The sequence below is a fragment of the Cibotium barometz genome, chromosome 30 (genome assembly GCF_041138505.1).
Source record: "Cibotium barometz isolate CiBa-2024 chromosome 30, ASM4113850v1, whole genome shotgun sequence".
NCBI classification, from domain to species: domain Eukaryota; kingdom Viridiplantae; phylum Streptophyta; class Polypodiopsida; order Cyatheales; family Cibotiaceae; genus Cibotium; species Cibotium barometz.
Window position 1 is genome coordinate 10,905,971 of NC_141075.1, and position 72,089 is coordinate 10,978,059.

Here is a 72,089-nt window from a genome sequence, read left to right on the forward strand (position 1 = left end):
ACTCTCGCAGGCTGGAGACCATGGCTCACATCCTCGTATCTAAGCTGGGGGACTCCCTCGTGAATGCATGGGTGGTGGAGGCATCCAGTTTCAACGGACCCTTTGCCTGCTCTACGAACCCTTTTTGCCATCCATGTCTCCTTATGGAGAGCCCCTCCGCTATGACCCACAAAATTTCCCTGCATCACGAGCCATCATATCCCTACTCTAGAACTGCCTTATTGAGGTACTCGTTCTTTTTCTTTTGCTCTTAGAATTGTTCTACACCTCTATATGGATACAATTCTCTTGTTATTTCCGTGTAGACTACCTCTACATGCCAAAATCTGCGTAATGTTTCTATGCTTCTACATGGCAGAATCAAACTTAATTTCTATGCCTCTACATGGCAAGATCTCTTTAATCTTTCCATATCTCTGCATAGCAGAGTTGCTTTCAAGAATCTGCTCTGTCTATATGTCTCTACAAGCTAGAAGTTACTAGCTTTTGGCAAGACAAGAGAAGGGGGGTTCAAATCTTGAAATGCCCGTGTGTGAAGGGGCCAAATGTGCACACACTGTGCAAAAAAAGAGGCCCCATGTCACCACAATGTGCATCTTGTCCAACCATGCACATTGTAGGATTTGGACCTGTAAGACTACTAGTGCTGTGAGAGTGTTAATAGAGAGATGTGCAACGAGACTTGCAAATGCAATCATGTAGTAAACCTAACCTAATCGTCACCTTTCTACAGGCTCACTCCAACCCCCTCCTTCCTCAATTTGCTGACCCACTGGTCAGGCGTGGGGCCTCCTTGCTTGGCACCATCTACTGCCAACCATTATCGCCTCTCCCTCCTTGGCATTTTTCATCACCAGCTGGTTAGGCATGGGGCCTCCTTGCTTGGCACCATCTGCTGCCAACCATTATTGCCTCTCCCTCCTTGACATTTTTCATCACCAGCTGTGTGGGCTCCCCCTTTCTCTCGATCCTCCTCCCTTGACATCAGCCACATAGTGGGGCTGCTCTTACACACACACACACACTAGCTACTCCCTCGCTTCACCCTATATGAAGGTCCTTCCCCTCTCCTCTCATCAGAGGGATAGTCACTTACACCCACACTTTCTCTCCCATTCCTTCTAGCTCGCCTCTCACTCAAGATGCTTACATACTCTCCCTCTCTCTCCCTTTCTCTCTCTCTCTCTCCTCTCATTGGAGGGATAGTCACTTACACCCAAACTTTCTCTGCCATTCCTCCTAGCTCGCCTCTCACTCAAGATGCTTACATACTCTCCCTCCCTCCCTCCCTCCCTCCCTCCCTCTCTCTCTCTCTCTCTCTCTCTCTCTCTCTCTCTCTCTCTCTCTCTCTCTCTCTCTCTCTCTCCTCTCATCAGAGAGGGATAGTCACTTACACCCACACTTTTTCTCGCATTCCTCCTAGCTCGCCTCTCACTCAAGATGCTTACATACTCTCTCTCTCTCTCTCTCTTTGCCCCTCTCTCTAATATACTCTACCAACCCTCTCTTTCTCCCTTGCTCTTGCGGTCGCCAACAAATGGGATAATTCTCGCATAAAGATCTGTGTTCGGTTCTAACCAAATTATAAATCTATCCTCAACTAATAGATATGGCTTGAGGTGGACGTGGTCACCAAGGTGGAGTCACACAACATAACTAGGATACAACAAAAACGTGAATACCAACTAGCAAAATCAATCTCAAGGCGGAGGTGGACTGGCTATCTTCCCTGTAGCTGTAATTTTCAGGCCTCCTCCTCATCGTGTAAGTTTCCATATTTATTTTTGTTACATGGGCTACCGAATTGGAAATGGAAGATTGTGATGATGATGGTAACATGTTTTAACTATTCTTTTTAAATTAACCAAGAGACAAGTTCTCTTGGGAAAACCATTCCGATGTGACAAGTTCTCTTGGGGAAACAATTCCAATGTGATCGGTTTGGAGTAACTATGTACTCCCCACCCAAGGCAACCAACTCTCAGAATTTTAATAATATTGGGGCAACTATACATTTGTGGGTTAACCCACCCCAAGGCAAAGGTGAGATTTCTTTCTAGAAGTTACAATCCTGAGCTAGAAAGGTCCTTTCGTAGTAGAAGGTGAGTGAGGGGACACTCTCCTTTACTAGGAGAAGTGACTTTTTGTCAATGGTTTCAACTCCATATGGTATGTAACTCGATGCATCGAGAGATTGATGATGTAATATTCATGATGTTTTAATGAAGGATCTTTATTTATACGTGTTTTTAAATGTATTCATTAAGGGGTAAAAGAACTTGTTCATAATGATGAATGATATCATACCTTGCACGAGGGCAAACATTGTGGTTAGTAACTTAGGAAAAACCTCATAGGCTATCCGTTTGTGTCACCGAAATGAAAGTGGTAGGGTGGACCCGATTAGTCAGGTGTTTCCTTATAAAAAGACATAAAACTGAAAGATAACCCTTAACATGTAAGTTAGATATTTAGGTAAGATCCCCAATCTCATGAGACCACTTGAAAATTAGGACATCTAGGAGTGGCATCGATGAGAAAGCCCTCACAAAATATTGGGATAGACCTTACCAAGTGGGATACTTCCCTATGCGTGGATGAGGGGTAGGTGAGTTATCTTACAATTGAAGTTATTTTGATAGGGGCCATATAGTATTAAAGTGGGCCATGCCATGTGGTTAGGGTGGCATATAAAAGGCATGTGGTCATGTCACATGGTATCGAGGTATTAATAACAAGTTCATAACCCACCTACCTTAATTACCTTACTAAAATAACCTTACCCTTATGTAGAACATTAAATATACCTTATAATTGGAAGCTTATACTATGGAATATACTTATCTACAACTAAGGTTTCTCTAACACCTAAATAATTAACATGTAGCAAATGTATAACTTCTCTCCACCTTACATTGACACATTATTCCACCCATGTATAAAATCTTAACAAATAACACCCCAATAGAATACATGGCCTAGTAGAAAAGAGAGGGAGAGTGGCCATGCAGTGTCTCATGGCTTCTCTCCATTTCTTCAGAAGTATAGTAGATTTATTTGATAACAACGCCTTGCATTTGTGTGTCATGTACAACTTAAGGTTACACCTTTTTTGTGATGATGGACTACACCACAAGGAGTGTTTATATAATACTGGCAACATAATGCATACAATGATGTATCATATTTTTACTTTTTCAGTTCTAAAACTTAAGGCATTCACTTATAATTTTTAGCTCCGATCTATCAAGGCAAGTTTTTTTAATGAGCTCCAGTCGAGGTCATTGAGAACTCAAGAGTAGTGCTACCATTGAGTATCTTTATTGAACATTGTATATATTACATGTTAAATTAGGTCATTTCTCTCTAGTGTGTATAATCATAATATATATTACACTAAGATATTCGGGTGCTCATGTTAATATATTAATTAGTGCCCTTATGGGTGCTAATTAATATATTATGGACCTAAGGATAAACCTTTAGGGCCTTTCGTTTTTAAATCTTACGGCCTTACGTTTTTAAAGAAACGAAAAACAACGAAACAAAACAGTGCAATGAAACAAAAGAAAAGAAATTTCGACCATTGCTCTCTCTCTCTCTCTCTCTCTCTCTCTCAGCGTTCGTTTGGCGAATCTCTCTCTGTCTATCTCTCTCGCGCAGGAGGCCTCAGCCTCAAAATGCCCACCACAACCTATTTGCATTTTATTCCCAGCTAAAGCGGTTCACATTTTATTCCCAGCTAAGGTGGTTCAAGAAAGATCTAGAGAAACCTTGAAAATTCTATTTTGTTTAAATTCTATTTTCTTAAACTTCCCATCTCTTAAAGGTACACCACCCTAAAGTTACACCACCTCACTCCTAAAGTTACACACCTCAACAAATTAATTAATTGTCAAACAAAATAAACAAAATTCGTATATATATTGAGCATGAAGAAGAAACAGTCTGTTATTAATTCATCTCGAACCCTTGGGGTGTTTCGAAAAATGGTGGAGCGTTGGGAGGGCATCGTACGAGCATGCTGCTCCGGCTGCAAAGGCCCCAGCAGAGTCATGGCATCCCTACTCATCTGCCCGCACACGGGCTCACTCCAGGTGAGATTCGCAAGTTTATATGCTAGGTTTGTTATGACTCATAAACCACAAGCTGAAGTCTAATTTTCTGGTGATATGTGTGGTGATGGTGATGGCGACGACAATGATTATGAGCAGAAACCGTCCAGCAATGCAGTCCTCTTCATGGGGGACTCTGCACAAGGAAGCGGGAACCCCACCGTGGAGAGACTCTCGCAGCTGGAGACCATGGCTCACATCCTCGTATCCAAGCTGGGGGACTCCCTCGTGAATGCATGGGTGGTGGAGGCATCCAGTTTCAACGGTCCCTTTGCCTGCTACGAAGCCTTTTTGCCATCCATGTCTCCTTATGGAGAGCCCCTCCGCTATGACCCACAAAATTTCCCTGCATCACGAGCCATCATATCCCTACTCCAGAACTGCCTTGTTGAGGTACTCGTTCTTTTTCTTTTGCTCTTAGAATTGTTCTACGCCTCTATATGGATACAATTCTCTTGTTATTTCCATGTAGACTGCCTCTACATGCCAAAATCTGCGTAATGTTTCTATGCTTCTACATGGCAGAATCAAACTTAATTTCTATGCCTCTACATGGCAGGATCTCTTTAATCTTTCCATATCTCTGCATAGCAGAGTTGCTTTCAAGAATCTGCTCTGTCTATATGTCTCTACAAGCTAGAAGTTGGCAAGACAAGAGAAGGGGGGGGGGGTTCAAATCTTGAAATGCCCAAGTGTGCGAAGGGGCCAAATGTGCACACACTGTGCAGAAAAAGAGGCCCCATGTCACCACAATGTGCATCATGTCCAGCCATGCACATTGTAGGATTTGGACTTGTAAGACTACTAGTGCTGTGAGAGTGTTAACAGAGAGATGTGCACCAGACCTGCAAATGCAATCACATAGTAAACCTAACCTAATCGTCACCTTTCTACATGCTCACTCCAACTCCCTCCTTCCTCAATTCGCTGACCCACTGGTGAGGCGTGGGGCCTCCTTGGTTGGCACCATCTACTGTTAACCATTATCGCCACTCCCTCCTTGGCATTTTTCATCACCAGCTGGTTAGGCGTGGGGCCTCCTTGCTTGGCACCATCTGCTGCCAACCATTATTGCCTCTCCCTCCTTGACATTTTTCATCACCAGCTGTGTGGCCCCCCCCTTTCTCTCGATCCTCCTCCCTTGACATCAGCCACACAGTGGGGCTGCTCTTACACACACACACTAGCTACTCCCTCCCTTCACCCTATATGAAGGTCCTTCCCCTCTCCTCTCATCAGAGGGATAGTCACTTACACACACTCTCTCCCATTCCTCCTAGCTCGCCTCTCACTCAAGATGCTTACATACTCTCCCAGACTCCCTCTCTCTCCCTCTCTCTCTCTCTCTCTCGCTCTCTCTCTCCTCTCATCACTTACACCCACACTTTCTCTCCCATTCCTCCTAGCTCGCCTCTCACTCAAGATGCTTACATACTCTCCCTCCCTCCCTTTGTCAAATCCCCACGGATCTCCTCGTGTTCGATCTTGGTTCGAAACTCGAATCCTGCAAACAAACGAACAAACAAACAACAAGGGGGTGCAGCCCTGACTCACCTCCCAACCATGACAGCCGTGGGTAAGCCCCCAGTCTTGGCTGTCCCCACCGAGCCACGAGCTGAGCTAACTAGGATGACGTACCGACCAATCTCCTCCTCGCGACGTCCCATATCGCCACGAAGCTGCCCTCGCGGGCCTCGAGACTGCTGCCGGCCTCGGCTGCGTAAAGCAGGTGCACGTCTGCACTAGATCCAGGCTCCAAGACCATAGAGCTCTCACAAACTCGCGAGACTCTCTATATCCCAATAACTAACCTTGGCCACCCTTTTATAGGCTCTTGGCCGGTCATCGGGCGTCCACACTTGGGCAAGCCTCGAAACTAGTCTTGCATGCGTGTAGCACATGGTAGATACGCACTGTGCACATGACATACTCTCCTTCCTCTAAGAGCTCACTAAAAAGCCAGGGTAATCTCTCTGAAGAGTAGTCAATGTCTTCCATGTAGCGTCCTCCTCAACACGATCCTTCCACTTGATCTTGTATTCCGTGAGAAGCGTATTACGCAATCTTCTTTCACGAAATCCAAGAATCTTTTCAGGTTCGTGCGGAACAAATGTCATGTCTTCGACATCTATAATTTCTTGAGGAGTAACTAACTGATCTGCTCCACTAAGTACTTCCTTAAGTCTACTGACATGAAATACAGGATGAACTTTCACATGAGAAGGCAAATCCAATTCATATGCAACTGAACCAATCCGTTGTGTAACACGAAATGGTCCACAGTATCTAGGGGATAATTTCGGAGATCTACCTATCCGTAAAGTCTCGGAATCTTTCGGAACTCGCAAATACACTATCGTTCCTTCAGAGAACTCTCTAGGTGAACGATGTCTTAGAATAAAACCTGTCTCGGTCTTGAGCACTTCTAATAGATTCCTTCGCAACTTGTAACATTTCCTGCATATCTTGCAAAAATTACGTGCTGCATCATGCTGAAGTCCTGAGAATCCTACTGTAACAGGTGATCTTGGTTGAAAACCATACATAAGCATGAAAGGACTAAAACCTGTACTCGTATGCTTAGTACTGTTATATGCAAATTCTAACATAGGAAGATAATCCTTCCATGAACTCTGTCTTTTGGATACATATGCTCGAAGCATATTCTCCAAAATTTGATTCACTCTTTCAGTCTGGCCATCAGATTGAGGATGATATGAGGAACTCAAATTCAAAGTTGTTTCTGAAAAGATGCAGGGGGGAAGAGAGCTTGAGCTCTTGCAAGCACACACACACTCACAAAACCCTAATAGAGAACACACAAGGTGAGAGGCTGAAAATCTTCTTCTCCTCTACTCAACACTCAACACACCATATACAAGAATAAGAGTACTCACAATATGAAAGGTACTCAACCAAATACATACACGGGTTCTCTATAGTGTGAACCCGACTAAATGAGCTGGTGCTATAACTATGCCAGTCTCTAGAGTGGCTGTCACACAGCCTGTCATCCCACTGGCCGCATATCACCCAAGATCTCACCAACCATGCCAGTGGTGTAAGTGCGGGGCCTATCCCCCAGGCGGGTCATCAGTGTCCACCGCCTCACTAGAGCTCGATATCTCAACACTCCCCCTCGAGCTCAACTCCATCTCATGTACACCAAGCGAAGCCCTGAATCTGCGGAGCTTCTCTGTACCCAATGCTTTGGTGAAGATGTCAGCTACCTGATCCTCTGTGCTGACATAAACAAGGTCAAGGTCTCCTGCCAAGACCTTCTCTCTGACGAAGTGGTAGTGGACCTCTATGTGCTTCGTACGAGCATGAAAGACTGGGTTCCTGGCCAACTGTATACTACTAATGTTGTCACAGAAAATGACAACTTGTCTATCCACTGATAGACCCAAATCTGCAAGTAGCTTTCTCAACCACGCTACCTCACATGCTGCCATAGCAGCTCCTCTGTACTCGGCCTCCGTACTCGATAGAGCAACCGTAGGCTGCTTCTTGCTGCTCCCAAGTCACAGCAGCACTCCCCAAAGAAAACATGAATCCACTGGTAGATCTTCTGTCTGAGATACTACCAGCCCAATCAGCATCTGTGTACCCATGTACACATATCTCTGTCCCAGTCTCATAGAATAGTCCACAATGCAAAGTAGACCTCACATACCTCAGTATGCGTCTCACTGCATCCAAATGCGGTTTCCGTGGAACCTGCATAAACTGACTCACCAACCCAACAGCATAGCTCAAATCTGGTCTGGTGATCGTCATGTAGATCAAACTTCCTACTATGCTCCTGTACATAGTAGGATCCTCCAAGATCTCTCCTGAATCTGCACTCAACTTGCCATTCTGATCCAATGGCACAGAAATAGGCTTACAGCCTGTCATACCATACTTGGACAACATGTCCAAGCCATACTGTCTCTGCAGTAATCCAATACCATGTGGTGACCTAATCACCTCAATGCCCAAGAAATATCTGAGCTCCCCCAGATCCTTCATCTCAAACTTCTGTCTAAGCAAGATCTTTACATCAAAGATCTCTGCATCATGGTCCCCCGTAATGATCAAGTCATCTACATAGATGACAACAAGCACAACTCCTCTATCACCATGTCTCACATACAATGAGAAATCTGCATTGGCTACATGAAAGCCAATAGTGACAAGATATTCAGAAATCTTGTCAGACCATGCTCTTGGTGCTTGCTTTAAGCCATACAAGGCTTTCTTCAACCTGCAAACATGCTCGGGGTGACCCACATTCTCATAACCAGGTGGCTGCAACATATACACCTCTTCTTGCAAATCCCCATGCAAGAATGCATTCTTTACATCCATTTGATGTAAAGACCATTGCTTTGACGCAGCCACTGCTATCACAACTCTCACCGTTGCCATCTTGGCAACTGGGCTGAAAGTTTCCTCATAATCAATCCCATATGTCTGCGCATATCCTTTGGCTACCAATCTAGCCTTGTACCTGTTTATACTTCCATCACTGTTATGTTTAACTTTGTACACCCACTTGCATCCAATGGCTTTCTTGCCTTCAGGCAATTGCACTAAATCCCAGGTTTCGTTTCCATATAGTGCATCCATCTCCTCATCCATAGCTTTCTCCCAACACACATTTCCAACAGCCTCATCAATGCATGTGGGCTCAACAACCTGCACAACCTTTGCCATATATGCATAGTGATGTGCCACATAACCATCATATGTAAATCTCTGCACAGGGTTCTTCACTCTCCCTGATCTTCGCAGCTTTTCATTCATGGCTTCCATAGCCTTCTTTACACCAGGTGTTCTCATAGCTGGGATCCCAAGCTCCTCATCAAGGCTCATATCTGAGCCACTAGACTCTCCATCAACATGAGAATGCCCTGCAGAGATGTCAGCCATACCAAGGGGCTCAACCACTTTCTCTTTTCCTTTACGTGATGTACTAATCACATTTGCAGGGCTGGTATTATGACGCAGCCTGCCACTCCATGGTCTATCAATAGACCCACTAGATGAGGACTCTCCTGGTCCACTCAAAGACTGTGATTGCTGACCTGCATTCTGTGCAACCACACTTCCACTCAAATCAGCCCCAACAGCTTCTTTTTCAGCAGCATACCAGCTGCTCATCTCATCAAACACAACATCCCTGCTTACCCTCAACTCACGTGTAGCAGGGTTATAACACCTGTATCCCTTTTGCTCAAGGGAATATCCAATAAACACACATTTTTCAGCTTTCGGATCCAGCTTGGTTCTCAGCTCATCTGGCACATGCACATATGCAATGCATCCAAAAACTTTCAGATGAGATAAATCTGGTTTTCTGCCAGTAAACCTCTCCTCTGGAGTTACATCATGTATGGCTGCAGTTGGAGTCCTGTTCATGATGTATACTGCTGTAGAAACAGCCTCAGCCCAATAGCAATGCGGCATATTTTTCTCTTCCATCAATGCCCGCACAATCTCAGCAATGTGCATGTTTTTCCGCTCAGCAACTCCATTTTGCTGCGGAGTGTATCTGCATGTATACTGTCTCCGAATTCCATTCTTCTTCAAAAATTCAGAGAACTCATTGGAGAAGTATTCTCCCCCTCCATCTGACCTTAGGCACTTGACATATTTTCCTGTTTGCTTTTCAACCAAAACTCTGAAATTCTGAAAGTGAGTGAAAACCTCACTCTTCTCCTTCATGAAATATACCCACACTTTCCTTGTGTGGTCATCAATGAAAGTGACATAGTACCTGCAGCCTCCCATAGACACGGTCTTCGTAGGACCCCATACATCTGAATGCACAACATCTAGTGCATTTCTGCTCACATATCTGTTACGTGGAAACACATGCTTTGTTTGCTTCCCAAATTGGCATGCTTCACATATTTTCTGCATACCTTCCACTTTAAATTTTGGCAGCCCTGTCACAATTCCTTTTGTCTGCATAGACTTCAATCTCTGCACATTTACATGTCCAATTCTTTTATGCCATATGTCTGTGTCTGCAACAACTCCTGAACCATTTGCAAACATCGCAGCACTCATTTCAGGCATGTCTACATTCAACGTAAACATTCTGCCCACTCTGTTACCTTTTGCAACCAACCTGCACTTGTCTTTAAAGTCTTCGACATAACACCCATCAGGGTTAAACCTAACCTGCAAACCCTGCTCAATCATCTGGCCAACTGAAACCAGATTCTTCGTTATGTTCGGTACATGAAGTACATCTGCAAGGTACTTCACTTTGCCATCCTGCATAGATAATGGCACATCTCCAACGTGGGCGATTGGATGAGCAGTGTCATCCCCTGTTTCCACAAAACCTGGTCTTTCTGGGTTTTTCATCTCCTTGAACCACTCCCCATGACTCGTCATGTGGTTCGAAGCGCCTGAATCCACATACCATACATTATCTTTTTGTGCTGCATCAACATTTTCAGACATGGCATTCACAACATGCTGCATAACAAACAACCTTTCATTATCCTCATTATTTCTGCTTGAGGATGCATAGTTGTTTTGCTGCACTTTCCCATTTTGCATGTCAGCCTGCTTTTTATAACATTCTGCCTGCACATGTCCAGGCTTACCACAATAATAGCATTCACGTGCATCATTGTATTGCCTTTGCCAATTTCCACGGCCTCTTTGACTCCCCCTGCCTCTGAATCTGCCTCTTCCACCTGCGTGTTGTTGTTGTTGTTGATTCTGGGACTGTTGTTGTTGTTGCTGCTGCTGCTGGCCATAATTTTGATTACCTGTTCGGCCACCTCCTTGACCGCGTCCACGGCCTCCTCTACCTCGTCCTCTTCCTGAACTCGTGTAGAAGGCCTGTTGCTCTGAACTGTTTTTACTTTGTGAAGACTGTTGGTCTTCACCCAAGTTCTTCTCTTCGATAATCAGCATAGACACCAAGTCTGTAAAGTTGGGAATGTTTTCCCGAGTCTGAATAGACGTCTTGAACGCCTTGTATTGTGGCCCGAGACCACGTAGACAGACTTCCATCTTGTCATCATCATCTACTGACACACCAATAGATGCAAGGGATTCCACAATACCCTTTATCTTCAGCGCATAGTCATTCACAGACATGCTCTTTTTCTCCACAGTATGAAGTTCATTCTTCAACTGTATCTTACGTGCCTTGGTGTTTGTTTCATAAAGCTTTACCAAGGTGTCCCACGCCTCCTTGGGGGACTTGGCATCCTGAATGTGCCCAATCATGGTGTCCTGTATACTAATGGAAAGCCAATACATAACCTTCCTGGCTCCTTGGTTCCAGTCTTTAAACTCTTTTACATCTGCAGCAGTCGGATTTATATCCGGTATCTCCGGTGCCTCTTCATGCTCACCTTCTATGTAGTCCCAATAGCCTTTTCCCATCAAGAAATTAGTCAACCTGAACCTCCAAGCATGGAAGTTATTCTTATCCAGCTTCTCAGCCACAATCTGAGTTATCCCATCATTTGACATCTTGCCAAACACACAACTTTACCAGAAACTGCACTCTGGTTTTTCTGCACAAATGCTGTATTTTCTGCACAGCGGTACTGCAGTACTCTCAAATGTCACAACCAGTGACTTCAATGCACATACATACACCCAATGGCAACTGTAGACCTCTTTGCAGCACCCACAGTGTCTGCACAGTCAATCTGTCTTCCTGTAGTTCTTAGAACAGAGTTCTGCAGAGAATCGATGACTTACCCGCAGTGCTCGAAATCGCCTGCTTTCTGAAAACCGTAGGTCCAGTCGCGCCCGAAACGCGTTTTCGGCCCGAAAATTTATGTCCGTAGGACTGTATAGTTGCCCTATAGCTTCACTCCCGCGAAGAAAGCTCCTCAATCGGAGATCGTTTGCCGGTGCCTCCCGTAGAGCTCCCGACAAGGGTGTAGTCACCAACACAATAGGGAAGAGTAGTTGCAGCTCTTACCCTCGTACCGCTTCCTGTGGTTCTCTTGCTTGCAGCTCAGCCCTTAGCACGAACCAGGCTCTGATACCATGAAAAGATGCAGGGGGGAAGAGAGCTTGAGCTCTTGCAAGCACACACACACACTCACAAAACCCTAATAGAGAACACACAAGGTGAGAGGCTGAAAATCTTCTTCTCCTCTACTCAACACTCAACACACCATATACAAGAATAAGAGTACTCACAATATGAAAGGTACTCAACCAAATACATACACGGGTTCTCTATAGTGTGAACCCGACTAAATGAGCTGGCGCTATAACTATGCCAGTCTCTAGAGTGGCTGTCACACAGCCTGTCATCCCACTGGCCGCATATCACCCAAGATCTCACCAACCATGCCAGTGGTGTAAGTGCGGGGCCTATCCCCCAGGCGGGTCATCAGTGTCCACCGCCTCACTAGAGCTCGATATCTCAACAGTTTCCAACTTCTCAAAAACAAGTTTCCAAAAATAACTCGTAAACTTAGAGTCCCTATCACTGACTATGTCTTGCGGTAACCCGTACAGTCTAAACAATTGCTCGATAAACTGCCGTGCTAATTGCGTAGCTGTAATAGTCTTCCGGGTCGGTAAAAATCTAGCCATTTTTGTCAAGCGATCTACCACAACCCAAATCGAATCGTGGCCTTGATGTGTTCTTGGCAATCCGGTAATAAAATCCATGGAAATACTTTCCTATTTATTACCTGGGATTTGCAAAGGATGCAACAACCCAGTCTGTCTAAAGCGTTTAGCTTTATTTGCCTGACAAATTTGACACTTGAGAACATAATGTTCTACATACCCTTTCATCTTCAGTCAATAAAAAGTGTGTTTCACTAATGATAGCGTCCTGTGTACCCTAGGGTGTCCAATAGAAGGGGCGTCGTGACACTCCTTAAGAATCTTGGACCTAATGTCCGGGATCTGTGGTACACAAATTTGTCATTATGGAATAGCAAACCATTCCGAATCATCCAACCACTGGCCTCCTGCAGCCTGAATAGTAGACTGCTCAGTCACCGAGTCTTGGTCAATCAATGAGCTCCCGTCCTGGATCTTCTGCCAAAATGGACCAAAATAACTATCAGTCTTGCAAAGCCCTCTCAATGATTGAAATAAGTCAATAGAAATCTTGGTGAACGACAAAGTATTTACCTCTCTAATGCGACTAAGCGCATCTGCAATACTATTCATGGACCCTTTGCGATAACGGATCTCAAAATCAAAATCTTGCATTAACTTTGTCCAACGAGCTTTCCTGCCTCTCAAATCATCCGCATCACACACATACTTGATTGACTGATGATCAGTCAATACCACAAACTTGGAGCCATATAAATAATGTCTCCAAACCTTGAGAGCATGAATCACAGCATAAAGCTCCTTCTCAAGGGTTGGCCAACGAGATTGAGTGCCGTCTAGCTTTTTACTTTCAAAAGCAATCGGTCTACCATCTTGAAATAAAGCAGTTCCGATAGCATAGTCACTGGGATCAGTTTCAAGAACATAAGGCCGACTAGGATCAGGTAATGCTAAGATAGGTGCTTCCTTGACTTTATCTTTCAAAAGTTTGAAGGCCATATCCAAATCGTTATTCCAAGTGATAGGTTGATTTGACTTACGTCCACGACCTTTCAATAAGTCGGTCATCGGTAGTGTGAGTTGAGAGTACTCCTGTACAGATTTCCGAAGAAAAACAACAAAACCGAGAAAAGAACGAAGTTGTTTCACTGTTCATGGTATAGGTCAGTCCAGAACCTTCTGAACTCGGTCATAGTCAATGCTCAATCCATCTCTAGTGATCTTGTGTCCCAAGTAAATGATGTCGGTCATAAAGAACTCACATTTACTTAATTTAGCATATAGTCGATTCTGTCTCAAAATAGATAAGACAATCGTGAGGTGTTTGACATGATCCTCAAGAGTACGACTATATATCAAAATATCATCCAGGAACACCACCACAAATTTCCCCAAATGTTCACGAAAAAGATCGTTCATCATTTGTTGGAAAGTGACTGGAGCATTGGTTAACCGAAAAGGTAATACGAGAAACTCGTAATGGCCATACCTAGTCCGAAAGGCGGTTTTTTCGACATGCCTTTCATGAATACGTATCTGGTGAAAGCCAGTACGTAAATCTATCTTCGTGAAATATTTCGCTCCTGCTAACCGGTCAATCAGGTCATATGATCTAGGGAGAGGATAACGGTTCTTGATGGTCAGCTTGTTCAATCTCTTGTAATCTATACACATTCTCCAAGTATCGTCCTTCTTTCTCCTAAGCAACACAGGTGCACCCCAAGGTGATTTACTTAAGTCTTGGACGGATCTGGCCCATCCTCAAATAATCTTCGAGTTGTTTAGCCAACTCATCTTCCTCAGCTTGACTCATCCTATAAGGTGGAATACTGACAGGATGAGCACCAGGGATCAAGTCAATACGATGATTTGCTACCCGTTCATGTGGTAAACCCGATGGCAATTCCTTAGGAAATACATCTTGAAACGAATCAAGTATCTTGTGTAATTCTTTGCTTTCAAACACACTCAATTTATTCACATCCATGGAAGGGATGAGAAAAGAAGAAAGTGGAATCAATACACAATGGAAAGCGGTATACAAAGAAGAATCCATTATATTTCCAAAATCAATTGTATTTACAAGAGGTCCCTGAGAGGGATAAATACAATCACCTAAAATACTATACTTGGTGTCCCTATGCTGAAAAGAAAAAATATGACTAGACCAATCTATCTAAACGTCAAGAGTCTTAAAGCACTCAATCCCTAATAACAAGTCTACATTTTTTAGATGCATAACATAGCATTCTAGAGTGTCTTTGTAGCCCTGAATCTGGATTGGAAGCATCTCCACCTTGCGATCCCAAACTTGCCTTCCCACAGGTAGGCGTATCTCATAGGTATGGTCGCTGAGTGTCGTATCAAGACTCAATTTCTGCACAAGTTTGTAGTTAACAAAGTTATGCGAACTGCCAAGGTCTAAAAGAATGTGAATTTTATGGCCATTCACTTCTCCATAAACTCGGAGAAGATCATGCAAGCCAAATACCTTAGAATTGAACAGACAATCAGAACAAGTACTGGGGCGAGAAAGTACAGTAATTGACGTACCTGTCAAAGACAACTGGTTAGCTGCCTTTGGCTTGGGTCCTGCGTTTGACTTGGTACCCTTTTGCTTTGGGCACTCGTTACGCATGTGTCCTTTTTCTTCGCAGATAAAACAACGTCCTTCCTTCTTGAGCTTTAAAGCCTTAAGGAGTCGTTTCTTCTTTGCTGGTGTCGAACTGGAATTCTTCGAAGGTTGGTCCGAAGACTTTCCTTCTGTTGTGTTAGCCATAGATGTGGAGAACTTTTTTTTATGCTTGTTCCCCTACTCGGTAACGGGTTTCAACTTGGAAGAGACCATCGTATCATCATAGATACGAGCTGAATGAATGGCCTCGTCCAATGTTTTACATTTGTTATTTTTAACCTGTAATCAGTACGAGTCTGGTAAACCAGCTACGAAAAACCCCAAAAGAGTAGTGGGATCCATCTTTGTAGCTTTCATTTGCAAGTCACAAAACTTCTGGAGGTAGACCTCATAAGTGAGGTGCTGCGAGGTCATGGTCGGCAACAACATCGTAATCATCCTCTTTCTTGAGGAATTCTTTCTTGAAAACGTCTTTGAATTGTGCCCAAGTCGTTGGCTTAGGGTTGAGTTCCTTCCACCAAAGCAAAGCTTTGCCGGATAGGAAACCTGCTGCTAACTGGATCTTCTTTCCATCATCATATGGATGAAACTGAAAGTGAACTTGCCACTTGTGTAGCCACGTGTCCACGATCTCCTTGGTGCGCTGCTTTTGCTCGCCCCCGAACAGTTCCGGAGTAATATTGGGGCCTAAAGCTGAAGCCAAGGTATCCATACCCGATAACGTAGAGAGGGTAGTGGTTAATAGAGTGATGGAGTTTTGCAAAGCTTGCATCTGGGCTGCGATTTGTGCTTGACGTTCCGTCGAAGAAGCTTCGAGAGCTACTTTGAACTCTTGGAAATCTGATTTTGACAGAAAATCGTCAAAAAGATCGGCATCGGTACCTTCCGTAGCTGGCAAGCCTTCTCGTTCCACGAGGGGCTCCAACTCTGATTCTTGGGTCGACATCGTGAAGAGGGTACGTGGAGAGAAAATTCGATCTTTGCACAACAAAAGTGCGAGCGAACTTGAGAGCTTGAGAGCTTGAAAACGTGAGAGATGTGTGGCAAGAAGCCCACTTGAGGAGGTTTATAAAGGTTTCCCAAAAGCTAAAAAATCTCCAAAAGCTAGGCTTAGCTTTTGCTTTGCTTTTGTGTTGTTTTTTTTTCTTGAATAAATAAATAAATATATATACATATTAATATATATATATATATATATATATATATATATATATATATATAGATATATATATTCTATTGTCTTAAAAACATAAAAATAAAAAAATAAAACACCTTTGAAACCTTGGAAGAGGGGTCTTTTAAACTTAAAAAAAAAAATTTAAACTCAAAAAGAAAACGAAAGCTTAAAAAAAGTGCTTTCCTTGTTTTTTTTTTCTCCTCCTGGAATAACCCGCTGTTAGGAGTTTTTCTGAAAGGTGTTTTGGGCTTGTGTACATATGGAATGCATGGCGTGCAATAAAACTTTGCCCTGAAGGCCCTAGCAGATGTATAGAGTGAGTGGTTTTGCGGTATGCGTGTTGTTTTTTTTGGGAGCAGATGCTCGAGATTTTGGAAGTTTTTATTGCAGCAGTATGGTGTGCGGGTGGTTGCCAAATGCAGGGCACCGACTCATTCGGAAGAGAGGCCGCCTTTGGAGCATGGGGTAATGATCGTATTTTGGTAAGTTATGATGCTGATGATTCTGAGTTTGTGGGCAGCTTTTGTTTTGGAAGGTTGTGGGCGCCGTTGGTTCAGGGAAAATACAAGGAAAGGAAGAGCCCTTGTAGCATTGTGGTGGCCATCTTTGAGGCTTGAGGCTTTAAAAATAAAAAAACATACACTAATTAAGTGGCCACCTTATAAGGGTCCACGTGGGGGTTTTGTTTGCTGCCACCTCCCTCGCCAGCGTGAAAGAACACGCTAGAAGGTTGGCGAGGAGGTGTGAAGAGTTGGATGGGCCGCTTGGAATAAGAGAAGTGTACAGGTAGGCGCAGCTGCTGAAGATAGGTGAGAACTGGCCGGCTGTAGGGAGAGAGGACTTCCACTAACAGGGTCGACGGCACAGAGGTAGGGAAGCCACCTGGGGAGCCGCTAAGAGGTTGTTGCAGCTGTTGGCGGTGGCTGGTCGATTGGCGTGAGGTTGGCGCTGGCGTTGGCGACGTAAGAACAGGGTGCGCAGACGTGGCTGTTGGCGACAGAGATTTAAGGGGTGCTTGAAAACTGGCGAAGAGCTGGCTGGTGACGAAGACCTCAGGCGGCAGCGTTGGAGGCTGCTGTGGTGACAGGTGGTTCCGATTGGTAGGAGAGCCGCCTAGGTGTGGAGAGGGAGCCACTTCGGTGCTTTGGTTTTGGCGGTGTGGGCAAGGGTGAACGTGGAGGAAAGGAGTGAAGGGCAGGGTCTCTGGTTTTGATGGCATGCGTGGCAGCTGCTGGCAGCAAAGCAGAAGCTGGTAGCTGAAGCAAAGGATGGTGCAAAGGAGGTGGTAGCCGCCTCTGGACAAGAAAAGGGTGGCTGTGGGTATGTGTGTGAGTTCAATTTTGGATGGCAACCTGTGTGGGCTCTTGTCTATGTGTTTAATGGAAGGAGTGATTTTGTGGGTGGTTTGGGAAGGGTGAAGTGTGAAGAAAGAGTGTGTTGTGTTGGGGATTGTGGTGCCCCATTGTCTATGGTTTCGGCTGCAGGAGAGGATACGTTGAGCCGCCGAGCTCCGGCCTCGATGACCTGGCCATTCCCATAGGTTGAGAGTGAGTTGAGTGTAGTGAGACGTGTGTGATATCGTCTCTGGTGCCCCCATATTGTTGTTGTATTCCAAAGTTGCGAGGTGGAAGGCTATAGAGGCCTTGTGTTTTCTTCCTTGTTTTCACCTCACACCGTCGGCGTGCTGCTGCCGCTGACGTCAACCTGCGCTGCAGGAGTTTGCTTTCTAGCCGGCGTCGCCTGTGCGCACAGGTGGTCTTTGTCAATCTTGCCTGCCCGCCTGGCCTAAGCGCCTACGTAGGCCTGGCCTGGGCACCAGCCCGCCTGGCCTAGGCGTTGCGTAAGCTTGCTGGCCGCCTAGGTAGGCCTGGCCGCTTGGCTACGTGGCTGGCTGCCTGCGTACAAAGCCTGACTGCCTGTGCGTACAGAACCTGCCTGCGCACAAGTCTGAGCCAGCGTGCACGTCCCGGCCAGTAGTACCCTGCGCATACAACAGCAGGCGGTGTCCTCCTCTCTCTCTCTCTCTCTCTCTCTCTCCCGTTCAACGAAAAGCAAACCTGCTTTTTTTTCTTTTTTCCCTCTCTACAGTACATGCGACTGCACAAACGATTCAGGCCTCTTCTTTGCAAAGCAATCAACCCTACTTAGACTACCACCTCCCATCAACATGGGTGTCTTTGATGAAGAAAAACACATACTGAAACTGAAATCTGCAGTGTGCACAGAAAAAACAAGAAGTTTTTTAACACATACCTTCTCTACCTACCGACTTGCTCGTTCACGAGGTATGCTCTGATACCACGTCAAATCCCCACGGATCTCCTTGTGTTCGATCTTGGTTCGAAACTCGAATCCTGCAAACAAACGAACAAACAAACAACAAGGGGTGTAGGCCTAACTCACCTCCCAACCATGACAGCCGTGGGCAAGCCCACAGTCTTGGCTGTCCCCACCGAGCCACGAGCTGAGCTAACTAGGATGACGTACCGACCAATCTACTCCTCGCGACATCCCATACCGCCACGAAGCTGCCCTCGCGGGCCTCAAGACTGCTGTCGGCCTCGGCTGCGTAAAGCAGGTGCACGTCTGCACTAGATCCAGGCTCCAAGACCATAGAGCTCTCACAAACTCGCGAGACTCCATTGCAACAGTCCAACAGAGAGTACCCTCTATGTGAAGAGGAGTAAGGACACATTTTTGGTCATCGTTCTATACTCCTCTTCAGTTCTAACCAAATTATAAATCTATCCTCAACTAATAGATATGGCTTGAGGTGGACGTGGTTACCAAGGTGGAGTCACACATAACTAGGATACAACTTCTATGGCTTGGGTGGCTTCCCAGGGTTGGCAGGAGGGCCCATGAGCTGGTACTGGTCCACGACTCCATGTATGTGATGGCCGCTGCTGACAACTGGCTGACTGGCTATATTTGCCGGTCGTGGAGTTTCAGGGCCAGTCGGCTGCCCTACAGCAGGCCGACTGTTGATGGGGGGCCAGTCGGCTGCCTTAGAGCAGCCCCCTTGCCAGTTTTGTATCATCTCCGAGATCTTCTTGTGTATATAGAGCAGAGTTACATGCCTCTATCTCTCTCTCTTGTGCTGTGATTTTCTGCACTGCGTTTTGCTCTTGTGTTCCCAGATCTGGTCATCATCTCCGCTGCGTATTCTGACATGGTATCAGAGCGTAGGCTCTAGATAGTTCTTGGGATTTGTGTGAGCAAGAGGGGGACTGTTGTGTTGTTGATTGGTGGACTGTTCGGGAAGAGGAGAAGCAAGAGAACGGCGGGCTGATTTGCTGGATAGCCACTTGCAAGTGTTAGTTCTTCTTTGTTCCCACCCACCCACCCTTTTCAGAGTACATCCCCGCAATGGCAGATCTGTTTGAGATGGCCGAGAGGCATGTGAAGATCCCGACACTCCCCACGTTCCCGGTGGACCGTCAGTTGGACATGAGCAACCACGGCATATGGAAGGTTATGATGGAATCTGTTTTGGAGTCTTACGACCTCGCTGATTTCGTCGTTGTTGGGGTTCCACGGCCGGAAGTAGAGGAAGGGGAGTTATCGTCGATCCGAAAGGACCGGGAGGCTCAGACACAGATGTGGGATCGTGTCAACGCCAAGGTCCGTTCGTTTATCTTTTTCAACTGCACTCCACAGGTAATCAAACATGTAAAGCATATGACGCTGGCCAGAGGTATATGGCAGCATTTGGCCTCTCTTTACAACAGGGTATCGCCCATGAAGAGGATTTCCTTGGAAGTACATGAGCCCTGCAAAGTCGTCGACGATGCGGGAGCATATTAACAAGCTGCAGGCTCTTCAGCAGGAAGTTCTTCAGGCTGAGAAGGAGATATCGTCAGAGGACATGGCCATAACGTTGCTGTCACACTTGCCCTCTCAGTATTCAGCATTTTACTAGTCTTTGATTAGTACCAGTGGCAGGCTCAGCACCATCATGTGGGAGGAGCTTGTGCCCATGGTCCTGGACCAGGAGGAACGATTCACGAACCCTCCTCAGGGTGGAGGTTCGGAGGCCTTAACTGGCCAACGGTCAAAAGGCCGTAACACGGGCAAAGGAAAGGCTTCGTCGGAGAAGTCTTCTGAAAAGAAGTCCGTTACTGACCGCGAGAAACTAAAGGTAGAGAGGACCTGTAATGATTGTGGCGAGAAAGGCCACTGCTGGAGGCAGTGTCCCTAGCGGAAGACCGAGAAGGGTGAAGACTCCTCAGCAGCAATCATGAAGACTCCGGCTTTTGTGCACCTGGAGGTGGTGGACACCGATGTTTCATTTTCTTTAGGCAGGGAGGAGATTGGAGGACTCTCCGCAACGGATACTTGGGAGTGGATTCTAGACAGTGGTGCTTCCAGGCACATGACTCCTTCCCGTTCCGGTTTACAGGATCTCTGCAGGTTTTCTGGTCACATTTTTACTGGGGATACATCCACTATCCTAGTTCACAGTGAGGGTAGGATGGAGATAGTTCCCGATGGCAGAGGGGGGAAGCATTCCTCCCAAGTGTTGTATGTTCCGTCACTTGGTTTTCATCTGTTGTCAGTGCATCAGGTTTGCAAGACTGGCGTACGGGTGGAGTTTGATGAGCACTTTGTTGCTCTCCGGGACAAAGCAACAGGCTAGGTAGTTTGGGAAGGCAGAGTGGAGAATGGAGTTTACAAGCTTTGAGCACTCTCTCCGAGGTCCTCAGGTTTGTGATGAGTGGCAGTCTGGTAATGGCCACTTAAGTGTGGATACGCTGCAGGTGCCGATGGTGAGAGCTGAGGCAAAAATGCTGATATGCTCTATGTATAGTAGAGGGGGCTGCTGTCCCATGGGCTGTGGTAAAACGCAGATGATATGCTGATGTAAGCACTGATGTGAGCCCCGATGATGTCGTGAAGTAAGCGCTGAAGTATGCTGACGTAAAAAAGAGATGAAGTGCTGTAAGCGTTGATGTCTGCTGATGTAAAATGCAGATAAAGTGCTGATGTATAACGCTTATGTCAGCCTGATGTAGGCAGATGTCAGCCTGATGTAAACGCTGATGTAAGCCTGATGATAGGCAGATGTCAGCCTGATGTAGGCAGCCAGCAGGTGATGTAAACGCTGATGATAGCCCTGATGTAGACGGCCAGCAGATGATGTAAACACTGAAGTCAGACCTGATGTAGGCGGCCGGCAGATGATGTAATCAGTGATAATAGCAGAGGGGGCTGCTGTCCCATGGTGGTCTGTAGCAGAGGGTGGGCTGCTGTCCCGGCTAGTGGCCAGACGGTACTGGATATAACAATGAAGTGGTACATCAATGATGAAGGATAGGCGAGGCTATATATACTGAGGGGGGGGGGGTGCTGGTCGGTCAGCCTAAAAGGTGTAGGCCAGCCGCCAAGACAAAAAAACCCCATATAAAATAAAAAATACCCAAAAAAATCCCTTTTTAGGGCTGGGAATAATACTGCTCTCAATCCAAAAGAGGGGACCATAAGAGAAGATGATGGGTGTCAGGGTCCCACACAGACACAATGGCAGAAGGAATGTATCCCCCTCTCGAAACAAAATTTGATAAAGTCAGAGAGGGCGATCGTGATGGCAAAGGTGGTGAGGATGAGTTGATGTACATGGGTTGATCGTCTCCCAAAGCAAGATCTTGAACAGGATTCTCCACTAAGTAAGAAGTCTCATTCCCTATGTGGTCTAGATCAGAGTTTGGAGAAGCATCTTCTAGTGAGAAGAATCGGTCCTCCGGGAGTGCAGGTAGACGATCCATGCTGTGTACTCTCAAGGTCTTCAATCCCTTTGCTCAAGATAGCTCTGATACCATGTGAGGGCAAGAGGACTAAAGGACCAAATGTACGAGAGATTAGACAAAACCACACAGCATGAAATATGTGAGTGAATATATATATATATATAATGGTGAGTGCAAATATGTACAAGAGCCCTCTGATATGAGGTGACTGAGTAGAAAGACTAGTGCAGAAGCAGAGATGATGTCGGAGTTGAAGCACGGTCGGTGACGAAGGCTCGTGTCGATGTGGGGCAAGGCACTCCGAGTGGTGGTCGGTGTCGAAGGCTCGCGTCGGTGGAAGTAGAGGCACTCCGAGGTGGTAGTGGCGGCGGAAGATGAGGTGATGCAGGCTCTGATGACATGGGTCTTGTTGTACCTGAGGTGGCGATGAGGAGCAGAGAGGGCTGCCGTCCCGAGTGGTGGTGGTGGTGGTGGAGCAAGCTCTGATGACAAGGGTGCTGCAAGACCTAAGGGGTGGAGGCTCTGATGACAAGGGTGGTGCGTAGCAAGCTCTGGTGACACGGGTGCTGCGTACCTGAAGGGTGGTGAGGAGTAGAGAGGGCTGCTGTCCCCAGTAGTGCAAGCTCTGGTGACACGGGCGCTGCGTACCTGAGGTGGAAAGGAGCAGAGAGGGCTGCCGTCCCGAGTGGTGCAAGCTCTGATCAACCGACAGCCTGTTTTATCTCAGCCGACAGCTCCCTTTCAGAAGCCGACAGCATCCTATGCCTCCCATGTCCCTGCTCCAAGTCCAAACTGGTTCTCTTCTGCACCTTGTGCTCCAAAATTTTTGTTCTAACTGTCTTTTTCTGGCTGCCTCTTCTGGATAATCTCTGAGAATGTCCATGGCATATCCATGCACATGACATCCCCCTCTGCTAAACATGATGACGGGATTCCAACCTGTTCTTGGATGACTGTCATCATCCCACTCTATTCTCGGAGTCCCTCTGTCAACCATCCAGCTCAGCTCTGGCAACCCTTTTCACTGAAAACCTGGCCCGGTTTCCAAAACCACTTTGCCTCTGAATAAGATCTATGCATCTATTCCATCTAGTCCCCAATCCATTCTTGCCTTGACTCTGAACACTGTCTTGGTCTTCATTCCTGAGAAATGAGTCTGGCACTCTCACATCACCCCTTGGAGGATAATCCTCCCTTGGGACCGTTGCCCGAGAACATATCTAGCTCACAGGACTGCCATCCCCTCTGGCTTTGTGGACCACCACCAACAAACCTCCCGGGAGCTCTTCCCGTTCTTGTGTTCCTTGCCTTGGGCTTCGTATCCGTGTACTTTCTTGCACCTTGGACCTGTACACCTTCATATGGGACTGATTCAGTGTTTAGCTTTGCTGAGCCTGATGCTCTGATACCAATGTAACACGTGGAAGCTCTGGGAGTCTTCTTTCAGCCCTAAACACCACTGGAAACAATCCGATGCAAAACGCAGACATGAAGAGAGAGTAGAGAGAGAGAAGAATGCTGGAAATTTAGTATATTTTGATGGTACAAAAAGGTACCTAAATCTACAGCCCTAGGCCGCCTTCATACAAAAGGTGAACATCACCAAAATCTGGTCCCTACTTGGACCCTAAGGACCCATCCCCATAAAGGAATGAATGCCTAACACAATGAGCTCATGTGCCCTTTTATAGGCCCTTTGGACACAAGGAGAATTGGCCGACCAGCAGTCGGCCAGCCGACTGGACAGTATTCCATATCATTGATGTGCCCTGTAGCTGCCTCATTTGGATCAGCCGACAACCTGCTTTATCTCAGCCGACAGCTCCCTTTCAGCAGCCGACAGCATCCTATGCCTTCCATGTTCCTGTGTCAAATCCAAACTAGTTCTCTTCTGCACCTTGTGCTCCAAAATTCTGGTTCTAACCGTCTTTTTTTGGCTGCCTCTTCTGGATAATCTCTGAGAATGTCCATGGCATATCCATGCACATGACATTAAGTGCCCACACATTAAAGTGGCCACAAGGTGGGTTTAAATGACCAAAGAGGGTGCCTAAAGTTTGGGCTGCCCACACATGGCTCTTGGGCCCCAGGCGGGTGGTCCAGACTCTAATGAAGTTTGAACGCCCAAAGGTTATAAAACCTTTGCCCAATGTTCTGGTCGTGAAGTGGACACATCATAGTAGGCAGGCACACGAAAATAAGTCACGCAAAATCAATTTCGAGCAAGCAGAGATGCATGTCCATGCATTACACAATGGATACATCTCCCATTCTTGGAACATGTAGATAGCAGGTCTTCTCGAGTACTAATCTGGCTCAGTGGGAAGCCTAAAAGAGGATCCCTGACAGTGGGTTCCATGTCTTGGCTACACTACGGGTGACACAAGGCCTGACCTCCCGTATGTGGCACGAATCCTGGCCTCAATACAGGCAACACAAAGCTCCCTGGCTTCGTGTACTTTGGCACGAAATAGGGAGAGCCACTTGGGCGGCCAAATGGTGACATCCCCCTTAGCTTCTAAAGAGTTGTCCTCAACTGAAAAGCCTCCAAATACGCCTGAAGAAGCTGTGGGTAATCTTTGAAGTAGTCGTCATCAACTCATTTTGCATCGATAAGCAAGTAGTTGTTGAACTTGACAAGGTATCGCCTGGAAATCTTACCATGAGGTAGCTCTCTCCCCTTGTAAAACACAATCTACTTAGGTTGGAGAACCTCCTCTAGCTCATCAACCTCTGGCAGCTCTTCTGTGAGACATACTCTTCTGGCTCTGTCCTAACAGGGTCTTTTCCATGGAGGCATGCACTACGTTGTTGTATGCAAACTGTCCCAGCGGTAGATACTTCTCCCAAGCTGTTTTCTGATCTGCAACATAGCATTTGAGGAGATCCAACACAGCTAAATTTGTAGCGTCACAAGACCTTGGGAGTAGAGACCAACACTCTACCAGATGAGCTAGCACTCGTTGGTTGAAAATTGATTGTGTTGGAAGCTCTTGGGGGCCTCATTAGGTACCTACCCTTGATGGGTTGATTATAAGCATGTACGATGAGTTCGCCAGCCCTCATCCCGGCGGGGCCGCCTCCACCTCACGGAGGCTGGGTGTGTGTGTGTGTCTCTAAAATTTCCTGTACCTTCGAAAAAAAATAAAAATAAAAATTTGTAGCGTCACTTTGCCTATCTGTTTGGGGCGAAAAGTTGACGAAAAGTCCAACTTAGTGTCCATATTGTCAAACACACAGGCAGACATGCAACACTCAACATGCATGTTCCCAGATTGGTAAGAAATGCACGAGCACAGAGAGGTAACTATAAATGTCAAATTTCAGACTTGTTCTTCACGCCCTTGGAGGCAAATTCACACTTATGGTAGTGCTATGTTTGAACATGAGCCTAACCAAGGACACTTTTTTCGATATCGTTTTTCTCCTTGCATATCTAGTGTGAAAGGACACTCTATCTTTGCTTTGTATTTTCATATTATTATTATGGATGGTTATATGTGGAAGGTTCTCTATCACCTCCTCCAATTCACACTCTCAACATCTGTGTATTGTGTCTATCTCCATCTCTCTACATGCAAATCAAACTTAATTTCTATGCCTCTAGAGTCTACATGGCAGGATCTCTTTAATCTTTCCATATCTCTGCATAGCAGAGTTGCTTTCAAGAATCTGCTTTGTCTATATGTCTCTACAAGCTAGAAGTTACTAGCTTTTGGCAAGACAAGAGAAGGGGGGGGGGGGGGTTCAAATCTTGAAATGCCCAAGTGTGTGAAGGGGCCAAATGTGCACACACTGTGTAGAAAAAGAGGCCCCATGTCACCACAATGTGCATCATGTCCACACTCCAACCATGCACATTGTAGGATTTGGACTTTTAAGACTACTAGTGCTGTGAGAGTGTTAACAGAGAGATGTGCAACCAGACCTGCAAATGCAATCACATAGTAAACCTAACCTAATCGTCACCTTTCTACAGGCTCACTCCAACCCCCTCCTTCCTCAATTCGCTGACCCACTGGTGAGGCGTGGGGCCTCCTTGGTTGGCACCATCTACTGCCAACCATTATCACCTCTCCCTCCTTGGCATTTTTCATCACCAGCTGGTTAGGCGTGGGGCCTCCTTGCTTGGCACTATCTGTTGCCAACCATTATTGCCTCTCCCTCCTTGACATTTTTCATCACTAGCTGTGTGGGCTCCCCCTTTCTCTCGATCCTCCTCCCTTGACATCAGCCACACAGTGGGGCTGCTCTTACACACACACACTAGCTACTCCCTCCCTTCACCCTATATGAAGGTCCTTCCCCTCTCCTCCCTTGACATCAGCCACACAGTGGGGCTGCTCTTACACACACACACACTAGCTACTCCCTCCCTTCACCCTATATGAAGGTCCTTCCCCTCTCCTCTCATCAGAGGGATAGTCACTTACACACTCTCTCCCATTCCTCCTAGCTCGCCTCTCTCAAGATGCTTACATACTCTCCCAAACTCCCTCTCCCTCTCTCTCTCTCTCCTCTCATCGGAGGGATAGTCACTTACACCCACACTCTCTCCCATTCCTCCTAGCTCGCCTCTCACTCAAGATGCTTACATACTCTCCCTCCCTCCCTCCCTCCCTCTCTCTCTCTCTCTCTCCTCTCATCAGAGGGATAGTCACTTACACCCACACTCTCTCTCCCATTCCTCCTAGCTCGCCTCTCACTCAAGACGCTTACATACTCTCTCTCTCTCTCTCTTTGCCCCTCTCTCTAATATACTCTACCAACCCTCTCTTTCTCCCTTGCTCTTGCGGTCGCCAACAAATGGGATAATTCTCTCGTAAAGATCTGTGTTCGGTTCTAACCAAATTATAAATCTATCCTCAACTAATAGATATGGCTTGAGGTGGACGTGGTCACCAAGGTGGAGTCACACACAACTAGGATACAACAAAAATGCGAATACCAACTAGCAAAATCAATCTCAAGACGGAGGTGGACTGGCTATCTTCCCTGTAGCTGCAATTTTTGGGCCTCCTCCTCATCGTGTAAGTGTCCAAACTTAAGTCAAATATCAGTGAACTTTGGTTAGGAAGGACTATCTGATGCATCTAGTCATGCAAATTTAATTCCAATATATAGAGAAAAGAAGGTTCAATTGTTCATATGTGTGTGTATTTATTTTTGTTACATGGGCTACCGAATTGGAAATGGAAGATTGTGATGATGATGGTAACATGTTTCAACTATTCTTTTTAAATTAACCAAGAGACAAGTTCTCTTGGGAAAACCATTTTGATGTGACAAGTTCTCTTGGGGAAACAATTCCAATGTGATCGGTTTGGAGTAACTATGTACTCCCCACCTAGGGCAACGACGACAATGATTATGAGCAGAAACCCTCCAGCAATGCAGTGCTCTTCATGTGGGACTCTGCACAAGGAAGCGGGAACACCACCGTGGAGAGACTCGCAGCTGGAGACCATGGCTCACATCCTCGTATCCAAGCTAGGGAAACTCCCTCGTGAATGCATGGGTGGTGGAGGCATCCAGTTTCGACGGTCCCTTTGCCTGCTACGAAGCCTTTTTGCCATCCGTGTCTCCTTATGGAGAGCCCCTCTGCTATGACCCACAAAATCTCCCTGCATCACAAGCCATCATATCCCTACTCCAGAACTGCCTTGTTGAGGTACTCGTTCTTTTTCTTTTGCTCTTAGAAGAATTGTTCTACGCCTCTATATGGATACAATTCTCTTGTTATTTCCGTGTAGACTGCCTCTACATGCCAAAATCTGCGTAATGTTTCTATGCTTCTACATGGCAGAATCAAACCTAATTTCTATGCCTCTACATGGCAGGATCTCTTTAATCTTTCCATATCTCTGCATAGCAGAGTTGCAAGGGGGGGGTTCAAATCTTGAAATGCCCAAGTGTGTGAAGGGGCCAAATGTGCTCACACTGCAGAAAAAGAGGCCCCATGTCACCACAATGTGCAGAAAAAGAGGCCCCATGTCACCACAATGTGCATCATGTCCAACCATGCACATTGTAGGATTTGCGCCGTAAGACTACTAGTGCTGTGAGAGTGTTAACAGAGAGATGTGCAACCAAACCTGCAAATGCAATCACATAGTAATCCTAACCTAATCCTTGTATTATATACAAGGAAATTAGTTGCAGCGCCCAGGTATGCATTTTGGCACCAAGCAGAATGGTTGGGCACCACAGTCAAGCAGGTTGGGCAGCAGATCTGGGTTGGCATGCAGCTGGACACCCACATGCGGATAGTCGACCTTTTAGTTTGGTGGGCTTATTGCAGGTCGAGCTGAATTTTACTTCCTACCAGCCCACACGCCGTGGAGAATTGGCCATACAAAAAGGTGCCCAACACTCCACGATAATCAACAAGTACCAGCACTCAAGCTCTTGAGTGCACAAGACCACAAGCCATTGGGAGAAGTTGGAAGAAGGATCTAGCAACCAACCTTTGCACAATATTAAAGTTTATCTGAAACTTGGGCTACGATCAGCAGAATCGATCATTCTTTGCACTCCTGTGTGAGGTGGGTCACATTCTCCTCCATGAGAACTGTGGACATCCTCAATTGCATTGCTTCTTGGTAAGCTTCTAACAATCGGCAGGGCGATATCGTCAGAGGACATGGCCATAACGTTGCTGTTACACTTGCCCTCTCAGTACTCAGCATTTTACTAGTCTTTGATTACCAGTGGCAGGCTCAGCACCATCATGTGGGAGGAGCTTGTGCCCATGGTCCTGGACTAGGAGGAACGATTCACGAACCCTCCTCAGGGTGGAGGTTCGGAGGCCTTGACTGGCCAACGGTCAAAAGGCCGTAACACGGGCAAAGGGAAGGCTTCGTCAGAGAAGTCTTCTGAGAAGAAGTCTGTTACTGACCGCGAGAAACTAAAGGCAGAGAGGACCTGTAATGATTGTGGCGAGAAAGGCCACTACTGGAGGCAGTGTCCCAAGCGGAAGACCGAGAAGGGTGAAGACTCCTCAGCAGCAATCATGAAGACTCCGGCTTTTGTGCACCTGGAGGTGGTGGACACCGATGTTTCATTTTCTTCAGGCAGGGAGGAGATTGGAGGACTCTCCGCAACGGATACTCGGGAGTGGATTCTAGACAGTGGTGCTTCCAGGCACATGACTCCTTCCCATTCCGATTTACAGGATCTCTGCAGGTTTTCTGGTCACATTTTTTACTGGGGATACATCCACTATCCCAGTTCACAGTGAGGGCAGGATGGAGATAGTTCCTGATGGCAGAGGGGGGAAGCATTCCTCCCAGGTGTTGTATGTTCCGTCACTTGGTTTTCATCTGTTTTCAGTGCATCAGGTTTGCAAGACTGGCGTACGGGTGGAGTTTGATGAGCACTTTGTTGCTCTCCGGGACAAAGCAAGAGGCCAGGTAGTTTGGGAAGGCAGAGTGGAGAATGGAGTTTACAAGCTTTGAGCACTCTCTCCCAGGTCCTCAGGTTTGTGATGAGTGGCAGTCTAGTAATGGCCACTTAAGTGTGGATACGCTGCAAGTGCAGGCTTTCCGGGACCAGATGGTGGATAGCTTGCTAGTAGATGGCAGCAGTTGGCAAGAACTCTCCAGTACTGATGTTGGTAGTTCTTGTGTTCATCAGTGAGAGGAAACTGAACAGGTAACTTATGCTCTGATGTCTCGTAGTATTCGGGACAAAGAACCTCCTGAAGATCAGGATGTTCTTTCCACGGGGACCTTTCGGAAAGCCAGGCAGGTGGCAGTTGATTACTTGCAGAAGGAGGTGCATACTCCAGGCTTTGTGGTTCCGGATTCAGAGGGGGTGGTTGACAGGTTCCAGAAGGCCTTGCGTGGTCTTCATCAGGTTTCCAGGACTTGTTTTTGCACCGTAACAGGTGTTGATCCTTATGAGCAGTGTGATGCCTCTTTGACTCAGAAAGCAGAATGGTTCATTGATCTGGTTGATGGACACCAGATTGGACGGGAGCTTCCTGATGAGGCAGTTGAGCTCATGGTTGCAGATAACTCTTTGGGAGGCAGGATTGCGTTTCCTGTGGTTTCTGCGGCATGCGAAGGATCATGGACTCTTGTACACAGGAGGGGGATTGTTGGATGGAGTCCGACTCCACGGTTGGAGTGACTCAGTTTGGGGAGGAGATCCGGACACGAGGAGATCTACTTTAGGCCCAGGAGCAGTTTTATGGAGCAGTAAGAGGCAGTCATCTTTTGCCTTGTCGAGGACAGAGGCAGAGTACCAGGCTGCTTGTGATGCTGCTTGTGAGGTGGTGAGGATGTAGAGGTTGCATTGCAGGTTTGGGCTTCCACTGGAGGCACCCATGGTCATCCAGAGGCACTTTGTTCATGAACAGATCGTTGCTGATGACATCTTGCTAGAGTTCTGTTCGACGGAGGACAGTCCGATGGACCTCTTCACGAAGTCGCTATCTCAGGATTTGCTCAGGCGGCACCCCAGCTCCCTGTGGTTGGTTTCACAGCTAGGAGCTGAGAGGGGGTGCTAAAAGTCATCTCCTCTCTATTTTCATACACCAGGGCCTTTGTTGTGGGTGTGCCCGCCCTTATGAGGTGTTTTCTCATTTTTCCCCACTCTCCGTATTTTTCCCTATTTTTTCTATGGCTTGGGTGGCTTCCCAGGGTTGGCAAGAGGGCCCATGAGCTGGCACTGGTCCACGACTCCATGTATGTGATGGCCGACTGCTGACAGCTGCCCGACTGGCTATATTTGCTGGTCGTGGAGTTTCAGGGCCAGTCGGCTGCCCTACAGCAGGCTGACTGTTGATGGGGGGCCATATAAAATGGCCCCCAGCCCCCTTGCCGGTTTTGTATCATCTCGGGATCTTCTTGTGTATATAGAGCAGAGTTACACGCCTCTATCTCTCTCTCTTTTGTGCTGTGATTTTCTGCACTGCGTTTTGCTCTTGTGTTCCCAGATCTGGTCATCATCTCGGCTGCGTATTCTGATAGGTTGATGAAGAGCAGAGAGGGCTGCCCTCCCGAGTGGTGGTGGTGGCGGAGCAAGCTCTGATGACAAGGGTGCTGCAAGACCTGAGGGGTGTAGGCTCTAATGACAAGGGTGGTGCATACCTGAAGGGTGCAAGCTCTGGTGACAAGGGTGCTGCGTACCTGAAGGGTGGTGAGGAGCAGAAAGGGCTGCTGTCCCGAGTGGTGCAAGCTTTGGTGACATGGGTGCTGCGTACCTGAGGTGGAAAGGAGCACAAAGGGTTGCCGCCCCGAGTGGTGCAAGCTCTGGTGACATGGGTGCTGTGTACTTGATGTGATGTCGATGGTGAAGCTAAGCAGAGAGTGGGCTGCCGTTCCGATGTAGCAGAGAGTGGGCTGCTGTTCCGATGTAGCAGAGAGTGGAGGCAAAAACGCTGATATGCTCTATGTATAGTAGAGGGGGCTGCTGTCCTATGGGCTGTGGTAAAACGCAGATGATATGCTGATGTAAGCAGTGAGCACTGATGTGAGCCCTGATGATGTCCTGAAGTAAGCGCTGAAGTATGCTGACGTAAAATGCAGATGAAGTGCTGTAAGCGCTGATGTCTGCTGATGTAAAATGCAGATGAAGTGCTGATGTATAACGCTGATGTCAGCCTGATGTAAACACTGATGTAAGCCTGATGATAGGCAGATGTCAGCCTGATGTAGGCGGCCAGCAGATGATGTAAACGCTGATGATAGCCCTGATGTAGGCGGCCAGCAGATGATGTAAACACTGAAGTCAGACCTGATGTAGGCGGCCGGTAGATGATGTAATCAGTGATAATAGCAGAGAGGGCTGCTGTCCCATGGTGGCCTGTAGCAAAGGGGGGTTGCTGTCCCGGCTAGTGGCCAGACGGTACTGGATATAACAATGAAGTGGTACATCAATGATGAAGGATAGGCGAGGCTATATATACTGAGGGGGGGGTGCTGGTCGGTCAGCCTAAAAGGTGTAGGCCAGCAGCCAAGACAAAAAAACCCCAAATAAAATAAAAAATACCCAAAAAAATCCCTTTTTAGGGCTGGGAATAATATTGCTCTCGAGCCAAAAAAGGGGACCATAAGAGAAGATGATGGGTGTCAGGGTCCCACACAGACACAATGGCAGAAGGAATGTATCCCCCTCTCGAAACAAAATTTGATAAAGTCAGAGAGGGCGATCGTGATGGCAAAGGTGGTGAGGATGAGTTGATGTACATGGGTTGATCGTCTCCCAAAGCAAGATCTTGAACAGGATTCTCCACTAAGTAAGAAGTCTCATTCCCTATGTGGTCCAGATCAGGGTTTGGAGAAGCATCTTTTGGTGAGAAGAATCGGTCCTCTGGGAGTGCAAGTAGACGATCCATGCTGTGTACTCTCAAGGTCTTCAATCCCTTTGCTCAAGATAGCTCTGATACCATGTGAGGGCAAGAGGACGAAAGGACCAGATGTACGAGAGATCAGACAAAACCACACAGCATGAAATATGTGAGTGAATATATATATATATATATATATATATATATATATATATATATATATATATAATGGTGAGTGCAAATATGTACAAGAGCCCTCTGATATGAGGGGACTGAGTAGAAAGACTAGTGCAGAAGCAGAGATGATGTCAGAGTTGAAGCACGGTCGGTGACGAAGGCTCGTGTCAATGTGAGGCAAGGCACTCCGAGTGGTGGTCGGTGTCGAAGGCTCGCGTCGGTGGAAGTAGAGGCACTCCGAGGTGGTAGTGGCAGCGGAAGATGAGGTGATGCAGGCTCTGATGACAAGGGTCTTGCTGTACCTGAGGTGGCGATGAGGAGCAGAGAGGGCTGCCGTCCCGAGTGGTGGTGGTGGTGGTGGAGCAAGCTCTGATGACAAGGGTGCTGCAAGACCTAAGGGGTGGAGGCTCTGATGACAAGGGTGGTGCGTAGCAAGCTGTGTTGACACGGGTGCTGCGTACCTGAAGGGTGGTGAGGAGTAGAGAGGGCTGCTGTCCCCAGTGGTGCAAGCTCTGGTGACACAGGTGCTGCGTACCTGAGGTGGAAAGGAGCAGAGAGGGCTGCCGTCCCGAGTGGTGCAAGCTCTGGTGACACGGGTGCTGTGTACCTGATTTGATGTCGATGGTGAAGTTAAGCGGAGAAAGGGCTGCCGTCCCGATGTAGCAGCGAGTGGGCTGCTGTCCCGATGGTGAGAGCTGAGGCAAAAACGCTGATATGCTCTATGTATAGCAGAGGGGGCTGCTGTCCCATGGGCTGTAGTTAAACGCAGATGAGATGCTGATGTAAGCACTGATGTGAGCCCTGATGATGTAAGCACTGATGTGAGCCCTGATGATGTGCTGAAGTAAGCGCTGAAGTATGCTGATGTAAAACGCAGATGAAGTGCTGATGTATAACGCTGATGTAAGCCCGATGATAGGCAGATGTCAGCCTGGTGTATGTAAACGCTGAAGTCAGCCCTGATGTAGGCGGCCAGCAGATGATGTAAACGCTGAAGCCAGCCCTGATGTAGGCAGCCAGCAGATGTAAACGCTGATGATAGCGCTGATGTAGGATAGGCGAGGCTATATATACTGAGGGGGGGGGGTGCTGGTCGGTCAGCCTAAAAGGTGTAGGCCAGCAGCCAAGACAAAAAAACCCCATATAAAATAAAAAATACCCAAAAAAATCCCTTTTTAGGGCTGGGAATAATACTGCTCTCAATCCAAAAGAGGGGACCATAAGAGAAGATGATGGGTGTCAGGGTCCCACACAGACACAATGGCAGAAGGAATGTTGAAACCGATCCCGTCAAGTGGGAAAGACTCCGTTGGACATCCACACGCTTAATAGCACAACTTTAAAACCACAAATTTGAAATGGACAACTTTAAAACAACTTGAAATTTAAATGAACAGAAATGGAAAGATGGACACCAGCACTGGGGCCGGAACGGGCCGACCCCCCCCTCAATATATGATATATTTATTGGGAGTATTTAATGAATACAATGCTCCATGGGTTCTGAGAACCAGATAATGTCCATGTACATATGAAAACAGTACCAAACAAGTAGGCTCGGATTTCGATGAAGAAACTCGAAGCAGAACGACCACTAGTGTGGTCCAATCACTACGGTCCTGTGCTTTCACTGGACTCCGCGGAGAGCGCCTCACTGGTGTTCCGAGACCACGCACAAACAGGCGCTCTCGTACTAACGCCTGGCTCTCCCGATCTCAGCACCTTTGGACCGAGGTTCGCCAATACAGCTTGGACAACCCGGCACCGAACGGGTGTTGGCCGAGCGGGATGAATCTTTTATCAGATTTAAACATATAATACTTTACTCAAATCTGAAAATCACTTACTTGAAAATGGTTGATAGAAAACCAAAACTTGTGGTGTTTGTGTAGACTATGAAGCCACCCTTGTCGAAGAAAGAGTTGCCTCAAGTAGAATTATCAAGACAAGCACCACCACGAAGGGTACAGCCGCCTGCTGTGAGAGAAGAAGCATCCACTTGCAAAGGAGGAGAGGCTTGGCTGCAGTGTAGAGGAACCCAAACAGAGTTGCCTGAAGGCAATGTTCTTATTGGCCGGAACACAAACGCATAGCCCCAGCCGTCTGTAGGGACATGCGTAGCTTGGAGAGATGCAGCCGGTAGAAGATGAGCAGCCTGCTGCCGGAAGAGGATGGGCAACCTGCAAATACTGTCACCTGGGAGAGTAACCGCCTGTAGAGAGTCAGGCGCAGCCCACTTTGCAGTAAAGTCAGCCGCCTGTAGAGAGTTTGGTTGCAGCCAGTAGTGCAGAGTCAGCCGCCTGTAGAGAGTCAGGCGCAGCCAGCAGCAGAGGGTCGCCTGTAGAGAGTCAGGCGCAGCCAGCAGCAGAGTCAGCAGTCCCCTGCACGTTTCCAGGCAGCCACCAGCAGAGTATTCAGCCGCCTGTAGAGGGGCAGGCGCAGCAGAGGGGATTCAGCCAGCAGCACTCGCCTGGGAACAGAAGCGCATACAAACCAGCAGTCGCCTGAGGTAAACATGCGCAAGGAAGGGTGGTCGCCAGTTCTCTACGTAAGAGGGAAGCGATGATGCTCCTACGCTTCATGGAGGGAGTCCTTTTTTTTTAATAAATTAAAGTGAAGTTTTACTTTGGTCATACCCACGTTTGCATGTGGGGGATTAGTGGGGGTAGGTGACCATGCCCACCCCCACACTCACTTAAAAGTGGGGGATTAGTGGGGGTAGGTGACCATGCCCACCCCCACACTCACTTAAAAGTGGGGCTCCCCACCTTGGCCCCAAAGTGGGTGCCCAAAGGGGGTGCCCACTTTTAAATAAGTGTGAACACCTAACCTTATAAATCAAAGGGTTAGAATATAAAACATTAAAACAACATGTACCATATACTTACCACCTGTTCACATGCACTGAAACTTGTCAGAATACAGAGCAGACTTCACGACTCACTGGCAGGCGTCCCCGCTCAGTAAGTAACACGTCAAGCAGGCAAACACACAAATACATGTCATTCGAAAACAGTTTCAAACATGCAAAATATGTGTGCATGTGCAAAAAGTAACATGGACATATCTCCCGTTCATGGAACAAGTACAAAATATCTGTCGGCACAAAACTGGCACGACATAAAAACATAAAAACCTGGTCTTCCTATGGAGTGACAGTCCCATAGGTAAGACACAGTTCCAGGCACGAGTTTCCCTATGGTGTGACAGTCCCATAGATAAAACACGGCACAAATACTGGCTCTTCCATGGCGTGACAGTCCCATGGATCGAACACAGTCCAGGTCATACACGGGTGGCACTGGTCTGGCTCCCGTCCATACGACACCATCCTGCTAACACACGGGTGGCACCAGTCTGGCTCCCGTCCATGTCAGCAAAATACTGGCCTCTTCACACGAGACACCGGCCTGGCCTCAAGTGAACGAGACGCAAAAACTAGGAATGGACCAAATGGTCGGCCAATTGGTGACATCCCCCCGGGCTTCTAAAGAGTTGACCTCAACTTAAAAGCCTCAAGATATGCCTGCAACAATTGCGGATAATCTGCAAAATAATCTTCATTTACCCATTTGGCATCAATAGGCAAATAATTCTTAAACTTCACGAGGTATCTCCTGGAAAGCTTTCCTGCAGGTAGCTTTCTCTCCTTGTGAAAGACAATCTGTTCTGGCTGGAGGATCTCCTCAAGCTCTTCAATTTCTGGCGGATCTTCTGTGACAGGCTCATCAGGATCTGGCCCCACATATTTCCGAAATAGACTCACATGAAAAGCATTGTGAATCTTCCAATGACTAGGTAAAGCAAGCCTGTAGGACACTTCATTGATCTTGTGAATCACCATGAAGGGTCCATAATAGCGAGGAGAAAGCTTAGGATATGATCCTTCTCGTCCTGGCCTCTTCCGAAGCCTAGCCTTCTCAAATTTCAGCAATACCCAATCACCTTCTTTGACTTCCATGTTCCTTCTATGCTTGTCAGCAGCCATTTTATGCTTATCCTGAGATCTTGCAATGGCTGTCCGCACCTGACCAAAGGCAACATCCAAGTCACGAACATATTCATCAGTTGCAAAAATCTCATCCTTTGTACGAAGGATGGGTGGCAAGATCACTCTGCCATAAATAATCTCAAACGGAGCCTTTCCTGTGGAAGCATGGATTGTATTGTTGTAGGCAAACTCAACAAGTGGAAGATACTTCTCCCATGCACTCTTTTGATCTGCCACATAACACTTCAACAAATCCAATACGGCCGAATTTGCAGCTTCACTTTGGCCATCCGTTTGGGGATGATAAGCTGATGAAAACTCAAGCTTAGTACCCATATTATCAAACAAAGCCCTCCAAAATAGACTTGTAGTCCTGGGATCTCTATCCCCAACAATGGATTTAGGCATACCATGATGCTTGAAAATATTAGTAAGAAAAAGCTTTACCATATGATCAGCTTTGATGGTTTTCTTGACGGGCAAGAAGTGAGCTTGCTTGCTAAACCTGTCCACAATAGTCCAAATAGCATCATTCCCATGCTGGGATCTAGGCAAATCCATAATAAAATCCATCGTGATACTTTCCCAAGGTTGCGAGGGAATAGGCAATGGCTGAAGCAAACCTGGAGGCTTTTGCCTGTCAAATTTCACCTTTTGGCAAGTAATACATGCACGCACATAAGCCTCAATGTCTTTACGCATGCTTGGCCAAAAGAAGTACCTCTGAATCATGCGAGTAGTAGGCATAATACCTCTATGACCAGCATAAGGTGGAGCGTGACATTTGTCCATAACCTTTGGACGCAAATCCTTCACCACACATAGGCAATTATCCTTCATTAGATAACCCTCGTTGATAACATAAGAGGCATGTGAATGACCAGCCATCAAATCAGTCCATATATGGCAAAAATCAGCATCCAAATGATACAAATCTCTCATAGCAGATAGATCTCCATGAGAGGCCACTGAGACTGCAGCAACATAAGGCCTCCTAGATAGTGCATCGGCCACCACATTTTTCTTTCCTGGAGTATGCACAATCTGAAAATGAAACATGGAAAGAAAATTTGCCATTCTCATCTGCTTCTCTGAAAGCTTGGTTTGAGATAAAAAGTATCTCAAGCTTTGATGATCTGTCTTGACTACAAATTCAGCCCCAAGAAGGTAGTGTTTCCAAATCTTTAAGGCGTGAATTACAGCCAAGAGCTCTTTCTCATAGATATCCATATGAAGCTCAGCATCATGCAGACGACGGCTCTCGTATGCAATTGCATGCCCTTCTTGATTTAGGACAGCTCCTAAGCAATCACCACAAGCATCACATTCAACCACGAATGACTTGTGCAAGTCAGGAACAATCAATACTGGACCACATATGATCGCATGCTTGAGCTGCAAGAAAGCATCCTGTTCCTTTGAAGTCCATTTAAAAGCAGTTTTCTTCTTCGTGAGATCATGTAGAGGAGTGGCAATCATGGCGAAATGCCTTATGAAACGCCTGTAGTACGAACATAATCCCAGAAAACTACGTACTTGATGTACGTTTTGCAATTCGGGCCAATTCCGAATAGTCTCTATCTTTGCAGGATCCATTGTAACTCCATGCTTGGATACAATATGTCCCAGATAATGAATCTCTGAAAGGAAAAACTCACTTTTCTTGGCATTGACGAAAAGTTTATGCTTCCGCAACTCTTCGAACACTGTGATCAAATGAGTTCTGTGTTCCTGCTCATTCTTGGAGAAAACCAAGATATCATCAAAGAAGACTCCTGTAAACTTGCGATGGGGTCGGAATATCCTATCCATCATACGATTAAAAGTAGCAGGAGCATTGGTGAGACCAAAAGGCATTACCAAGAATTCATATAATCCGAAGGCTGTCCTGAATGCAGTCTTATGGACATCTTGTGGCACCACGCGTATCTGGTGATAACCACTCTTCAAGTCAAGTCTGCTAAAGCAAGCTGAGCCATCAAGCTTATCCAAGATATCATCAATACGTGGAATAGGAAATCTGTTCTTGATGGTAAGCTTGTTCAAAGCTCTATAGTCTACACACATACGGAATGATCCGTCCTTCTTTTGAACAAGAAGCACAGGAGAGCAGTAAGGTGAGGAACTGGGCTGAACCAAACCTTTCTCTAAAAGCTCGTTTACCTGCTTCATAATTTCTTCTTGTTGTGCAGCACTCACTCGGTATGCGGGTTTGTTAGGTGGAGAACTACCTGGCACAAGATCTATGCGGTGATCTTCGGGCCTTTGGGGAGGTAATTCACCTGGCAACGAGTCAGCAAAACAGTCGTTGAATGCATTAAGAAAATTCAGCCTATCATTAGACATAGCATCCACATTTTGATGATTTGGCACAAGATTATCACGCACAAAAACCAAGTACGCTGAAAGACTCTTTTTCATTGCTTTATTAATTTGGATGTGTGATACAACTGGGATGGAATCCCCTTCTTTGCCAGCATCAATAAAATGGATGCGGCCTTTATGCATAAAGGAAATCATATTAGACTTGTAGTCTTTGCGGGGCTCAAGCCTATGATGCCACGGCTTGCCCAACAATACATCACATCCGTTCAGTGGAGCAACTAAGAAATGCTCATTATCAAGATAGCCCTGTATATGGATACGCAACGTCCCAATCAAAGGGGTAACCTGCACCTCTTTACCAATAAATGTAGCTTCGGCTTCAATCTGAGGTCCCATGTTTTCAACCTCAATACCCAATGCAGCTGCCGTTTGCATAGAGATGAAATTGTCAGTTGCACAGTCATCAAACATAAAGAGTGCGGGCTGATCCTTGATTTGCATGAAGGGAGTCACTTCCAGCAACACTTTCCAGAATTTGTTAACATACTGTTGCACACTCTCATTATCTTTTTGTTCCAGCCTGTCCCACTTTTGAGTGAGAGTTTGCTCTGCATTGGGTGGCAAGAACTGAGCATAAAATCTATCTTTGAATTCCTTCCAAGTAGAGATGGGATCCTTGGTGATCTTTTCAGTGATCCACCAATGAGCAGCAGTGCCTTTCAGAAACATGCTAGCATGGCGCACCTTTGATTTTTCTGTGAAATCCTCATCGCTAAAAGCAATGTCGAACTGTGCCACAAACGCTAACACCTTAGAAGCATCATGTTCACCATGAAAGACATCAAATTTGACAGATTTATCACCTGCTTTGAACTCCTTGAGCTTCCTGGCATGAGGCTCATGGTCCTCTCTTTTTCTTTTCCCCTTATCCAACGGGGTAGCCCTGTCTGCATGGGCTCCATGGGCCGTCATAGAAGCTTCATGGGGCACGGTGGCATGTGCTCCACGAACTCGAAGCTCAGATGCATGTGACTTACCTGCATATGACATGGTCTCTCCATGAGACAACTCAGAAGGCAAAATTTTTCTGGAAGTAGACCTGTCATCATGAGATACATATCTTGCATGCATGTGACTTTCGTGCCCTCCATGAGCACTGGCATACATATATCTATCAGGCTTAGTGCCTTGGGGAGAGGATGCATGTCGAGAGGTGACAGTCACCTCTTCCTTTTGCATAAAAGATTTCAGCCTCTGGGATGCAGGATCTCCATGCTTCAAACGAGGTGGATTTCTGAATTTCAGCTCTCCGTCATCCCCCTCTTTGATATCACCTTTGCGAAGGAGATAGGCAAGTGCCGACTCCCTTGGTTTCTTGCCCACTTCACGAGCCATTGATTCAAAGGTTACATCAACCATAGCATCAGCCTTCCTGGCTTCAATAGCACTTTGCAGATGTGGATCTTCATGCAAGAACTTTAACTCTTGCTCTTGAGCCTGCAAAAGTTTTCTCATATGTTCCATTTCAGCCCTCATAGCATCAGGCTCTTGTTCAAGCATAACTGTCTTTCCTGGAGACAGTTGACCCTTGGATTCACTATCAAGAACCCTTTCAAGGGGCTTGTGTCTACCACGCAGGGCATCAGACCCACGAGAGGCACTAGATGGACCCCTCGAATTAGGCGCTTCCAAAGGGTTGCCTTGGCTGTCCATTGTGTTTTAAGTTTGCTAAAAGCGGGATGTCCAGTACACAGGCTCGTTTCCCCACTAGGAAGAGGGAAACAACCGTGCTCTGATACCAATGAAACCGATCCCGTCAAGTGGGAAAGACTCCGTTGGACATCCACACGCTTAATAGCACAACTTTAAAACCACAAATTTGAAATGGACAACTTTAAAACAACTTGAAATTTAAATGAACAGAAATGGAAAGATGGACACTAGCACTGGGGCCGGAACGGGCCGACCCCCCCCTCAATATATGATATATTTATTGGGAGTATTTAATGAATACAATGCTCCATGGGTTCTGAGAACCAGATAATGTCCATGTACATATGAAAACAGTACCAAACAAGTAGGCTCGGATTTCGATGAAGAAACTCGAAGCAGAACGACCACTAGTGTGGTCCAATCACTACGGTCCTGTGCTTTCACTGGACTCCGCGGAGAGCGCCTCACTGGTGTTCGGAGACCACGCACAAACAGGCGCTCTCGTACTAACGCCTGGCTCTCCCGATCTCAGCACCTTTGGACCGAGGTTCGCCAATACAGCTTGGACAACCCGGCACCGAACGGGTGTTGGCCGAGCGGGATGAATCTTTTATCAGATTTAAACATATAATACTTTACTCAAATCTGAAAATCACTTACTTGAAAATGGTTGATAGAAAACCAAAACTTGTGGTGTTTGTGTAGACTATGAAGCCACCCTTGTCGAAGAAAGAGTTGCCTCAAGTAGAATTATCAAGACAAGCACCACCACGAAGGGTACAGCCGCCTGCTGTGAGAGAAGAAGCATCCACTTGCAAAGGAGGAGAGGCTTGGCTGCAGTGTAGAGGAACCCAAACAGAGTTGCCTGAAGGCAATGTTCTTATTGGCCGGAACACAAACGCATAGCCCCAGCCGTCTGTAGGGACATGCGTAGCTTGGAGAGATACAGCCGGTAGAAGATGAGCAGCCTGCTGCCGGAAGAGGATGGGCAACCTGCAAATACTGTCACCTGGGAGAGTAACCGCCCATAGTAATACTTTTCCATGGCTGCGAGGGAATAGGCAATGGCTGAAGCAAACTTGGAGACTTTTGCCTATCAAATTTCACCTTTTGGCAAGTAGGACATGCACGTACACCTCAATGTCTTTACGCATGCTTGGCCAAAAGAAATATCTCTCAATCATGCGTGTAGTAGGCATGATACCTCAATGACCAGCATAAGGTGGAGCGTGACATTCCTCCATAACCTTTGGATGCATTTCCTTCACCACACATAAGCAGTTATCCTTCATAAGATAACCCTCTTTGATCACATAAGAGGCATGTAAGTGGCCAGCCATCAAATCAGTCCATATATGGCAAAAATCAGCATCCAAATGATAAAAATCTTGAAGGGAGAGAGTTAGGGTTTCATGTGGGAGACATACACAGAGAGAAGAAGAGAGAGAGAGAGAGAGAGAGAGAGAGAGAGATGTGTGGGGATAAGTCAACTCATCGTATGAGTGTGTGACTCCTCTATCACACATGTATATTTGCTCTAGTACACATAGTGCACTTAGTACATTAAAAGTACTAAGTGTACTATGTACTATAAAACTTACGGGCTAGTACACACTATAAGGGTGGGCATAATGCCTTTACCCCAACAACCTCCCACTTAAAGGCAAAGTGCCCTTAAATGAAGGAAAAGAAAAAATCAGCATGTACATGATAATATACAAGGCCATATCAAGGCTGAAACTGGCCTCATCCAATGCCCATCAAGTGTCTGCAATGAGTAAACCGCTCTGGAGGCAAACTCTTTGTCAACAGATCAGTCGGGTTGTCATCCGTATGAATCTTGACAAGCTGAATCTGCTTGTTCTCTATCACCTCTCTGATGAAGTGATACTTCACATCCACATGCTTCGTCTTTGCATGAAAGACAGGGTTTTTTGCCAACTGGATGGCACTCTGACTGTCACAATGCAACAATGGAATATCCTCTGTATAACCCAAATCAACCACTAACCGAGATAGCCATAATGCCTCCTTGCAAGCCTCTGTGGCTGCAATATACTCGGCCTTTGTAGTAGATAAGGCAGTGCACTTCTGCATCCTGGATATCCATGACACAACACCTCCTGTGAATGTAAACACATAACCGGTAGTAGACTTCTGGTTATCTGGATGACCGGCATAATCCGAATCCGTGTAACCATGCACTAATGCATCCTGTTTGCCAAAGCAAATGCACATATCCTGTGTGCCCTTCAGGTATCTCATGACACCTTTCACTGCTTCCCAATGCTTCTTGCCAGGGTTGGCCATGTATCTAGAAATCACTCCCACTGCAAATGCAATGTTCGGCCTAGTAGCAACCATGGCATACATGAGACTCCCACAAGCTGAAGCATACGGAATCTTGGCCATATCAGCCGTGTCACTATCCGACTGTGGGCTGTCCATAGCACTGAGTTTCACATATGGAGGCAAAGGAGTACTAGTCTTCTTCCCCCCATCCATATTGAACCTTTGCAAAACTTTGCCAATGTATTCCTTCTGAGACAAATACAACACATGCTGATTTCTGTCCCGAAGTATCCGCATACCCAAAATGTGATTTGCATCACCCAAATCCTTCATATCAAAGGTCTGATGCAGCCTCTTCTTCAAGGCATCCATCTCTTTACGAGATTTCCCGGCAATCAACATATCATCAACATACAAGATGAGGATCAATAGACTGCCATCCAAAGCTTTCTTGGTGTATAAGCAGTGATCTATGTCACTGCTCCTGAAATCCTGGGATTTCATGAATGTATCAAATTTATGATACCATTTCCTTGGTGCCTGTTTGAGCCCATAAAGACTCTTTTTCAGCTTGCATACAAGCTTCTCCTTTCCATTCACTGCATAACCCTCTGGCTGTTGCATATATATCTCCTCATGGAGATCACCGTGAAGAAAAGCAGTCTTCACATCCATCTTAATCAAATCCAGATCATCATGAGCAACCAAAGCTAATACAGCTCTAAGTGTGGTCATTTTGACCACTGGAGAGAAGATCTCATCAAAGTCCACACCATATTCCTGCTTGAAGCCCTTAGCCACTAACCTGGCTTTGTATCTTGGCTTTGCATCACGTGCAACTTTGAGCTTGTAAACCCACTTGCATGGCAAAACCTTCTTGCCTGTAGGTGAATGCACCAACTTCCATGTTCCATTTTTGTGCAGAGAATCCATCTCTGACTTCATAGCATGCTCCCAAAGAGCCTTGTCTGCCCTCTGTAAAGCCTCCTTATAACAAGAGGGCTCCCCACAGTCAGTGAGCATCAAGTAGTCAACCCCTGGAACAAACCTGTCAGGGGGTCTGGAGGGTCTTGTGGACCTCCGTACCCAATGACCATCATTTGCAGGTTGCTGTCCAGCCTGCATATCACCTATTGGTGGCTCCTATTCCATGCCATAAGGTTGAAAGATCATGCCCGGTATCTCCTCTAACTGTGGGATATCCATAGGGGTATCTTCTGCCATCTCTGGCTGTCCATTTGGACCATTTTCAGCACCATTTAAGGGCTGGTTTTGTTACTGTAATGGCTGATTTACAGCCCTTGGTTGTTGTCCATGATGTCCATCATCATCAAAGATGACTCTGCCAGGCTCCTGTTGCCTTGCAGGCTCCTTATACATGCATGTTTCATAAAAAATGACATCATTGCTGCGTATAATCTTTCTATTCACTGGATCCCAAAGTCTATACCCCATTTCACCTCTGTCACCATATCCTAGGAATATGCATTTGTGAGACTTAGGATCAAGTTTGGTGCGTATTTTCCTGCGTATGTGCACGTACGCAACACAACCAAACACTCTCAAGTGCTTGTAGGACGGAGGCTTCCCTGTCCATACGTGCTCTGGCACTTTCCCACCAAGCCTCGTGTTAGGTGACCTGTTTATAAGATGAACGGCTGTCATAACAGCTTCAGTCCAAAAACCATGAGGTAATGCAGCATGTGACAACATAGAACGGACCTTCTCCTGAATGGTCCTGTTCATCCTCTCTGTTGTCCCGTTTTGTGGAGGATCATAAGGAGTAGAGAGCTCCCTCTTGATGCCTTTAGCATCACAAAAGTCTTGAAACTGTTTGGACATATACTCTCCACCATTGTCGGAACGCAAAGCCTTCAGTGTTTTGCCAGTTTGATTCTCAACATGAGCAACAAACTTTACAAACACTGAGAATGTATCACTCTTCAAACGAAGAGGATAAACCCACACCTTGCGTGTGGCATCATCAATAAAAGACACAAAATATTTTGCCCCTCCCAAAGAAAGCTGAGGCATCTCACATACATCTGTATGCACAAGCTCTAACTGAGCATCTTTTTGTCCAAGAGCTTTCTTGTGGGGGCACTGGAGTTGCCTGCCATATATACAATGCTCACAAAACTGAAAACTTGAGAACTTTAGAGAAGGCAAGTAACCAAAACGAGACAATTGCTCCATTCCTTTGACACTCATGTGTCCCAACCGGCTATGCCACATAGAGATTTCCGGCAGCTCGGTTGCATTTACATTAGCATGGTGACAAACACCTGCATGCATGAAGTAAAGAGTGTCCACCTTAGAGCCTCTGGCAACAACCAATGAGCCCTTACTAATCTTCTACTTTCCACGACCAAATGTGGTAACATAATCAGCATCATCAAGCTGTCCAGTAGAAAGCAGGTTCTTCTTGATCTCAGGCACATGCCTGACATCATGGAGCATAAGCTGTGAGCCATCTGAAAACACAAGCCTCACATCACCTCTGCCAAGAATCTTGCATGCATGGTTGTCACCCAAATAAACTACTCCTTCATTGCCAGCAGTATACCTGACAAACAAGTCTCTGCAACCTGTGACATGAAAGGAGGTACCTGAATCAATGATCCACGAGTGCATACCATGACCATCTCCTGCAAGGAGTGAATGGGCATCAAGTGAAGACGTGAATAGGACTTCATCCTCACTGTCACCTGCATGTGACACATTGACTTCTTCAATCTTGACTCCACTTTTGCCCTTTGGCTTTGCATCTTTGGCTTCATCTTTGTCTTTGTCTTTTCCTTTGCCCTTTTCCTTTTGATCATTCTTCCATTTGTAGCATTGCTTTTTGATATGTCCCTTCTTGCCACAATAATGGCATTCCAAGTCCTTTTTGGAGCGGGACTTGCTCCTTCCCCGTTCTTGGCTTTTACCCCTTTGCTGGGATCTCCCACGTGCATTCATTGCATTGGACTTTCCAACAGAGTTGTTTTTCTTGTTTATCTCCTCTTGAAGGAGAGCACCCTCCACATCTGCATATGACAGCATAGCATTTGAATTGCTAGTGGCTGTCCTGAATGTGTCCCAACTCTCTGGCAAAGTGCATAAGAGAAAGGTGGCTTTGAACTCATCGTCCATTGCCAACTTTTGATTAATGACCTGGCTGACAACACCATTAAACTCATTTAGATGGGCTGTCATAGACGCCCCTTCCTTCATTTGAAGACCTATGAGTTTCTTCAACCAATACACTTTGCTTGAGGCACTTTGCTGGGCATACAAGTCCTGCAATCTTTGCCACATTCCCCAAGCTGTCTTCTCTTCACGTATGCTGAAAAGTAAAGTGTCTGACACAGACAACATGATAGTGGATCTTGCTAGCTCATCCATATCTTCCCATTCTTCAGCAGTAAGAGAAGCGGGCATTACATCCCTTTCTTTGATGGGCTTGTGCTGCTTCTTTTGGAGCACCACATTATAGCACTGGGTTTGCCAAATGTCATAATTATGTGAGCCTTCAAGCTTCTTGATGTGAAGCAATGAAGAGCTCTCACCTGTGGTTGCCATAGCAATATGCAACCTTTGTCAATGCCTGACTCCCTGCAAGATGTGCAAACACTGCACCAAAAGCACACAAAATGCTCACAGTTTTATCCCAAAGTTTATCTCCCACTGCGGAAGCACGAATGCAACTCTACTCGCACTGTATGTTAGAAAATCACCAAATTCTGGTTGCTGCAGATTTATGACAGCACCTTAGATGTGCTCTGTTCCCCTTCCAAAGTACTGTACAACAGTACTAAGTGCTCACCAATGATGTACCAAATCTGTACCGGCAAGTACAGCAGCTGAAAATGAGCCTTTTTCTCACTCAAATCAATGGTTGTACCAAATCTGTACCAGCAAGTGTAGTAGCAATAAATGCTCTCCTGGCTGTCCAAAAGAGTGAAAATCAGAGCTTGACAGTGCATACGACAGTCCCGGACAGAAATTAGGCAAAAGCCCCTTGACTGCAAGTGGATTATTGAGGGTTCAAGGCATAAAAGTCTTCCCTGCTGCTTTGCCAAGCTCAACAAGCACAGAATCTTGAAAAGCCCCTTGATTCAAGATCAATTTTTGATCATGAATGGTACATTAATGCACATGAAAGGCATCTAGAGTCTTCACAATGCTTCCCCCTGGCCACATATACATCCAATACATAAAAGCCCTTTGATTTACTGGCACATTGGGTGCTTGACAGGCATCAACACATTGCCCAAAGCATCAAATGCCAGTGCCTGCATGCAAATCAACCCAATTGGCACAAAAGCCCTTTCATTTGCACTCCAATTTCTTGCAATTTTGCCCCGAATGTGAGATTACTCACATCATACAGCATGTATGAATGACCAATGGCACAATTACATCAAAAGCCCCAAATGTTGACATCCAATTTCTTGCCAATTGACCCGGAATGTGACCAATGTCACCCAATTGTTGCCAATTGTGCTCAAATCTGAGCAATTTGGACCTGTACCTGCTCAATTGATGAAAATGGACATGCAAAATCCCAAAAAAAAAATTGAAGCAAAATACCTCAGACAATTTCTGATTTTTGTTTCAGAAAGGGAGGAGTCGTATTGCTCTGATTCGTGAACTGATGATGCTGCTGCTGTGCAGGTATTGAGAGGGCAGCTGTATTCGTGCAGGTTGGCGTAGACAGGCAGCGCTGATTAGGGTGGCAGGTAGTGGCGAATCAGACCCACACATGGCAACACTCGTGGACGGGGTATCCTGGCGATGGACGAGTCCAACGCTATAGAGGCACTGTCGGAGGCACCTGCTCTCACCGAAGCTGGCGGGCTGCACACAGATGGTGGCGGGTTGTGCTCGCCCAGCCTGGCTTTGACGGCTCGCTCGTTGATAGAGAACTGCCGTTCGTCGTCGCCCACGTTTACGCTGGCAAGCAGTCTACGATGACAACTCTGCTCGTCGTCGCCCACGTTTGCCTCCCGGCAGGGCGACGCTAGTGCTGAGAGAACTGCCGCCGCCCGATGTGTAGTAGAAGCGGGTAACGTACTCGGTGAAGAGCACGCAGAGGACGGCGGCGATGACGTCGTTGACACCCAAGGCCCCGAAGGAGAGTGAGATCGTCAACGTAACTACCAGTTTTTCTCCCGGTTCTATTGGCTGGCGCCTTCTCGCTCTCTCTTCCAGCGGCTGGTTTCCTCAGCCTGTCACGTGCTGTTGCTTGTTGTGGGCATGGCTTACAGGTCAGCAGGTTTGCTCACCCTGGCCTTCTTCTTGGCTCTGATACCAGTTGAAGGGAGAGAGTTAGGGTTTCATGTGGGAGACATACACAGAGAGAAGAAGAGAGAGAGAGAGAGAGAGAGAGAGAGAGAGAGAGAGAGAGATGTGTGGGGATAAGTCAACTCATCGTATGAGTGTGTGACTCCCCTATCACACATGTATATTTGCTCTAGTACACATAGTGCACTTAGTACATTAAAAGTACTAAGTGTACTATGTACTATAAAACTTATGGGCTAGTACACACTATAAGGGTGGGCATAATGCCTTTACCCCAACAAATCTCGCATGGTAGATAAGTCCCCATGAGAGGCCACTGAAACTGCAGCCACATAAGACCTCTTGGATAATGCATCTGCCACCACATTTTTCTTTCCCGGAGTATGTACAATCTGAAAATGAAACATGGAAAGAAAGTTTGCCATTCTCATCTGCTTCTCCGAAAGCTTTGTTTGAGATAGAAAGTATCTCAAGCTTTGATAATCTGTCTTGACTACAAATTCAGCCCCAAGAAGATAATGTTTCCATATCTTTAAGGCATGAATTACAGCCAAGAGCTCTTTCTCATAGATATCGATATGAAGCTCGGCATCATGCAATCGACGGCTCTCATATGCACCCTTCTTGATTTAGGACAGCCCCTATACAATCGCCACAAGCATCACATTCCACTATGAATGACCTTTGCAAGTCGGGAACAATCAATACGGGTCCACATACGATAGCATTCTTGAGTTGCAAGAAGGCATCCTGCTCCTTTGGAGTCCATTTAAAAGTGGCTTTCTTCTTCGTGAGATCATGTAGAGGTGTCGCAATCATGCCAAAATGCCTTATGAAGCGTCTATAATATGAACATAAACCCAGAAAACCTACGTACTTGATGTACATTTTGCAACTTTGGCCAATTCCGAATGGTTTCAATCTTGGTAGGATCCATTCTTACACCATCCTTGGATACAATGTGATCCAAATAGTGCATCTCTGAAAGAAAGAACTCACTTTTCTTGGCATTAATAAAGAGTTTATGCTTCCACAACTCTTCAAACACTGTGGCCAAATGAGTCCTATGCTCTTGCTCATTCTTGGAGAAAACCAAGATGTCATCAAAGAATATCCTATCCATCATACGATTGAATGTGGCTGGGGCATTGGTGAGACCAAAAGGCATCACCAAAAATTCATACAATCCAAAAGCTGTCCTGAATGCAGTTTTGTGGACATCTTGTGGCACCACTCGTATCTGGTGATAACCACTCTTCAAATCAATACGGCTGAAACAAGCCGAGCCATCAAGCTTATCTAGAATATCATCAATAGGTGGGATTGGAAATATATTGGCTGATCCTTGATTTGACCCCATGCTTTGCATACCATCCTCTCTTTACCATCAAGCTTCGTGTTTCCCTGCACATCGGGAACTGCATGCACATTTGCCTGGGGTTGCTTGTCCTCATGCTTTTGTTTGCGGTTGGGGCATTGTCTAAACATATGCTCTTTGCTGCCACAAGAAAAGCATTTCCCCTCCTTTGCATATTGCTCCCTTTGCTCGGGGGTTAAGCCAAATTTGTTCTTCTTTGGCCCATGATCCTTGGATGAGGTATTTTTAGCTTTACCTCCCTTTTGGACATCCCGGAACATCCCGGAAGCTCTTTTTAGGTGGCTGTCCACCTAAAAAGAACATCCCGGAACATCCCGGAAGCTCTTTTTAGGTGGCTATCCCGGAAGCTCTTTTTAGGTGGCTGTCCACCTTTTTGCAAGTTTGGGACAGTCTTCTTTTTGCCCTTGGAACCACCTTGATCATTGCTCCGTAGCAAGAGCAGATGCTATAAGCTGCTGAAGAGTGTGTTTCGGGTGTAATTCAATGCCCGAACGATAGGTTGGTTGCAACCCGGAACGAAACTTCCTCTTTCTTTCATCCTCGGAGAGTTGCATAAAGGGAATTACCTCAAGCAACACTTTCCAAAACTTATTGACATACTGCTGCACACTTTCATTATCTTTTTGCTCAAGTCTATCCCACTTTTGGGTGAGAGTTTGCTCCACATTAGGAGGTAAGAATTGGGCATAAAATCTGTGCTGAAACTCTTTCCAAGTGCAAATGGGATCTTCAGCGGACTTTTCAGTGATCCACCAATGGGTAGCTGTCCCCTTCAAGAACATGCTTGCACGACGAATTTTGGACTTCTCAATGAAGTCCTCATCGCTAAAAGCAATGTCAAACTGTGCCACAAAAGCTAGCACCTTAGAGGCATCATACTCTCCATGAAAGGCATCAAATTTCACGGACTTGTCCCTTGCCTTGAACTCCTTGAGCTTCTTGGGATGTGGTACATGTTCTTCTCTATTTCTCTTCCCCTTATCCAACGGGGCAGCCCTCTCTGCATGGGCTTCATGGGCAACCAAAGATGTTTCAAAAGGCACGGTGGCATGTGCATTATGAATCTGTGGCCCCGATGCATGTGACCTCCCCAAATGATGCAATGTCTCACCACGAGACAACTCAATGGGCAAAGTCTTTCGGCTTGCATGCCGACCACTGTCCCCATGATCATTGATGTACATTCTTGGAATCCAAATGGCCTTGAGCATGCATAAATCTGTTTCCTCTTGTGCCATGAGGAGTGGATGCATGGTGAGAGGTGACCGAACCTTCTTCTTTATGCAAGTATGATCTCAACCTTTGAGAGGCTGGATCTCCATGCTGCAAACGGGGTGGATTCTTGAACATAAGCTGTCCATCCTCTCCCTCTTTAAGGTCATCCTTGCGGATAAGATAAGAGAGTGTCAGCTCCCTTGGCTTCTTGCCCACCTCACGAGCCATAGACTCAAAAGTCATGTCCGCCATCGCATCAGCTTTCTTGGCTTCTATGACACTTTGTACATGGGGGTCCTCATGCAAGAATTTCAGCTCTTGCTCTTTTGCCTCCAAGAGTCTCGTCATGTGCTCCAACTCAGCCCTCAATGCATTGGGCTCTTCCTTGTGCATGGGTTCTTTACCACGTGATGGCATGTATGCATTGTCATGGACTCTCTCAAGAGGCTTATGCCTTCCATGAAATGCATCGGAATCCCGTGAAGCACTTGATTGGCCCCTCGAATTCGGCACTTCCAATGGGTTGCCCTGGATGTCCATTGAATTAAGTGTTCGTGCTTGCTTCTGATCTCAAAACTCCGTGTCTCCTCTTGAGAAAGAGAGACGACCGTATCTGGATCTCCGGCCCAATCTGAGTCAGATCATCCAAGATGAGTGCGTCCTTGGCCATAGAAGATGCCAAAGTCCAAAGTACCACACAAGTACCGAAGAACTTTGAGAGCACACTGCCAATGCTGTTGATGACGGGGTTTGGATGAGAAAGAACTCAATAAGCTGACTCCGAAACACATGTCCAATCGGGAGTAGGTCAACCAAACCAAACAACCGACGAGAACGCGATATTGCCTAATCAATCCCTGGAGAAGCATCAAGAAGAGAAAGCTTCACTAGTATCCATAGGAGAAGATACTGGTTTGCATCCAGTCGTCTGAAATCTGTCAAGTATCTCTCGTGTGTACTTTTGTTGGTTGAGTCAAGATGCTACCAGTCTCCTTATCACGAATGGTAATCTCTAGAGAAGATCACCTCCGCACCCTGAGCTGTAAGAGCACTCACTGACAAAAGGTTAAATGCCAAATCTGGAATGTAAAGAATGTCAGAGAAGTACCTCTTGTCCTCAGAGGAGCAAAAGATGGGAATGGTGCCATGTCCATGCACTGGCACAGAAGAAGAATCACCCAAAGTGATCTCGCCTGTCCTGGCAGTGAAGTCCTCGAACCAATCTCGATGGGGTGTCATGTGAGCAGTAGCATCGCTATCCACAATCCACGACGGCGACTCAGAAGTCACAAGAGCAAGTACACGACGAGTACGTACTAATAGAAGAATACCATCATCCTTCTTGGTCTGAGATACCGCTGTAGAGGAAGAGTTCTTTGCTTCTTCATCCCGCTTCTTCTTGTGACATTGGGGCGATATATGACCCTTCTTGCCACAATAATGACACTCAATGTCCTTGTTTTTAGAAGATCTGTTGTTGTCTCTGTCTTTATCCTTGGAGTTCTTGTCAGAACAGACTTTCCCTTTCTTTTGTTGATTCTTCCCTTTATCTCATGCAGCCAAAGCTCCATCAGAACAAAGTGAGACTCAATCTACATAATGTAGGGGAGAACTTCCTCCCAAGTAACTGGAACAGGATGAGGAGAAGAAACAAGAGACTGAAAATAAGCATCAAACCTCTCTGGAAGCTTGGAGAGAAGCCAAATAGCCACAAATGGCAAGCTCATCCCGGAGATCTTTCATCTTCGAGATGAAAGCAGATAAAGATGGAAAGGCAGAAACTGACAAGTTCATAAGCTGCTTTTTCAACGCCAAAATCTATCCCGAAGACTTGATCTTTTAAAGATCTGCAAATGCCTTCCAAACTTCATGTGGAGCGTCTGTTGTACGCACATGAGAAAGAAACAAAATCCTGATAATTCAATATCAGAAAAGAGAAAACACGGCGATCATTTGCCTGCGAAATATCAATCTGTGCCTGAGTCACACCACTGGAAGCAAGTGGGAGGGGTGGCATTGGTAGGTGTAACGAGCCAATCCCAGAGATCCACGCCACGCAAGGCTGATTTCACCTTCACCTTCCACAAAGTGTAGTTGGACCATGGTTAGTTAGTACGAAAGGTACGGTACGGTACGGTACGATAAAATACGGTACTAATTGGTACCTTAAAATTTTTTGAGGTACGGTACGATATTAGTACGTTTTTTTTTTTAAAATACTTCCTAAACTTAAAAATTGTAGACAAGAAGTTACAAAATAGTAGAACCATGAACATAATGTCATCATGCCATTAGAGTACAAAATTGCTACAAAAGGATAGGCCAAAAACTCATGGCATGGGCGACCGCCAACATGCGTACATACATGATACTACATACTACAATACATCATCGATGGGCTAGAAGGAGATAGATGCCCAATGCCTAGAGAGCTATAACATATCAAAAGTCTACATCATCACCAACATCTGCATGATCATCAACATGATCACTACTAGAGTGTCCATCAAGAGAGTTCTCTTAAGAGGACTCTTCGAAGGTGGACGAGACACTCTGGGGATCATTCTCCCTAAGTAGGTTGCCATCATCATCAAACAAGGGCTCTCTAGGCAGTGGGGTATCATCATGAGGGGGCAATGGAATATCATCATGAAGGCGGGGATTGGAGCTCGAGGATCCCCGCCTCACATATGTGCGAAGGCCACCCTTTGCCGATGCCGAAGGCGGAGGCCTATGAACTCCAACTGCTCGGGCCCCCGTCCATGCTGACTCCTGGTGCTGCGAGTATCTGCTGCCACAAGCTCACTATAGAGCTCCATGAAGATTGCCTCGTCCTCCTCATCAGGCAATATGATCGCTTGCCTAATATGGCAATGGCAAGTGCACACGCTGACAAACAGCTCCCTATAGGCTGCAAATGGCGATGAATGGCTCTCTAGAAGACTGACATTGCTCCACGCAACAACAACAACGACGACGGCAAAAAAAAAAATAAAAAAAAATAAAAAATAAAAAAATCGTACGGTATCGTACGAATCCGTACGGTACCGTACCGTACAGCAAGTACGTACGATTTCAGTCGTACGACGTACGGAACTAAGCCTGAGTTGGACCCATCCAACTTTGCAGACTGAGAGAACATATGAAGTGTAGTCAGGGCAGCCATCACAACAGCATGGGCTCATTCTCAGAAAAATGCACAATCTCGGAAGGAGTGTCCACCACAGGTACCAGAAACCACCAATCCTCAACTCAGAACACCAAAAACTGCAAGAGCCATGTGTAGGGAAGAAAACGCAGCAAGATAGATGCTGCAGCCCTGAAAAGGAGCAGCCAACAGGTGAAGAAGGGAATCTCAGAGATCAAACCAGTGAGGGAAGACCTGAATCTGCAGTGGACAGGTGCCGGAAGAAGCCAGCCGACCAGCAGCAGAACTGAGAAGAAAATGCAGATGTTAAGGTGCTGAAAACTTAGGCGTCAATGTGCCACTCATGTGCATGGAATCCGATCACCCTCACTCTCTGCAACGTGCATCCCCTGAAGTCCTCCAAGGGGGGCTTTGCTCACTAATCTGCCATGTGGTCCAATTGAAAAGGTGAGCAAGGTGGAGCTCCCATCCGCGCCATGAACTACCAGGAGAATATCATGCCTGGTGAACCGCAGACAATATGGGAGATCCAGCTGGATCCGCAGTGGCCTGAGCGGCTCCCTTGGCTGTAGCTTTAGATCTTGCAGAGTCAGATGCCCCTCCATGTCATCGCGGCTCTTGGAGAGCATAGTTTGGTCTATATAACTACCACTAGGCTAGATTTGAGCTATGTTGTTGGATTAGTGAGTCAGCTTATGCACCAAGGGCCCCCCTCTACCGGTCCGCTACGGATTTATTTTGTCAATCTAGTAAAGAGGCTCCGCCCTCAAGATGACCATTACACGCATGAGATGACCCTTGTGGATCCTCGGAATGCTGGAGGACCCTTTCTGCATTTTGATGCTTCCCCTCCTCTTTGGAGGCTGGGAGGTAGGTGTGGACACTCAGAGTAGGCCCTAGTGTGCCGTTCTATCTTTGTATTAGCAATGTAGCCTTCCTCTCAGAGCGGGTCACAGCCAGCCATGGAGGAAGCACCCCTCTATTTTGTGTTTCTTTTACTGCTGTAGCGATGTTTGTACTCTGCCTTCTAGGCAGGTCTTTTTCAACTAATAGAAGGATCTCTTATTCGGGGAAAAAAAGGATTCTTTGTAAATATGCAAGCCTTATTCAGTTCAGCAATATACAGTAGATTAGGTGGAGAGAATCAAGTCTTCTTCTGTCATCTCTCTTTCCTCTTCTTCGTCTGAGTATATCAGTTTTGTATTTCATAGCTCCAAGAATCATACTCTTTTTATGCACCATGAAATGCATTGTGCTTGCTTGGTATATGAAGACTCTTGCCGTATTGAGAGAGAAGCAGTAATGATTGGAATTGGCTCCTGATGAAGGCAGCGTATCCTTCTAAAACAGGACTCCAGCAATAATAGACTCTGATCAATTTAGGCTCATACACTAAGCAGGTGACCGTCAAGCAACACACTTTCTTCTGCCTGAGCATACAGAGGTCCAAGGTTTGAAGCTTTCTTTTGTTTGTTCGAAATTGTTCTAAAGGGATCCTTGATTTTCATATATGGTCAATCTCTTACACGTCTACTTTAGTACATGGTTTTATGAGGGCATGTTTGTGCTTCTGGTAGGTTGTCCAGCTGATAGTTAAAGCTGGGAGATTGCCTAAAACTTGTGGAGTTGTGGATGTACTCGTACTATCTAGTTCATGATGGAATGGGTCGCACCATGTATCTCTGGTCTTTATATATGTGCTTTTGAACATGATAGATCTTTCAGTGATGCCTTTGTCTGAGAATGCTATCATTTTATGAGTAGCACATGGAATTTTACAGGTGAACAAGGAGCTTGTACACCCTGGTATAAATGATTGTGAATCAAGTGGTCTAGAAAGGAAAGAAAACCAAGAAGAGCAGGGTGAAGAAACCATTAGCAGCATACCAACAACAATTCTTTTTGGCTTCAGCAAGGGTGGGGTGGTGTTGAATCAGTTCCTTTCTGAGATTGCCAGCATGAATGCAGTTGAGAATCTGCATAGTAGTGCACAGGGGATTGAAATAGTACAAGAACAGGAGGCACAAAGAAAAATCTCTTATCATGGAGACAAAGTATGGCCTGAAACGATTTATGAGCTTCTGAAAAGCATAGCGGCCATGCATTATATTGATGTGGGTCTGAATTGTCCAGGTGCATATCAAACAGATGCCTCAGTCCTAGAAAATGTTGTGAAAGCTGCTGCATCATCGAGCTCAGGTTTCCACCTAGGATTCCATGGAACTCCGCGCCAGTGGAGTGATAAAAACCGACCTTGGATAGCCTCTGAGAAGGATCATTGTATCAAAACTCTTCAGATGATAGCAAAGAGGGTAGGCAGTGGCAAGATTCAAATCACTGAAAGGCTTTATTTCAAGCAGAAAAGGCCCAGCTTACAAATGCATTTTGAGATACTCGAGTGTTTAAAGCTAGACTAGTTACAAGGTATGCTGGTTCGTTGGGATTATGTAACCTGATTACTTCGGTCAGGGTTTGAGTGTTACTAGTAGTGGCTATGTTTCTGTCAACAAGATGAGTTTTCATTAGGGAATGCGTCATTGAAAATGTTGATAATGAATCGTGATGCTAATTATTGCTGTAGATAGAATCTGCCAATGAGGGGAGTTTCAGAACACAACAAATGTCATATATATTAACAAAAGAAAGATTGATTGGCATTGCTATCATATGTGGCATGGTGAACCCTTTTTTGTGTGATGCCCGTGCTATCATATGTGGCATGGTGAACCCTTTTTTGTGCGTGATGCCCGTGCCTTCCCATATAATATGCGAAGTGCTAAGGCCCCCCGACCCAAACATACATTCCAATTGACAGTTGGAATGTGATCATTAGGAGGGACCAAAGAAGTGGCAGATGAAAAGAAACACTTACATGTAGGGCTTTGATGTCTTCGCTTACTTTTGTGTCATGCCAATATGCATGAGTAGCTGCACCGTCAGTGTATAACCCTTCTAATATGCTTCATTACATGTATCAAATTAAACTCTCTCTCTCTCTGTCTCTCTGTGTCTCTCTCTCTCTCTCTCTCTCTCTCTCTCACACACACACACACACACACACACACACACACACACACACATGCCCATTGCCATATGCGCATGCACACACCCCTTTCACCGCTTTCCGTAAATGGGTCTTTTGGGCACTCATAAAAGGGGTAGCTTCTATCTTATAGGTTTTGTGTACTCTCTTAAGAGCGTGTTCTACCACCCCAAGACTTTTGAATCTTACAAGCGAGCTCGCAAGAATCATGCCTAGGGTATTGTTTCAAATTTTGCTCATTTTGCTAAAGGCAACAAAGGTTTTTGAGGAATATATTTGAGAATCTAGGGCCCAAGGGCAAACTCCAAGAACTTGAAAATGTTGATGGAAGTCCACTATCAGATTTAGGCAAGAGTAGAGATATCAACTATTAATGATTTAAGGGTGTCTTTAAGAGTGTAGAGAATGGTGCAATACACTTTTACGTAGTGCAAAAAAGAAAGTAAAACAAAGGGAAGCATTGGTCTTGCAATTAGAAGAGTTTGAGAGAGAGAGAGAGAGAGAGAGAGAGAGAGAGAGAGAGACCTTAAAACAAGGCAAAAATAGCCTACGAGACCAAAGCGGTATGAAATGTATGCTATCCTAACAAAAGATGAAATTGACGTGGAAATGATGTGTGAATGAGCACGTGAATGTCGTCATCACAACATAAAGTGAAAACATGTTGAGCTTTATTTACATGCTTACCTTGGAAGGTCATGAGAATCTTGTCGCTCTATGGGACATTAGAATCTTGTCAAAACCTAATGAGCTCTTTCATAATGGTGTACCAAAGAGAATCTTGTTTTTGGAGGGGCTTGAATTGATTCCTCCATGCATGTAAGTAGTGTCTCTGGCTCCCCTTTGGGTTGCGTGAGATCTCAATCAAGTGAATGTCTTCTTGGAGATCCTCAATTTGTTGGCCTTTATCTAAAAGTGCTCAAAGATAGCATCTCCTTGTAGTGGGGTATTTGAAGTTGTCTTGGATGTGTGTGTGTGTGAGAGAGAGAGAGAGGGGCCATGAAAAGGAAAAAAAAACAAAGACTCATAACAACATATGAGAAAGCAGTCAACAAAAACTTTATCTTAGGCTATGCACATAAGGGATATCTTCATGTATCGAATGATCCTTAGCATGTCGACTCCATATTTGTGCTACCTATATTTTCATCTTAAAGGGTGGATGCTTGGTTTTTTGGGTCTTGTACATAAGATGACTCACTTTGGTGGCATGAGAGAGAGAGAGAGAGAGAGAGAGAGAGGTCATATTTAATGTCTACGAAGGACTTGAAGGGTGTGTAAGGCTTAATTAAGTCATATGATCCATGGATAACTAGATGTGAAAAACATAAAAAAAGAAAAGAACTCTCTCTCTCTCTCTCTCTCTCTCTCTCTCTCTCAAAAAACGTATATCAAAAGAAAATCGAGCCCACAAACTACGTTGACATGTATGTACAATGAAGAAAGGTAAAACTACTACATTGTCCTCATCCTCCTAAACTATGTTGACATGTATGTACAATGAAGAAAGGTAAAACTACTACATTGTCCTCATCCTCCTAAATGGGGTATAAATCTTCAATGTCCACCCCATTTAGTGGTACCTATGTCTAGCACTAAAATATCTCCTAGAGTAGTTAGCAAGTGGTGGATGGTTTGGATCTTGAGGGGTGGTTAGGATCTCTCGTTCTGTGGAGAGACTTCACCCTCTCTCTGGTGATTAACCAAGTGTGTGGGACCAGAGGGTCGTCGACTCGAGAATGTCATCCATCACCTACATGCTCCTTGTGGTCATGTCAAGCATTGGTGGTAGCTTAAGTTGTTATCTAGTGGGGCCCAAAAAGGAAGCTCCAACAAGTACAAGCCTATATTTCTCTGATCTCTATACTGCTTTACCTACGAAACGGGACCAAAACCATCATAAAAGAGGCAATGGAATCCCTCACCTATATCATAGAAGGATGCGCATCTGAATAGGTAATGCTCCTTTGTCTCAATCTCTTAAGAAGAACAAGAGTTTGTGGGGAGCTTTGATGGGATCACTCATGCGCGACGTGTGAAGCTGAAGCTTAGGGGATTCACTAATGTGTTCCAAGGGGTACTTTGAAAATTTCATATTTGTGAGTTTTGTTAACAAGACCCCTTTTTCTATAAAAACTTACCTTTTTCAAGAGTCATTAAGGAAACCCCTTATGTAAAGATATTTCTATTTTTAACCTGAATTAAAAAGTTATTCTATTGAACTCATGTGATATATTGCATATTTTTTAATGGACTCCCCCAAGAGCTAATGTTGATCTCTTGTTGAGAGAGGTTCAAGAATGGGGAGTCCATACTATACTAAAAGGAGCGATGTGGTTTTGAAGGCCTGCATGACAAACCACTAGAGACAACCACAACTTGTTCTTGTCTCAAGACTCAAATTGTAGTTTGTCTCTATCCAAGGTGTATGAACTAGCGGTGCTTGCCCACACTCGACCAATACTATCTCATGTGGTCCAAAGGTCTTACTCTTTATCATTCAACAACACTTGTCACTTGCACTCTTTCTATCCTTGTCAAGTCCTCCTCTCCTAAATCAGCCAGACATTACCTACAATCTCTCGATACTCATCCAATAATAAATCTTCCTCTCCCAAATAACCCGAGCGGCCCTGTACATCTAGCTGATCTCTCTCTCTCCCCAACACACACATGCGCACACACACACACACACATGCATACACTCGTGCACATGCACACATGCACACACACCTGTATATACATACATATACATAAATACAGACACTATAAAAATAAATAAATATTGAGAGAGAGCGAGAGAGAGATTGAACATCAGACCTAATGGATCTATGAGTCCTTCCTAGAAAGCTCAATGTGTTGGTATGTAAGCACCTCCCCCCAATGAATCACCCAAGATGGGTTCCTTAGTCCCTAGCTCTACGCTAAGTTAACGAGTTATATGTACTCATCAACATTATTGGTGTATTTATTAGGTAGAATTCTATCATGGCTTAATTAGGCACTTGTATATGGTTTATTATCTCAAATATTATCATGTTTTTGTGCTCCAAGAGCATAGTGAAACTGTCCATCAAGAAATAAATCCACTAGAGGACTTCTTCATTGTCTCAAGCATCTGGACCGACTCTTCTTTTGAATTTAGTATATCAGCGTAGACCTCTTCATTTAGTGTATAGACCTTCTCTTAGAGCTCCTTCAAGGTTCACTGTAGTTCTTGGGGGCTCTCGTTGTTTATGGTCCATGTATGTTAAAATATGTGGTCTCACACTTGTGCTAGTTGGAGTTTATTTTATTTTTTTGGAACCTTAGGTGATGCTACTTGACTTTCATGTACCATCTTTCTAGTTAGTTTCGCTGTATTAATTGAAATGTTTTTAATGGATTTTGCTTTATCCCTTGATCTCTCATACCACCACCCACCATGAATTTGTAATAGTGTTCTTATATAGGGTGTAAAAAGGCGGGTGCTCCAACATCTGTTTCATGTTTAGATTTTCTTTAAGAGCTTGTACATTAACCACATCTTGCTTTAATTTTGGAGAAGGGTAACTAGGCAAATCCAACCATTGGCTTCTTTAACCTATCTTCATTAGCTTTCTAAGCTACGGGGCTGCATGAGTTTCCTTCCTAGCCTTTCAAGCTTCCTACCTAGAGTCATCCTCTGTTGTGTAAAGCATTTTATATTTCTCATCAATAATCCTCTAGTGTATATAACCTTTTGTTATCACGGAACTCTTTTGTTTGGCCTTGGTCTTATTGGTGTTGCCTTAACTTTTGGCCTCTTCTTTTCTTGTGGGTCCTCTAGATGTGTTACATCCTTTTTCTTTTCCTACTCCTTTGGATTTTGGTTCATTGATTGATCCTTGGTCTCTTAAGTGGGGGCGGTATTTATCGTCGCCATCCTCTTCAATAACTTTGTTGGCACCCCCTATTGCTCTAGATGGCTTTCCCTTCTCTTTAGCTTCTTGCATTTCCTCATCTTTTAGGTGCTAGTCTTTCCATCTTTATCTTAGAGTTTTCACTCTCACTCTATCCTTTTTCTATTAGATGCCTTTCTCATTATGAGTAAAATATCTTTACTACTTTTTGTTGCTCTCCTCCCCAAATGTAGATTTCCTTATTTCTTTGTTTGTCCCTAAGGGCCCATCTTGTCTTTTGCCAAGATTTTTTGTAATATCTTAGGTAGTGGAAATTGCATATCCTTTTTTGGCATGATTAGGGATCCTTCATCAATAAATATCTTGGGTAGTGGAAATTGCATTTGTTTTTTAACATGATTAGGGATCCGTCATCAATAAATATCATTATCCCACTCCTTATTCATTGAATTAGCCATCATGATGGAAACAAGTGTGTAGTGTAAGGAATTGGTACGCACCCTTCCTTTGTTGGTATCACCCTCACTCACATACATTTTTCTTTTGTGAGACTAGTTTTATGCCTCTTTATATTTCTCTTGCAACCAAGTTTCTTGTGTCCAATCCTTTAAATATTGCTTCAAAGGAAAGTGGTGTAACTTGTCCTTGTTTTAGAGTTCACTGTGAGTTATGCAACTTATGCTTTAACTAGAGGTTCACGTTCCTGAACTAACTTAGTAGGCCTATGATTTAGATCCTTGTTGGGATTTGGTACTCACATGACCTCTTTTATCATTTTTAAAATTTCTTTTCTAGCTTTCTTTGCCTTCTCTAAATCATATCCCTCTTTATCTTGTCTAAGGTTTCTAGGATTGCCATTGGCACTAGACTAATCACTACTTTCTTTCCCTTTCTTAGATGCCAATGCCTTAAAGCCCTCAATTTGGCTACCTTTACCGTACTCTCATCCTTGTATTTGACCTCTTCAATTAGCTACATTTGATTAAAGGATTGCTTATTCTTTCTTATCTATGTCCAAATCCTGCTTTCTTTTTCTTGCTTTGTTTATTCTTTATGGTTCATCTTAGTTCTTGGTGATACCTTTGTGAAGCTAGTTTTATAATGATTTTGATATATTTCTTCAAGATTATCCTAGCTATTGTGAAACAACAGGAACTATGCTAGAACAAGATCGTTGTCGGGTGTTTACTCCTTAGTGCTTGGCTTAAGGTCATCCTCATCTAGCTTTCTCATTGAATATTTTTATGGAAAATTTGTGTAGAGGGCAAGGTTATCTTACAATTGGAGAAGATGTCCTTTGATTGCCATCCCTTTATTCTTAATGTTGTAAAGTTAAAAAATTAGCAAAGTTATCATAGAAAACGTAGTCATGTATTTGTGCAACAATGGATGATAAATGCGCGGTTTTGTACCAACCCCTAAGTAAGATTGCCAATTGGCTATAGCCACTATACACACTTTCTAAAAATAATGACTTAAGGTCATCCTCATCTAGCTTTATTATTGAATCTTCTTGTGGAAAAGCATGCAGAGGGCAAGGTTGTCTTACAATTGGAGAAAATGTCCTTTGATTGTCATCCCTTTATGCTTAATGTTATAAATTTGAAAAAGTAACATAGTCATCATAGAATAAATAGTCATATATTTGTGTAACAAGGCAACAATGGATGATAAATGTGGGATTTTGTCTTAATCCCTAAGTGAGATTGCCAATTGGCTATAACCACTATATCTATCCATCAAACTATGCATTTTAAGACCATGAACTTCATCTAGCATTCAATACGACACTTTTAGGATGTGGTGTTGGCACATAGCTCCGATCCACTCCTTTAAGATCATTGTGATCCTAAAATCTTCATGAAATTTCTCCATTTCTTGAATGAAATCCTTTGATTACTTTTGACATTGACTTTAATATCTTTGGGATCCATTTATTCTTCTATGATTTCCTTATTTTTTTGGTTATTTTTCTTTTTCTCATTCTAATTGTTCTTGTTGTTATCTTGCCACTTGGAAGTTTTGTAGATTCCTTCCATGTCTTCTTCTCAAAAGTTTGTTGTAGGTATGCCTCCTATTTGTTGGGGTACTGTCTTCATGCTACCACTTAAAAACGTGTATTTCAAGGAGTTCTAATGTGTGTGTGTGTGTGTGTGTGCATGCATGTCTATATGTATGTATGTATGTATGTATGTATGTATGTATGTATGTATGTGTGTGTGTGTGTATGTGTGTGTGTGTGTGTGTGTGTGTATGTGTGTGTATGTGTATGTGTATGTGTGTAAATATAAATATATGTACATACATAAATATATACACATACACATATGTGTGTATGTGTGTGTATGTGTATGTGTATGTGTGTAAATATAAATATATGTACATACATAAATATATATATGTGTATGTGTATGTGTATGTGTAAATATAAATATATGTACACACATATATATATGTGTGTGTATGTGTGTGTGTGTGTGTGTATGTGTATGTGTATGTGTGTAAATATAAATATATGTACACACACACACACACACACACACACACACACACACACACACATATTGGTATGTATGTATGTACTTACGTATCTATGTGTGTGTGTGTGTGCATATATTCCTCTTTCCCCATAATGCTTTGCATATATAGATCAACATAAGGTTCTTATGGCTTAAATGATTAGCTTATTATATATGCTTGCATTGGTTTAGTGATTGAATGATCTATGCATTCACTATTGTTCGTAACTCATAAAACACTCTAGAAGTCTTTAGCCATGGTTTGCCCAACAACATTGGATGGAACCTTTGCCCTTTCATTTTATGCATAATAAATGTGAATATAGAGTAACACCTATGGTTATGGTCACATCCAATAGATTGCATATATAGATCAATTTAAGGTTCTTATGGCTTCAATGGCTTGCTTATTATATATGCTTGCATTGGTATCTACCCATCCACTATTGTCCAACTCATGGAACATTCTAGAAGTCTTGAGCCCAAGGTTCTATCCAACTACTTTCATTTTGTGCATTATAAATGTGATTATGAAAATATCATGCTCTATAGTTATGCTCGCATTCAAAATACAAATAGATTACATCAACCCATGATGCTTGTCCATTTTTTGATTGAATGCAATCTCTTCAATTGTAACTTCTTATTGGTGGCTTCTACCAATATATTGAGTCTAAACCCTCAATACATTATCATCCCTTCTATTGTATATATAATGTACTAGACTATGATAGTCAAAATTGCATCATTAAACATCATCATTTAACACTAGAGCATTTAAAGCTCCTATTGAGAAAATCTCTAATTTGTCCATTGAAATGTTCTCTTGAGGTTCATTTGGCTTCTTAATATAAACTTCTTGTTGGTTCTTATGGTTTTGCTTCTCAAATTTATCAAGAAACTGGTGCTATGGCAAAATAATTGATGAATAAAAATAGACAATATCATTTCTTTAACCATAGCATTTGGGAGTTCTATAACTTCATCCCCTTATGGTTTTGTTTCACAATTGTCACTTTATGTTCTTCCAAATTTTAATATCTATAAATATTCAATGTCTTCTTATGTAATATTCTTTCATATGATAATTATTTTCCCTTGCAATTGGCACCATCTATTTTAGGTTTTTTTCCATTTCCATTTGATACCTTTAATGTTCTTGACTGCTTTGGTCCTTGGTTTGAATCTCCTCTCGGTTTCTTTATAACGTTTATCCTCCTTCAAGCCTTTTCTTTAGATTTTGACATAGTTGATCTTGGAGGCATCTTGGGATAGTTGGTCGTGGATGCATAATCCCATATGCCTTTCTATTCTTACCTTTCATTTTCTAAATCTTTCTTCTCATTATTCAAGCTGGTTCCTTCCCTAAAAACCAACAAACAAAAGGCCAAATCAGGTATGGATCTCTCGAAAGTTGATATTCCAAGTGTGCAATAGGATGGCCAATGATATAGATCCAAAATAAAGGAAAAATCCCCAAACCTAAGTGTGATCTAGCCACATAGAGATGGGTGACCCACATAAACCTCTTTAAAAGCTCAAGGACAAGGATAGAGACATATTTGGATACCAAGCCTGCAAAATGGCAAACGAGAAATGGCAAGCTAATATGGATCCCAAGCCTAAAACCTAAGGGTGATCCACCCACACAAGGATGGGTGACTGTAGAAATCTCTTTAAAAGCCCAAGGACAAGGACAAGCACAAGGACAAAGATAAATTTGGGGACCAAAAATGATGCCACCTTAAGGGTGCAACCAATAGAGGATGAGAACAAAAGTGTATCAAAAATTATCATCCGTGAAAAGTGCTCAAAGAAGATATGCTAATAGCCTACACCAAAGCAGATATGGGTACCTAAAAATATCAGTAGAGACGGCCAAGGTAGAAGATCCACAAAACAAGGGACAAAGGGAACAATTTTAGAAGAAAATCCAAGAACTTCTAGCTTAAAGGAGATCCATTTGGAGATATCCCATCGATCCGTACTTCCACACCAAGATAGGTAAGCAAATCTTATTTTTGGGAAGCCCCAAGACTCTCAAGTTTTCATTTCTTATATGGGCTAAAGCCTTATTGATGAGGAGGTTACTCTCTCAACAACTGGACATCAAATCAAAGGACATATGACATTGTTGGTCACCCAATAGTAACGTGAAGATATTGCTCACCCAATATAACATGGAAAAGAAAAGATAGACATGTGCGTAGCCCACTACAATGTCAAGTCACTGAATCGAAAACGTGCCAAGGGCATAAGAAGTCAAGAGTCGGGTTGTGAAAGGACAAAGTGTGCACAAGTGTCGATCCTAAGCACATCACATTGTGTCCTTCAAGGAACTTTCAAAATCAAGTTACTTTTGCTAGAGATGCAAGCACAAAAGTCAAGTCAGAGTCCAAGTCAAAGTCAGAGGCAAAGGAATGACAAAGACAAGTCCCACTCACGCATTGTGTTTATAGTAAAATTTTTGAGCAGAACCTCCACTCCGAGTGCCTCTTCAATTCATCTCTAGATGGGGGACAATAGTTAGTTGATGAAAGGGAAACCTTTCTTTGCTTGGCCTAGTTAGACACCCCATCACTTGATGAAAGGGAAACCTTTCTTTGCTTGGCCTAGTTAGACACCCCATCACTTGAGAACTCCATGTTCGATTCCTTCTCACATTACAATAGAATTTACCAAGCATCCTAGGGTGTGGCTTCATATGGCACTTGCTACATTACACATGCTTCTAACTGTTTTTACCTACGTACATGCATAATAACACGTCACACACACTAAACACCTAAGGTAAAAACCTCATCACACGAACATCCCATGAACCCCCACTGAATGAGCTTACATAGCAAGATCTATGCATTTAAATTCATACCTAAGGGTGCCTATGTTACATAAACACATGCACTAAGCACCTTGAAATTGTTGGTGGGGACCATGCACAAAAAAAATCAATATTGAGAACACCATGGTCATTGTAGTTGCTAGTATCTTCCTACTATCTATCTAACGTAACTATTCCTTAAATTTGTAATCTTGATCCAACTAATCTTAAAGAGTGTATTGGCATGATCAAATTATTATTTTTCATGTACCCATCCATTTATGATTACATCTCTAGAACTTGTCCATGGCTTCTTACTACCTTTTAGCCCATGCTTCATTGGCAACTTAACATTTTAACCATATTTGTACCTTCTCCTTTTGGTAGATGTTCCTACTACCTTATCCCATGCTTCATTGGCAACTTAACATTCTACCCATAGCTGAACCTTACCCTTTGATAGATCTTTCCAAGAATGTATTTTGCCATATTCTAATACAAAGTATTGGGTACATTCATGTTGGATCTAATAATTACATTATCCCACTCCTAATTCATTGAATTAGCCATCATGATGGAAAACAAGTGTGTAGTGTAAGGAATTGGTACGCACCCTTCCTTTGTTGGTATCACCCTCACTCTTAGACATTTTTCTTTTGTGAGACTAGTTTTATGCCTCTTTATATTTCTCTTGCAACCAAGTCTCTTGTCTCCAATCCTTCAAATATTACTTCAAAGGAGAGTGGTGGAACTTGTCCTTGTTTGAGTTCACTCTGAGTTATTCAACTTATGCTTTAACTAGAGGTTCACGTTCCTAAACTAACTTAGTAGGCCTATGATTTAAATCTTTGGTGGGCTTTGGTACTCACATGACCTCTTTTGCCATTTTATATATATATATATTTTTAGGGTTTCTTTGCCTTCTCTAATCGTGACCCTCTTTATCTTATCTAAGGTTTCTTGGATTTCCATTTGCACTAGACTAAAGCCCCAATTTGGCTACCTTTACAATATTCTCATGCTTGTATTTGACCTCTTCAATTAGCTACATTTGATTAAAGGATTGCTTATTCTTTCTTATCTATGTCAAAAGCCTCCTTTCTTTTTCTTGCTCTATTTATTCTTTACGGTTCATCTTAGTGCTTGGTGATACCTTTGTGAAGATACTTTTACATTGATTTTGATACATTTCTTCAAGATAATCTTGGCTATGGTGAAACAACATGAGCTATGCTAGAGCAAGATCATTGTTGCGGGGTGTTTACTCCTTAGTGCTTGGCTTAATGTCATCCTCATATCTAGATTTTGCCATTGAATATTTTTATGGAAAAAGGGTGCAGAGGGCAAGGTTGTCTTATAATTGGAGAATATGTCCTTTGATTTTCATCCCTTTATTTGTAATGTTGTAAATTTGAGAAAGTGGCAAAGTTATCATAGAAAAAGTAGTTATGTATTTGTGCAACAATGGATGATAAATGTGGGATTTTGTCCCAACACCTAAATAAGATTGCCAATTGTGCCACTCCACACACTTTCTAAAAATTATGACTTAAGGTCATCCTCATCTAGCTTTATTATCGAATCTTCTTGTGGAAAAAGCATGGAGAAGGCAAGGTTGTCTTACAATTGGAGAAAATGTCCTTTGATTGTCATCCCTCTATGCTTAATGTTGTAAATTTGAAAAAGTAACATAGTCATCATAGAAAAAGTAGTCATATATTTGTGCAATAAGGCAACTTATACCTTTACATTCCAATAAGTCGTGCATTCAATATGAGACTTTTAGTATGTGGTGTTGGCATATAGCTTGATCCACTCCTTTAAGATCATTGTGATCCTAAACTCTTCATTAAATTTCTCCATTTCTTGAATGAACTCCTCTTATTACTCGACATTGACTTTAATAGCTTTGGGATCCCTTTATTCTTCTATGATTAACTTATTTTTTGGTTGTTTTCCTTTGGAAGTTTTGTAGATTCATTCCTTGTCTTCTCATCAAAAGTTTGTTGTAGGTATGCCTCCTATTGGTTGGTTACTGTCTTGATGCTACCACTTAAAGATGTGTATTTCAAGGAACTCACACACACACACACACACACACACACACATACATACATACATATATATACATACACATACACATATATATATGCACATATACATACATACATACATACACACACGCATGCACATACATATATATACACACGCACACACATGCCCACATATATAGGGTGTGTGTGTGTACACGCACACACACGCATGCACATACATATATATATACACGCACACACATGCCCACATATATAGGGGGGTGCCCCCTATATATGTGGGCATGTGTGTGCGTGTGTATATATATGTATGTGCATGCGTGTGTGTATGTATGTATGTATGTATATCACACACACACACATTGTTAATCCCGTTTTGGATTAACAAACATGATCCTCCAATTGAGGACATTAATAAGTGTCATGAAATGGCACTATAAAAGTTGTACATTATGAGATATTGGCCACCCAAGCCTAGTAAGTAAGTTTTGGGTGCCCAAGTGTGAATAAGGGCCAAATGTATATAAGGCATTTTCTCATAATGAAAAGACACAATCCCCCTTGTGCTATAAAGAGATCTTCCTTGTGTCTTAGAGATTGAGAGAGAGAGAGAGAGAGAGAGCATTCTAGCATTGTTCCTCTTTTATGCTTATGTGATTTATGCCTGTGGAAGAGTGTGTGTGTGTGAGAGAGAGTGATTGCCTTATGCGATGGTGCGAGCGAGGTGGAGCTTGGAGGTTGGAGCTTAACAAGCGAGCTTGGAGGCCTCAAGGGACTCAAGTTTGAAGCATTGTGGTAAGTGCCCTACGACAGTTGTGAGCTATTGCTAATCCTTTAGGTGAATGCATTGAGTTCCCTCTTGGAGGTGTGGTAGCCAATAACACACACCCACATGCACATACACACACACACACATATATAGGTGTGTATGTATATACACACACACACACACACACACACACACATACACACGTGTGCATGCACACACATATACACACGTGCGCATGCACACACATATATAGGTGTGTATGTACATATGTGTGTGTGTACGTGTGTGTACATATATACATAAATTCATCTTTCCCCCCAATGCTTTATATATATAGATCAACATAAGGTTCTTATAGTGAGCATTTATGTGGTCAAAAGGTGTTTCTCCTATGAGAATATTAGGGTAGTAGATGTTCCTAAAGGTGTCTATGTACACTCTAAACCCTTCCTTATTTGTGAATCTTCAAACCTTAGGGTTCAAAGGTTTAACTACATTTTCTTAGTTTACCCCTTTCGGGTTGCATGGTCTCATAGATCTAATGGTGGCCATCCACACATTCCACTAAATGTGTGATTGGATTGATCATTTGTTTAAGCATGTCAATACACCTTCCTCTGATCCAATGGAGGGAGGATATATGTGTTAAAGGTCACTGTTTTTCCACTTGAGAGTGGGTTTGTTCCTCTACATGTAAGGGATAAGTCTAGACCATAGTTGGCTTAGTAGAAATCATCAATAGGCCGGTTTGTAGCTATTAGAGGTTCTATGAAATCCTCGCATGTGCTGATAAATAAACTATCAAGGTCAAAGCAAGGGTTTTTGAGGAGATGTGGGGTTAGAAATTGCTCAATTCCTGTCCCGCTACTTATCGTGGGAGCACGTGAGGCAACCTCACTCTCACAGGGTTAGCAATGATGACTGACACCACTACTTTCCCTGATCGCAAGTATATACGATCGATCTCCTCCAAAGATATCTACTCGTAATTAGGAGAGTCGGCTCAATCTCAGGGTTTTAAAAAGAATATTCAAGGGGACAAAAATGTAGCTTCATGCTTCACTACAAAGATTCCTTATACAATGTTTAAGTTTTGTTGCATGTGTTTCCTTTTATAATGTCTCTTTGTGTGTCATTTTTTGTGTTTTGAGTTGTTCTCTTTATTTTTTTTCAAAATGTTTTTTTGTGTGTTTTTTTTATGTGAATACTTGCATGATGTGCAACAATTTTAAATGCTTATGCAAGCATATTTCTTTAGGGTAGGGAATCATGCCACAATTACAACATAGTATACAACTTCAAATTACCACTTTACCGAATTGAGCATTACATTGTTGACTTTTTAAGACTTCTAGATGTGGCCATCTTCTCCCATCATTTCTTGGTGATTATGCTCACTCTTCCATCATTTCTTGGTGATTATGCTCACTCTTGCATCACCATCTAGGACTCCCATTATTGTGATGTCCTTGGCAGTGAGACTGGTAGTAATGCATTAGACTCATGACCTTCAAAGTATTATCCCAATTTTCAAAGTGGCATTTTAACCACGGATTTGGCATTTTCTTCTTCCAATGTGGGTGTTCATTCAGGCACAACTTGAGGTGTCTCCATTATATAGTGGGGATGTGCTTTTGCATGTCAGCAAATGGTGGTAATCCTACATGTGTTAATCGATTCAATTGTGGATGTGTGTGAAGATCAAGTGGCTTCTATAAAGATGAGTGTAATTGTGAAGCTCCTTTGAATATACTAATATGTTGTGCACTTGGCAAACTCTTCAAAGCTTCTCGCCCATGAGGCTCATGCTTCTAAGGCTCATGCCTGTGAGGCTCACGCTTGTGAAGGTTCACATCGTGAGGCTCATACTTGTGAGGGTATAGAAGTCAGGTAGAGGTATTTTCACATAAAATGGATTAAAATATATGGAATGCCCAAATAGACAACACTCACTAACAAGAAGCTAACCAAGTGAAGAGTAATCGCCTTCTTTCACGTGTTGTGGGAAACTTAGTAGCTTACCTTGGAAGAGGCAACTGCACGAATGCAAGATTGCACTTAAGAAGACCCACCTTCCATTGTCACCGCAAAAGTTGTCTATGTAGAGCTTGGGACTCCCTGTTGTTTTACAAGACCATGCTCCACCACACAAGGCTATAGTTCACTCTCACTCTCTCACTAGCAAGGCATGGCAAGACCAAGAGGGCAAGAGGGGAGAACTCTCACACAAGCACTACAAAGAGAGCAAGAGGATATGGTAGAGAACTAGAGTACAAGGAGAAAGAGCACACTATCAATCAACACCCAAGGGAATGTCCCTTTCGCATTAGTTAAAGTCACTTATATACATGCCGCGTATTGGCCACGGGCGTTCACACACTGAATTGGGGCACCCAACACTTAAAAAGTGAACTAATTGAGAAGTAACTAGAGATCTTTCATAAGGTGCATAGGATGATGGCCTTTATACAAGCCATGACATCTCCATTGAGTATAGCATGAAGTGCAAATGCAAGATTAGGGTTTGTTACATGCATCTCAAGTCCCACTTTAGGCAGACATTGCATGGTTTGGGTGGAAGTTCATGATGTCCCCATGGCCACCTCTTCTTGACCACACCCTTTTCTTAGCTCTTTCACAAGTTGGATGTGTCTTCTTAGCTCGTTTGTTGATGATGACTTCTACATTATCCATTGTGGATAAAGTCTTGATAAGATGTTTTTGGTGGTGCTCATTAACCTTGGGTTAACAATATATCTCTTCATAGTCAAATTAAACCAATAGTTTTTTTTTCATATGAGGTCATCAACAATAAAGGGTGTAGCGAATGGCTATGTAATTGGATCCTACAAGCTTCTGCACTTAAATGTAGATTTTGGCAATTGAGTTAAGGGATTCACGATAGGCAAGGAAATAAGATAGCTCATTGTTGCAAGGTTAATTTAGAAATGAG

The 72,089-nt window shown here is 44.4% G+C and overlaps 1 protein-coding gene across 1 annotated transcript; it reads left to right on the forward strand.

Annotated features, from left to right (window-relative positions):
• The first annotated feature begins 3,942 nt into the window (after positions 1-3,942).
• On the forward strand, positions 3,943-56,715 carry LOC147621151 (uncharacterized). Its single transcript, XM_086823879.1, has 3 exons — positions 3,943-4,097; positions 4,215-4,508; positions 55,834-56,715. The coding sequence occupies exons 1-3, from the start codon at positions 3,990-3,992 to the stop codon at positions 56,467-56,469; spliced, it is 1,038 nt and encodes a 345-aa protein (XP_086680005.1). The 5' UTR covers positions 3,943-3,989; the 3' UTR covers positions 56,470-56,715.
• The last annotated feature ends 15,374 nt before the right edge of the window (positions 56,716-72,089 follow it).

Bases quoted from the DNA above. Each gene is read 5' to 3' on its own strand.
- LOC147621151 (XM_086823879.1), top strand. From the start codon at position 3,990: ATGGTGGAGCGTTGGGAGGGCATCGTACGAGCATGCTGCTCCGGCTGC. The intron at 4,098-4,214 runs GTGAGATTCGCA...GATTATGAGCAG, and splicing joins CGCACACGGGCTCACTCCAG to AAACCGTCCAGCAATGCAGT. The intron at 4,509-55,833 runs GTACTCGTTCTT...GGAATTTTACAG, and splicing joins TCCAGAACTGCCTTGTTGAG to GTGAACAAGGAGCTTGTACA.